The 72,089-nt window shown below is 48.8% G+C and overlaps 1 long non-coding RNA gene across 1 annotated transcript; it reads right to left on the bottom strand.

Moving 5' to 3' along the window:
- Positions 1 to 36,471: 36,471 nt before the first annotated feature.
- LOC119977908 lies at positions 36,472 to 44,010 on the bottom strand. The gene is made up of 3 exons (XR_005463320.1): positions 43,883 to 44,010; positions 40,236 to 40,289; positions 36,472 to 36,947 (listed from the first exon to the last, which is right to left on the bottom strand). It is a non-coding gene; the product is annotated as an uncharacterized LOC119977908 (long non-coding RNA).
- Positions 44,011 to 72,089: the final 28,079 nt, after the last annotated feature.

The following is a 72,089-nucleotide window of genomic DNA, read 5'->3' as shown; positions in this document are numbered from 1 at the left end:
TGAGAAACTCGGCATCACCAGCAGCAACCAAGCCTCCCCCGGTAACACAGTATAAATAATACGAAATTGCTTATTGTCACAAGTAGACTTCAAATGAAGTTACTGTGAAAAGCCCCTAGTCGCCACATTCTGTGCCTGTTCGGCGAGGCTGGTACGGGAACAATACAGGGAAATCTATTGTCAACTTACCGGACTACACCCTTCAACCAGACAAAATCGAAGTCCTCAGCAGAGGGCTCAATTTCTGAACCACCACCAAGATGGACCCCATCAGTCTCGCGGCAGGCACGGAGGAATTCATCAGGTGAATGAGGCTCTGGGAGTTCTTCCACAGACCCCAGTAAGCTGACAGCAAACCCAATGAGACAACCAAAGGACCGGAACAGCAGACCGAGAGATCTGCAGTGCGGCAACCGAAGAGGAAAGAGAATTCGACCCCTCCAGAAGGCTGCTGCCCTAGACTCGACATGTATGCTCAAGCCAAGGTTTGGAAGTTAACATCTGGCGAGGCCGTTGCCTCTGCGGACGACATGGCATGAACCTGCTGCACAAGGTTCAGGAGTTTGCAGGCCCGAGCACCGAGCAGGGAAGCTCTGTTGGTTCCTACAATTTCAAAACGCAGCGTTGCTTTTGAAGAACGATGGGACACCGCAAGCTGGCATGAACAACAGGCAGCAATGGCATTGCCATTGTAGTCGAGGAGCTGGCAGGCCAGTGGAAGAATGCTTGGCTTGACGCGGATGGTGGCAAGGTCAGACTTTGAAATGAGGTTTGCTGAAGCGCCGGTGTCCAGCTTGAAGCGTATGCGAGCCTTGTTGACCGTAAGGGTGGCACACTACTCGTCATCCGGATCAATGCTCATTATAGGGAGTTGTTTCACCATCGTTGATAAAGGGAGCATGTGCTTGGTGATGATGCCCACCTGGAATGGAGTTGTGAGGCCCTCAGTGTCAGGATCTGGAAGAATGTCGGGGTCAGAGTCTGTGATGGGTCGCTGTACTGACCGGATGCTCCTGCACTGTAGCTGGGATCGCTGTGTGTTGGGCAGTGGAGCAGATCTGCAAAGGGCTGCGTAGTGGCCAAGCTTGCCACACTGGTCATCCTGTGTGTCAATCACTGCCTGTCTGCACACCATCATATACCTGGATGTAAATTATGACACAGACTTTGAAAGATGCCCTCGTACGAAAGGGATATGGCGCTCGACTCATCGATCGACAGTTCCAACGTGCCACAGCAAGAAAACGCACCAACCTCCTCAGAAGACAAACACGGGACACAACTGAGAGAGTACCCTTCGTCATCCAGTACTGCCCCGGAGTGGAGAAAATACGGCATCTTCTTTGCCGCCTTCAACACGTCGTCGATGAAGACGAACATCTTGCCAAGGTCATCCCCATACCCCCACTACTTGCCTTCAAACAACCGCGCAACCTCGAACAGACCATTGTTTGCAGCAAACTACCCAGCCTTCAAAACAGTGACCACGACCCCACACAACCCTGCCATGGCAATCTCTGCAAGACGTGCCAGATCATCAACATGGGTACCACCATTACACGTGAGAACACCACCAGCCAGGAACGTGGTACATACTCGTGCAACTCGGCCATGTTGTCTACCTCATACGCTGCAGGAAATGATGTCCCAAAGTGTGGTACATTGGCGAGACCATGCCGACACTGCGACAACAGATGAACAGACATTGTGCGACAATCGACAAGCAGGAATTTTCCGTTCCAGTCGGGAAGCACTTCAGCAGTCAAGGATATTCAGCCTCTGAGCTTTGGGTAAGTGTTCTCTAAGGCGGCCTTCGGGACACGCGACAACGCACAATCGCCGATCAGAAACTTATAGCCAAGTTCTGCACACATGAGTACGACCTGCCTCAACATGTGACATGTGATTCATGTCACATTACATTCACCCCCACTATCTGGCCTGGGCTTGCAAAATCCTACCAATTGTCCTGGCTTGAGACAATTCACACCTCTTTAACTTGTGATTATCCCTCTTTCCAGTTGCTCTGTCTGGACCTGTGAAGACTTAATTACCTGCAAAGACTCACATTCAAAGTATCGTCTTGCATAGATATATGTTTCTGGAACCCACCTCTTCACTCACCTGAGGAAGTAGCTGTGTTCCGAAAGCTAGTGATTCAAAACAAACCTGTTGGACTTTAACCTGGTGTTGTAAGACTTCTTACTGTGCCCACCCCAGTCCAACGCCGGCATCTCCATATCATGGTTTTCACTTGTAAGTGAAGATATTTGTGATGGCAGCAGCAATTGGTAAGCTGCACTGGGGATAAGTGGGAGGATTTCATTTGAGATTGGTTGAGGAAGGAGCAGGGGTTCAGGTGGGGAATGGGGCAAGTGGGGGTTGACTGGTGGGGATGTCAATCAGGAGAATGAGGCTGCAATCATGATGGGGGATGTTGATTGGGTCGGCTGTGGATTCCGGTCGGATGTTGGAGGCCTGAGGGAAGAGAGGGCAGAGGCTCTGTGGTGGGAGGGATTCAGAACATGTGAGGGTCGGAACAAATCTAGAAGCTCCTCAGGCAGACATTTCGATGTCGGGGGAAGGGATTCGTCAAATCCTCACACTGATGAGCTTGTTGGAATTCATGAAGTTGAGGAAGCCAGACCTGCAACAATTAAATTCCAAAAGTAGATTGACAATGAGGCTTGCAGCCTCATGATCGTATTTAAAGTTACAACCCACCTCCTTGGATTGGGTTACTCACTCTTCCACCTTCTAGTTACAGATAAAGCCAGAAATGGACAAGTTGAAGGCATTTTTTTCAAGGGACGTGAGTATCACTGGCATGGCCAACATTTGTTCCCCTTCCCTAATTGCCCGTGAACTGAAAGGCTTGCTAGGCCTTTCAGAGAATAATTTAGAATGAACCACATTTCTGTGGGTCGAGAGTCATGTATTGGCCACACCAGGTAAGGATGGCAGATTTCCTTCCCGAAAGAATATGAATGAACCAGTCGGGTTTTTACAACAATTGGTGGGGTAGTTTCACAGTCACCATTACTGAGACCGGGGTTGGGATTCTGAGGCTAAGTTTTGACGCCGTTCTAAACGCCGTCGCGCTTCTCGACGGCTTCAACATGGCCTCAGGAGCAGCAGTTCTGACCCCTACAGGGGGCTAGCACAGCACTGGAGCGACCCACGCCGCTCCAGCTGCCGATCCCCGGCATCAGATGGACGTTGCGGATCTGCACATGCACAGTGGCTCCCTTCTCCGCGCCGGCCCCGACGCAACATGGCATTGGGCTACAGGGGCCGGCGCAGAACAAAAGAGGCCCCCAGCCCGAGAGGCTGGCCCGCCGATCGGTAGGTCCCCAATCGCGGGCCAGGCCTCAGCGGAGGCCCCCCCACCGGGGTCGGACCCCCCCCCACCAGACCGCCCCCAGATGTATCCATGCCAAGGTCCCGCCGGGTAAGAGCAGGTGTGAACGGTGCCAACGGAACTCTGCTTTTTTGGCGTGGCCGCTCGGCCCACCCCGGGCAGAGAATCACTGGGGGGGGGCCCGCGACCCCTGACCGGCATCGCGGCGGCGCCAATGGTGCCGATTCCCCACTCTCCGGAGAATCAGCGGACTGGCGTCAGGGGGGTGTGGTGCGATTTGTGCTGGTCCTGGCAATTCTCCAGCCCAGCCCCAGGGTGAAAGAATCCTGCCCGGAGTTCCCCAGTGGCAGGTTGAGTGAGCCACGCAAAACGGCATAGATATCAGCGCGAACAGCGGCCAATGGTGAGTAACCTCCACCACCAGGAAACTCGCTGCAGTGGATGGACGAAAAACCCGGCCAAGGAAATCTGGGCCGGAATTCTCCAGCTGTTGAGAGTCTCCGTGCCTGCCTGCAGTGCACCCCTGCCCATGGGTTTCCCGGTGGCGTGGGGTGTCTTCAATGGGAAATCCCATTGACAGCAGCAGGAACAGAGAATCACGCTGCCAGTGAACAGCCCACCACTGAGAAACCCACGGCTGGAGGACCAGAGAATCCAGCGCCTGATTTGGAGGGTCCAGACTGGATTTGAATGAAGCTGCTTTGAATCCCTTCTAGTTTTGACTTGGGACATGGACTTTAACCCCACTAACATTCTGTAAATTACCCAGCTTTTCCTTTGCTGTGAAGTCACTCCTGAAAGAATTAACTACCCTAAAAGCACTATATAGCAAGGATACATTCTTACTATATTGAAGTAATATAGTGTGTGACAATTTATTTCTGAGTAAATCTAAATATTTCTGAAGGCTTCCTTTTCTCAAGTGAAAATGTTCATGGCCTTGTCCGTTCTCGAGGGTTTGAACAAGTGAGGAGTGTAAACTATGCTGCTTCACTCGTGTCAGTTGAGTCATAATTACTCCGGCACATACAAGTTCAAACACGCAGTGTATTTATATGCTTTTCATACTGATTAGTGCTCCGTACTATGGATGAACCATCATGTACAGTGGGCTTCAACACATTACGCAAACTTAAAAATACTTACCAGAGTAATTCTACAAGCCCAATAGGTCAGATTTGTACTGGTATATTCATAAAGCAGTTTTAATATGCATCGTAACATGTACATAACATGGCAGATGGAATATAATGTGGAAAAATGTGAAGTTATCCACTTCAGTAGGAAAAACAGAAACACAAAGTATTTCTTGAATGGGGAGTGATTGGAAGGTGGTGATGCCCAAAGAGACCTGGGTGTTCTTGTTCATACGTCACTGAAAGCTAACATGCAGGGCAACAAGCTATTAGGAAGGAAAATGGTATGTTACCCTTTATTGCAAGGGATTTGAGTATAGGAATTTTGACAGATGCTTAGAACCTTGATGAGACAGTTAGATATAGCACTTTTAATAATCTTTATTGACACAAGTAGGTTGACATTAACACTACAATGAAGTTACTGTTAAAATCCCCTAGTCGCCACATTCCGGCGTCTGTTCGGGTCAACAGAGGGAGAATTCAGAATATCCAATTCATCTAACAGCACGTCTTTCAGGACTGGAGGAGGAAACCGGAGCACCTGAGGAAATCCATGCAGACACAGGGAGAACGCGTAGACTCCACACAGACAGTGACCCAAGCCGGGAATCGAACCTGGGACCCTGGAGCATGAAGCAACAGTGCTACCCACTGTGCTACCATGCCCCACTTAAGGCGAAGGGAATAAAAGGATATGGGGGTACAAGATCAGGCTATTGAGTTGGATGATCAGCCATGATCATATTGAATGGCGGAGCAGGCTCGAAGGGCTGAACGACCACCTCCTACCTTTATTTTCTATGTTTCCATGAGACCACCACTGGAGTATTGCAGTTTTGGTCTTAAACTCAGGAGGTGTACACCTGCTATATAGAGAGTGCAACAAAGGCTCACCAGGCTAATCCCGGGATTGTCCTCTGAGGAAAGAAGTATAGAAGAATGAGAGCTGATTCCACTGAAGTGTACAACATTCTTACAGGGTGGTTGCAAGAAGGATCTTTCCCCTGACTGGATTGGCGGAAGGGTGGCGAGGGGTTTTGGGGGGAGGGTCTGGAACCTGAGGGGCACAGTCTCAGAATAAGGGGCCATTTAGACAGAGGTGAGGAGGTATTTCACAGGGTGGTGAATCTCAGGGATTCTCTGATTCAAAGAGCTCAGTGGAGAAATTGAGTATGTTCAAAGCAGCGCTCAACAGATTTCTCATACTAATGCCATCAAGCGTTACTGGGATAGTGCGGGAAGGTGTGGTTGAGGTGGAAGATTAGCCATGATCTCAATAAATGGTTGAGCAGGCATGAATGAGGGGCAGAATGGTTTGCACCTGCTCCTCTGTTCCTTTGTTCCTATGTATTGGTTTTCAAAATGTTGACGGGTTAATTTTGACAATAATGTCAAATGAACACTGTCAGATTCACCATTCAATGTATACCTCTCCCATGTTTCTTTCCCACAAAAGGCCCGGGGTCACTGCTCATGTGGAGTTTGCACACTCTCCCTGTGTCTGCAAGGTCTCACCCCCACAACCCAAAGATGTGCAGAATAGGTGGATTGGCCGCGCTAAATTGCTCCTTCATTGGAAAAAAAGATGTGTTGAACGGGTGACCAATCCAATGCTGCAATTTTACGCTATCAAAAGTTAAAATAACCCCTACTGTTCCAATATGAATCCACCTTAAGTGATGTCACTAAATGTATAAATTGTGCTCGCTAAACCTGAGTTTTACAATTGATTTATGTTGCTAGTGGTATAGGTTAAACACAACAATTTCAGCATGAGAGCATTACGAGTATGATTCTTGGTTTCTAATGGAGTATATTTTCATCCTTAATACTCCCAGCGCAGAATTCATGTACAAGGACAACAAATCAGCAAGCTGGGTCCATTCCGTGCCAATGTAATTGCTCTGTGCCAGCCGCATGAAGTGCATTCAGTAGTGAATTGGCAGCCTTTTTACACATGCAGAGAAAACGAAGGGCTACTGTTCTGCTTCTGCCCATTTTGCATTGCTATTGAAGAGGAATTTCACTCTGCAACTTCCTCATTTGCACTGCCTCTGCCGGAATGTTGGGATACTCGAAGGAGGAAAATTTACTCCGACACAGTCACTGGGCTTTGAAAGCTCTAACATTGAAAGATCTAACAGCTCTTCTGTGCGATATGCTAATTGTAATCATATAAGCAGCATCACAAATTTACGACAAATAGCACGCAGGAGAAATCTTCACCCACAGATATTAAAAATAGTGGAAATGTTAAATACCTGCATAGAAATCTATTTTCCTGTATGGTGCATTGTCACTTGGCTGGATTTCACTAATTATTTCATCCCAGTAACTTACCTCATTGTGGAATCATTTACATTCTCTTGCACTAATCTATTTAATGAAGGTCTGAGTACATAGAGACCACCTGGCAGATTGATTCTGTATATAGAAAGCTGACCTCAAATTGAGATGCAGATCACTAGATATGGGACACTGTAGCTTTAATGGTAGGAAATTAATGTAAGCGTTGAAGCTGAGGAAGTATTTTGTGCTGCTTCAGTGTGACAATAGCAACAGAAATGCATGACCTTAGTTGGCAATACCTCTGGAAAGCAAACAATTAGAGGTATGAAAGATTTAATAGATGTAATAATCTATAAAACACTCATTTAGCACATTTAATTATCTGTATGGTTTTATAGGATAAGTTTAGCTGTGTTTTCAGTAATGTTGTGATTGTAAAGTAAGGGTTCACAGACTCATAATTGATCAAAATATCCAGATTTCTGCTGTCATGCACTTGAAAGATTAATAGGTTTATGGAGGGACAATATTAAAACAAAGAGCTGTTAGTTTATTGCAGTCCAGTTAATGCAGGCTTGCTCATTAAAGCAGGGGATGACTGTTCATAAGTGATCAGATAGTTCAAGGTTAAGTGTTTTACCATATATGTATTATTGTAGTATCTGCCGTGAATGAAAGAGACAAAAAGTAATGCTCCATGAGCTGAAATGGAAGTAACTAATATATTACTTGAATATTATTCATCAGTAATATGACTACAAAAATATTTTATAGATATCTTGCACCTGATGGTATTTGAACTGTGGAGAGGATAAAGATAGACGACATACATGGGCTGGTGAAATAGGCCAATACGTGGCAGGTGAAATTTAATACAGAGACGTGTGAAAGGATAACATTTTGGAAGAAGCAATGAGGAGAAACAATATAGAATAAAGGATATAATTCTAAAGGAGGTACAGCAACTTTGAGAAGGATTGCCAACCCTCCGAATGGCCAGGAGTGTATTGGAATCTGTAGCAATCTCCTGGTGGCCAAAGAATGGATTCCAGCAGATTTTAAAATGGCATTTTGAACAAATCTGTCCCATAGTTTGAGTTCAGCAGCCACCAAGAAGGGGAAAAACATTACAACTCTCACCATCATGAGGCATTGCCACACAGTGAGATTACATCCAATGCAGCATTGTCCAATCAAATGAAAAACCTTTAACGGAAAGCAGCCGAGGGCTCAGATTGGTTCGGATTTCAGAAAGCTGTGATGGGGTTGATGTAGTTTCAATTTAATTGAGGGATAGAATCTGTAAAGTGCGGAGGCCATTCTGCCCATCGAGACTGCACCAATCCTCTGAAAGCGCACCATACTTCAGCCCACTCCCCCACCCTATCCCCGTAACCTCATCTACCCCCATCTAACTACATCCATGGACACTAAGGGGCAATTTTATCATGGCAAATCCACCTAACTTACGCATCTTTGGGCTGTGGGAGGAAACGGGAGCACCCAGAGGAAACCCATGCAGACACGGGGAGAAAGTGCAAACTCCACACAGACAGTCACCCAAGTCCAGAATTTAACCAGGTCCCTGGCGCTGTGAGGAAGCAGTGCTGACCACAGTGCCACTGTGCTGATCAGGTACAAACAGTGAGCGTTTGTCCAACTGTAATGGCGTCTGCCATTCACTCCATTTAATTAAAAACACGAAGGTGGAGAGAGGAAAGAAAAATATTTTTGCGTCAGTTTTCGCAGTTTTTGACTGTTTGAAGCCATGTTGTTGGAGCTCACATTGAGTCCCTTCAGAATAAATAAAGATTTTTTTTCTCCTCTAAACTTTAATCATTATTCAAACTTGCAGAAATTTGTCCCATTTGCTGAATTAAAGTTGGTTTATTTTAATCTTTTGTGCTCCCTTAGAACCTCCTCATGCATGCTGCCTGCTTTCTGTAATGTCTCTTCCACCAATGTTTCCCAGAATATCTAGGGTTGGCAATCCTAACTTTGGGGAGACGGGGTATATAGCGTAAGGATACTTCCTGTTGATTCCCTTATTTCCCATTTCTTTTAGCTTGTCGCCATAATTTTGATCCATGGATATTTAAGGCGAGCAGAGGATGTGAGGAATTCACAAGTTGCAAAATAGAACATTGTGCTATGAAGATTTAGATTTGATACAGAAGAACTCAGACTTTCTGGCACCTGAGAGATCGGAGGGATTGGGTTCGATTGGTTATCTAGTGGCCAATGAATTGGCCAATGACTGTATTCTGCCCAGCAACAACCTGTGATTGGCTTCAGTCATATGGGAGGTTTTCAAAGGAATCAGGCAACAGGACAAGAGCCAAGAGAAGAAGCTGTGAGTTGCTCTATCTTTCTCTCCTTCTCCAAAAAGGTTCCTGCCTGCAGTTTCTGAATCTGCAGAGAAGTCTTAAGATTCTGATGAACCTATTGTGAAAACCATTACAGACTGAAAGCAAAGACCTCACCCAATTGAAAGCCTTGGTAGAAGATAAACAAACTGGAAGATGTCCATCTGAAACAAAAACTTTTATCCATTTACTCTTCATAATTGTTTTTACTTTCCACCCCTCTTTTCCCCTCTGTGTTTGTCTGTCTGTGTGTAGAGGGTCAGGGTGAGTTAAAAAGGGGGGTAGAAATTAAATATTAGTTAACCAGTTGTATTTGTTGCCTATTTAATTATAGTCAGTGCTTTTAATAAAAAATAATTGTGTTTAAATTTATAAACCTGGTCACTGCGGTTGTTGGGCAGCCAAAGACCAAAGGCATAGAATCATACAATCCCTATAGTGCAGAAGGAAGCCATTCGGCCCATCAAGTTTGTACCAATCCTCTGAAAGAGCACCTTACCTAAGCCCACAGCCCCATCCTTCCCCCATAACCCAGTAACCCCACCTAACCTTTTGGACACTAAGGGACAATTTAGCATGGCCAATCCACCCAACCTGCACATCTTTGGACTGTGGGAGGAAACTGGAGCACCTGGAGGAAACCCACGCAGACACGGGGAGAATGTGCAAACCCCACACAGACAGTGACCCAAGATCTGCATTGAAACCGGGTCCATGGCTCTGTGAGTCTGCAGTGCTAACCACTGTGCCACCATGCTGCCCTTTACTAAGAATTTCAATTATGTTGTGATTCTGAGTCAAGTTGGGCTGGAATTAAGAACAAAGAACAAAGAAAAGTACAGCACAGGAACAGGCCCTTCAGCCCTCCAAGCCCGTACCGACCATGCTGCCCGACTAAACTACAATCTTCTACACTTCCTGGGTCCGTATCCCTCTATTCCCATCCTATTCATCTATTTATCAAGATGCCCCTTAAATGTCACTATCGTCCCTGCTTCCACCACCTCCTCCGGCAGCGAGTTCCAGGCACCCACTACCCTCTGTGTAAAAAACTTGCCTCATACATCTACTCTGAACCTTGCCCCTCGCACCTTAAACCTGTGCCCCCTAGTAATTGACCCCTCTACCCTGGGGAAAAGCCTCTAACGATCCACTCTGTCTATGCCCCTCATAATTTTGTAGACCTCTATCAGGTCGTCCCCTCAACCTCCGTCGTTCCAATGAGAACAAACCGAGTTTATTCAACCGCTCCTCATAGCTAATGCCCTCCATATCAGGCAACATCCTGGTAAATCTCTTCTGCACCCTCTCCAAAGCCTCCACATCCTTCTGGTAGTGTGGCGACCAGAATTGAACACTATACTCCAAGTGTGGCCTAACTAAGGTTCTATACAGCTGCAACATGACTTGACAATTCTTATACTCAATGCCCCGGCCAATGAAGGCAAGCATGCCGTATGCCTTCTTGACTACTTTCTCCACTTGTGTTGCCCCTTTCAGTGACCTGTGGACCTGTACATCTAGATCTCTCTGACTGTCAATACGCTTGAGGGTTCTACCATTCACTGTATATTCCCTACCTGCATTAGACCTTCCAAAATGCAATACCTCACATTTGTCCGTATTAAACTCCATCTGCCATCTCTCTGCCCAAGTCTCCAAACAATCTAAATCTTGCTGAATCCTCTAGAGAAAAGAAAATTATGTGGAGATTTGGTAGAGTTGCTCAAAACTATGAGGGGTCTGGACAGAGTAAAATAGGAGAAGTTATTCCTGTTGGTGGAAGGATTAAGAAGGAGACAACAATATAAGGTGATTAGCAAAGGAAGAAATGGTGATATGATAAAAGATTTTTTTCACACAAAGCATGGTTAGAATCTGGAATGTACTGCCTGAGGGAGGCAGAATCGATCAAGGCTTTCAACGGGATTTGATAAACACCTGCATCGAGAAAAAGAATCAGGGAAAGGGCATGGGAGCGAGACTAACTGAATTGCCCCTTGCAGGGATCCGGACTGAATGACTCCAGGGCTGCCACGGAGCTCAAATTTGCATCCATCATCTTTGGTTGACTTGTACACTTCCAACATTTGCTGTTTTTACTTCAGTTTTCATCAATCAAGTTTTCTATCACATTCAAACATTTCGGTAGCACAAGTGGATAGCACTGTGGCTTCACAGCGCCAGGGTCCCAGGTTCGATTCCCCGCTGGGTCACTGTCTGTGTGGAGTCTGCACATTCTCCCCATGTGTGCGTGGGTTTCCTCCGGGTGCTCCGGTTTCCTCCCACAGTCCAAAGACGTGCAGGTTAGGTGGATTGGCCATGATAAATTGCCCTTAGTGACCAAAAAGGTTAGGAGGGGTTATTGGGTTACCGGGATATGGTGGAAGTGAGGGCTTAAGTGGGTTTGTGCAGACTCGATGGGCCGAATGGCCTCCTTATACACTGTATGTTCTATGTTATTTCCTTGCGTTTACATATGACAAAGAAAAATTCAAAAATGAAATCCTGACTCCTGTTAAGACATGTGATAGGATTTAATTTTCGAACTTTGACGAACCAACATGCCTTGCACACATGTATAATATGTTAAAACCTGACATAGATGGCACAGTGGTTAGCGATTCTGACTCACAGTGCCAGGGACCAGGGTTTGATTCCGACCTCAGGTGACTGCCTGTGTAGAGTTTGCACGTTCTCCCTGTGCCTGTGTCGGTTTCCTCCCACAGTCCAAAGATGTGCAGGTTAGGTAGATTGGCCATGCTAAATTGACCCTTTGTCCAAAGATTAGGTGGGGTTACAGGGATAAGGTGGACTAGTGGGCCGAGGTAGGGAGCTCTTTCAGATGGTCAGTGCAGACCTGATGAGTTGAATGGTCTCCTTCTGCACTGTAGGTATTCTATGATCACCATGCATTTCCTCTGTCGTCTTGTCCATTATAAATGCCTATGTCCACTTTTATACTTGTCATGCTGTAATTACACCTTGATTCCAGAGATGGCCCCATAACTCTTCGGTTTTGTATCAAAATATTTTGCAAAATTAAGGACTGAACATATGACTTTAAATTCGGATCAAAAATATGTCTGCACACACAATCCAAACGAACTCCAACCCTCAAATCCACGTCACCCCAAAACTGCCCTCGGACTTCACTCCCACATGCAACGGTGCAAGAGATCGACAAACATGAGGTGCATGGAAAGAATAACAAGGAGTGTTCAGCTAAATACTAAATTCAGTACACATTATCGTATATAAGAAATAGCGCGCAGAAAGTCACCATTGTGATCAGCTCACTCAGTGACTTCTAAACATGTTGCCTTTCCCACTTTAAGCCAAGCCAATAAGAAGAAGTGTGACGTGGGCAAAACCAAAGAATTAGGCAGCTTCTGCAGAGTGGATCTCCTTCTGCCCATGGCTGCAGCCTAACAAATTGTTCAGCAGGACGATAGGTGGTGAGTTCAGGTAAGCTATTCAGCGATGCAATTTTGTAATGAGCCCATCTCCACAGAAAGTGGAGTTGAGCAAGCCTCTGCTGGCCAAGCACGAAAAATCAGTAAGAAGATGAGCTCTTATTTAATACACACTAAAGCATGCTAATAGAAAATTAACGGCCCCAGGCTCTGAAATTATGCAACATGAATATTAGCATTTGAATGTAATACATCTGAATACAATTGACAATGCCCCGTTATCTTAATAGAGGTGTTAACCCATTTATTTTAGGAGATCATAAGAAATACGAACAGGAGTAGCCGCTTCAGCCCATCAAGTCTGCAATGCCATTCAATAAGATCATGGGTGGTCTGACAGTGTCACCTTCCTGCCTGCCCCCCTCCCCAACTGCCCCCCCCCCCCCCCTCTTGAATATATTCAATGCTACAGCCTCAATTGTTCTCAGGGACAGACCTGTGGCCCCACATCGTAGCAGAGCAGTGGGCACTCAACGTGGTAGGCACGCAGTGACAGGGGTGTGGGGGGGAGAGGGGGGTGAGCAGTGACAGGGGTGTGGGGAGAAGAGGCGGTGAGCAGTGACAGAGGTGTGGGGGGTGAGCAGTGACAGGGGTGTGGGGGGGTGAGCAGTGACAGGGGTGTGGGGGGTGAGCAGTGACAGGGGCGTGGGGGGTGAGCAGTGACAGGGGTGTGGGGGGGGTGAGCAGTGACAGGGGTGTGGGGGGTGAGCAGTGACAGGGGTGTGGGGGGTGAGCGATGACAGGGGTGTGGGGGGGTGAGCAGTGACAGGGGTGTGGGGGGGCAGTGACAGGGGTGTGGGGGGGGCAGTGACAGGGGTGTGGGGGGCAGTGACAGGGGTGTGGGGGGGTGAGCAGTGACGGTGTGGGGGGGCAGTGACAGGGGTGTGAGCAGTGACAGGGGTGTGGGGGGGCAGTGACAGGGGTGTGGGGGGGGCAGTGACAGGGGTGTGGGGGTGAGCAGTGACAAGGGTGTGGGGGGGGCAGTGACAGGGGTGTGGGGGGGCAGTGAGAGGGGTGTGGGGGGGAGTGAGTTGTGACAGAGGTGTGGGGGGCTGGGGGCAGTGACAGGGGTGTGGGGGTCAGTGACAGGGGTGGGGGGGAGTAGTGACAGGGGTGTGGGGGAGTGAGCAGTGACAGGGGTGTGGGGGGGCAGTGAGAGGGGTGTCGGGGGGAGTGAGTTGTGACAGAGGTGTGGGGGGCTGGGGGCAGTGACAGGGGTGTGGGGGTCAGTGACAGGGGTGTGGGGGGTGAGCAGTGACGGTGTGGGGGGGCAGTGACAGGGGTGTGAGCAGTGACAGGGGTGTGGGGGGCAGTGACAGGGGTGTGGGGGGGCAGTGACAGGGGTGTGGGGGTGAGCAGTGACAGGGGTGTGGGGGAGTGAGCAGTGACAGGGGTGTGGGGGTCAGTGACAGGGGTGTGGGGGAGTGAGCAGTGACAGGGGTGTGGGGGGCAGTGACAGGGGTGTGGGGGGGCAGTGACAGGGGTGTGGGGGGGGTGAGCAGTGACAGGGGTGTGGGGGAGTGAGCAGTGACAGGGGTGTGGGGGTCAGTGACAGGGGTGTGGGGGAGTGAGCAGTGACAGGGGTGTGGTAGGGTGAGCAGTGACAGGGGTGTGGGGGGGGCAGTGACAGGGGTGTGGGGGGGCAGTGAGAGGGGTGTGGGGGGGAGTGAGTTGTGACAGAGGTGTGGGGGGCTGGGGGCAGTGACAGGGGTGTGGTAGGGTGAGCAGTGACAGGGGTGTGGGGGGTGAGCAGTAACAGGGATGTTGGGGGGTGAGCAGTGACAAGGGTGTGGGGGTGTGAGTAGCGACAGGGGTGTGGGGTGGGGGCAGTGACAGGGGTGTGGAGGGGAGTGAGCAGTGACGGGGTGTGGGGGGGAGTGAGCAGTGACGGGGTGTGGGGGTGTGAGTAGTGACAGGGGTGTGGGGGGGTGAGCATTGACAGGGGTTTGGGGGGGTGAGTAGTGACAGAGGTGTGGGGGGGGTGAGCAGTGACGGGGTGTGGGGGGAGTGAGCAGTGACAGGGGTTTGGGGGGCAGAAACAGGGGTGTGGGGGAGAGTGAGTTGTGACAGGGGTGTGAGGGAATGAGCAGTGACAGGGGTGCGGGGGGAGTGAGTAGTGACAGGGGTGTGGGGGGGGTGAGCAGTGACAGGGGTGTGGGGGGGGTGAGCAATGACAGGGGTGTGGGGGGTGAGCAGTGACAGGGGTGTGGGGGGGAGTGAGCAGTGACAGGGGTTTGGGGGTAAGCAGTGAAAGGGGTGTGGGGGGGTGAGCTGTGACAGGGGTGTGTGCGGGTGTGAGCAGTGACAGGGGTGTGGGGAGCAGTAACAGGGGTGTGGGGGGGGAGTGAGCAGTGACAGGGGTGTGGGGCGGGTGAGGGGCTGGTTTAGCTCACTGAGCTAAATCGCTGGCTTTTAAAGCAGACCAAGCAGGCCAGCAGCACGGTTCGATTCCCGTACCAGCCTCCCCGAACAGGCACCGGAATGTGGCGACTAGGGGCTTTTCACAGTAACTTCATTGAAGCCTACTCGTGACAATAAGCGATTTTCATTTCATTTCATTTCAGCAGTGACAGGGGTGTGTTGGAACCAGCAATTCTACGGACACGTGCTTGTAGGATTAGAATAGCGGTTTTAATATACTCACAACAGAGCCAGCCTCTTAGCCATGGAACTTTCGGTGACATGGCCGGCTGACCATGTGGCACTGATCTTTATACAGCAGCACCAGGGGGAGGAGCCCTGGGCGGAGCCAAGGGAGAAGCCCAGTACAATTCTCGAGCATTCCCAGAGCTACTCCCCCTGGTGGTCAGGTAATGCAACTGCACTTACAATATAGACACATGTATATACAGATTATAATTCGGTGTGAATCACATTCACCACATTCACCCCCTGTGAAAAAAATCGAGTCCAGCAGGGGTGGTGGCTCACAGAGTTAGTCTGTCCGGTGGATGAATTGTTCTTTTCGATCTGCAGAGCACCGGGGTTGCAGCCTCTTGCGGTGGCTGGGTGGGTGTTGAGAGCTGGGGTACGATGGCAGACTCCGGGGCGGGTCTCGTCCGAACTTTATACACCTCTGGCTCGACCGGAGACTGGGGCGCTGGGGGCGGGCTGGTTCTGGCGTGTGGAACCGGTGGGGTGAGCTTGCGGAATCGGGGGCAAGAGGGGGCGGCAGCATAGGGAGCGGGGTAAGGGGTTCCTCAGTGGGGGTAGGGGGGGCTGGATCCAGCGGGTGCCAGGTCCCGAAGGGATACTGTGTCCTGGCGACCGTCCGGGAACTCCACAAATGCGTACTGGGGGTTGGAATGGAGGAGGCGCACCTTTTCAACAACCTTTTCAAAACCCCGTTAGTGACGCCGAAAGGGACCCGGAGGAAATGGAAGAGGCGGCCATGGGCCTCGAATGCCGTGTAGTGGCGGTCCTCCGGGTGGATTGGGAGCTGGTGGTATGCAGACTTCAGATCCACCGTGGAAAAGAGCCGATACTGGGCGATCTGATTAACCATGTCTGCAATCCTGGGGAAGGGATACGCTTCTAGGAGCGGAAAGCGATTTATGGTCTGGCTATAGTCGACAACCATGCGGAATTTGTCCCCGGTCTTGACGACCACCACCTGAGCTCACCAGGGACTATTACTGGCCTCTACGATCCCCTCACTGAGCAGCCTTCGGACCTCCGATCGGATAAAGACCCTATCCTGTAGGCTGTATCGCCTGCTGCGAGTAGCTACTGGTTTGCAATCTGGAGTGAGATTGGCGAAGAGAGGAGGGGGGGAGATGCGCAGCGTGGCTAGGCTGCAGATAGTGAGTGGGGGCAGGGGCCCGCCGAAGCTGAGGGTGAGGCTCTTGAGGTTGCACTGGAAATCCAGGCCTAATAAGAGTGGCGCACAGAGGTCGGGCATAAAGTTTAAATTTCGAATAACTAGCGCCTCGAATTGTGAGCGTAGCAACGGAGCATCCTTGGATTTGGACTGAGTGGGAGCCCGAAGCGAGGGCAATAGTTTGGCTCACCAGAAAAATAGAAAGCGAACAGCGTCTTACCAGCTCTGGATGTATAAAGCTCTCGGTGCTCCCGGAGTCAAAGAGGCATGGCATGCTGTACCCGTTGATCTGGGGCGGGGTTGATCCAGGGTGACTGCGCTGAGTTGCGGGTAGTCGGCGGCTCGATCAGCTGTGCTGGAGTGACCCCGTGATGACTGCCCTCTGAGTTCGTAGTCGTCGAGGTGAATTTCAGAGTTTGAAGGGGATGGATCCCAAGATGGCTGCCCCCATGAGTCGCACATGCCCGGCCGCATGGAGGAGGATTGCCAAGATGGCCGCCCCATGAGTCGCACATGTCGGGTGGGGGCGGAGTCGGCATGCAGGCTGCAGCATTTCGGGGCCTGCAGGCCTGTGAATTCAGGGAACGAGTGCTTTGAGCCGTGGGAGGGTTAGAGGCTGGGGCGGAACAAGTGCTTTGAACCGTGGGAGAGTTAGAGGCTGGGGCTTTCTTCGGCAGACACACTCTGGCATAGTGTCCTTTCGCCCGCAGCTGCTGCAGGTTGCGTTACGGGCCGGGCAGTGCTGCCGCGGGTGCTGGCTTTGGCCACAGAAATGGCAGGCTGGAGCAGCCGAGTAGCTGGCTGGGGCAGCAGAGTAACTGGCTGGGGCAGCAGAGTCACTGGCTTTGGCAGCGCGGTAGCTGGGGGGCCATGCGGCACAGGCTTGGCGGGACTGTTGGTCGGGGGTCCACGATGAGGTCGCGGGGTCCGCGGGAAACGAGGTGAGGCTGCGGAAGGAAACTTCCATAGTGGTAGCAGCCTCCACAGTAGTGTCTAAGTCCTGGGTCCCCTTTTCTAGCAGTCTTTTGCGCACATAGTTAGACCTAAGGCCCGCCACGAAAACGTCCCGCACAGCAAGCTCCCTATGTTCAGCCGCGGTAACGGCTTGATAATTACAGTCATTGGAAAGATTGTTCAATTCCCTTACAAACTCGGCTAGCGTTTCTGTAGGCCGCTGACGGCGAGTCGTAAACACGTGGCGTGCATAAACCTCGTTAATGGGCCTAAAGTACATTTGCCAGCGCTGCGGTGTGAGAACCGGCCGGATTCAGCTGTGTGGAGATTCTGTGGCTTACCCTCGTGTGCAGTAGGCTGAGTTTTTGTTCCTCCGTTGTTCCGGCGGTGCTGGCTTCTGTCAGGTAGGCTTTAAAACATCTCAGCCAGTGGGAAAAAATTTCCTTAGCCTCTGCATCCTGTGGGTCGAGTTCTAGGCGTCCGGGCTTGAGGGCCGCTTCCATGATTTCTTCGACTGTTTCCTGAGTATATTAAATTGTTGGAACCAACAATTCTACGGACACGTGCTTGTAGGATTAGAATAGTGGTTTTAATATACTCACAACAGAGCCAGCCTGTTAGCCATTGAACTTTCGGTGACATGGCCGGCTGACCATGTGGCACTGATCTTTATACAGCAGCTCCAGGGGGAGGAGTCCTGGGCGGAGCCAAGGGAGAAGCCCAGTACAATTCTCGAGCATTCCCAGAGCTGGTGGTCAGGTAGTGCAACTGCACTTACAATGTAGACACATGTATATACAGATTATAATCCGGTGTGAATCACATTCACCACAGGCTGTGGGGGGGGGGGGGGTGAGCAGTGACAGGGGTGTGGGGGGGGCAGTGACAGGGGTGTGGGGGGGCAGTGACAGGGGTGTGGGCGGGGGTGAGCAGTGACAGGGGTGTGGGGGGGCAGTGACAGGGGTGTGGGGGGGTGAGCAGTGACAGGGGTGTGGGCGGGGGTGAGCAGTGACAGGGGTGTGGGGGGGTGAGCAGTGACTGGGGTGTGGGGTGTGGGGTGAGCAGTGACAGGGTTGTGTGGGGGGGTGAGAAGTGACAGGGGTGTGGGGGAGGGTGAGCAGTGACAGGGGTGTGGGGGCGTGAGCAGTGACAGGGTTGTGTGGGGGGTGAGAAGTGACAGGGGTGTGGGGTGAGCAGTTACAGGGGTGTGGGGGGTGAGCAGTGACAGGGGTGTGGGGGGGTGAGCAGTGACGGGGTGTGGGGGGGAGTGAGTAGTGACAGGGGGGTGAGCAGTGACAGGGGCGTGGGGGGGGGAGTAGTGACAGGTGTGTGGGGGGGGTGAGCAGTGACAGGCAGGGGTGTGGGGGGCAGTGACAGGGGTGTGGGGGGAGTGAGCAGTGACAGGGGTGTGGGGGGGGGTGAGCAGTGACAGGGGTGTGGGGGGGGCAATAACAGGGGTGTGGGTAGGGGGCAGTAACAGGTGTGTGGGGGGAGTGAGCAGTGACAGGGGTGTGGGCGGGGGAGAGCAGTGGCAGGGGTGTGGGGGGGTGGGCAGTGACAGGGGTGTGGGGGGAGTGAGCAGTGACAGGGGTTTGGGGGGGTGTGCAGTGACAGTGGTGTGGGGGTGGGTGAGCAGTGACAGGGGTTTGGGGGTGAGCAGTGACAGGGGTGTGGGGGCAGTGACAGGGGTGGAGGGGGTGAGCAGTGACAGGGGTGTGGGGATGAGCAGTGACAGGGGTGTGGGGTCAGTGACAGGGGTGGAGGGGGTGAGCAGTGACAGGGGTGTGGGGGGTGGGCAGTGACGGGGTGTGGGGGGGTGGGCAGTGACAGGGGTGTGGGGGGAGTGAGCAGTGGCAGGGGTTTGGGGGGGTGTGCAGTGACAGTGGTGTGGGGGTGAGCAGTGACAGGGGTGTGGGGGGGCAGTGACAGGGGTGGGGGGGGTGAGCAGTGACAGGGGTGTTGAGGGGAGTGAGCAGTGACAGGGGTGTGGGGGGAGTGAGTAGTGAGAGGGGTGTGGGGGGTGAGCAGTGACAGGGGTGTGGGGGGGTGAGCAGTGACAGGGGTGTGGGGGGGGTGAGCAGTGACAGGGGTGTGGGGGCGTGAGCAGTGACAGGGTTGTGTGGGGGGTGAGAAGTGACAGGGGTGTGGGGTGAGCAGTTACAGGGGTGTGGGGGGGTGAGCAGTGACAGGGGTGTGGGGGGGTGAGCAGTGACGGGGTGTGGGGGGGAGTGAGTAGTGACAGGGGTGTGAGCAGTGACAGGGGCGTGGGGGGGGGAGTAGTGACAGGTGTGTGGGGGGGGTGAGCAGTGACAGGCAGGGGTGTGGGGGGCAGTGACAGGGGTGTGAGGGGGGTGAGCAGTGACAGGGGTGTGGGGGGGTTGAGCAGTGACAGGGGTGTGGGGGGGGCAGTAACAGGGGTGGGGGGGGGGGGCAGTAACAGGTGTGTGGGGGGAGTGAGCAGTGACAGGGGTGTGGGCGGGGGAGAGCAGTGGCAGGGTGTGGGGGGGTGGGCAGTGACAGGGGTGTGGGGGGAGTGAGCAGTGACAGGGGTTTGGGGGGGGTGGCAGTGACAGTGGTGTGGGGGTGGGTGAGCAGTGACAGGGGTTTGGGGGTGAGCAGTGACAGGGGGTGGGGGCAGTCCAGGGGTGGAGGGGTGAGCAGTGACAGGGGTGTGGGGGGTGGCAGTGACGGGTGTGGGGGGGTGAGCAGTGACAGGGGTGTGGGGGGAGTGAGCAGTGGCAGGGGTTGGGGGGTGTGCAGTGACAGTGGTGTGGGGGGTGGCAGTGACGGGGTTGTGGGGGGGCAGTGACAGGGGTGGGGGGGGGGGGGGGTGAGCAGTGACAGGGGTGTTGAGGGGAAGTGAGCAGTGACGGGGTGGGGGGGAGTGAGTAGTGAGAGGGGTGTGGGGGGTGAGCAGTGACAGGGGTGTGGGGGGGTGAGCAGTGACAGGGGTGTGGGGGGGGTGAGCAGTGACAGGGGTGTGGGGGCAGCAGTGACAGGGGTTGTGGGGGGAGTGAGCAGTGACAGGGGTGTGGGGGGGTGAGCAGTGACAGGGGTCTGGAGGGGGGTGAGCAGTGACAGGTGTGTGGGGGGTGTGAGTTGTGACAGGGGTGTGAGGGAATGAGCAGTGACATGGGTGTGGGGGGAGTGAGTAGTGACAGGGGTGTGGGGGGGCAGTAACAGTGGTGTGGGTGTGTGTGAGCAGTGACAGGGGTGTGGGGGGCAGTGATGGGGTGTGGGGGGGGCAGTGACAGGGGTGTGGGGGGTGAGCTTTGAGACAGGTGTGAGGAGGGGGCAGTAACAGGGGTGTGGGGGGAGTGAGCAGTGACGGGGTGTGGGCGGGGGTGAGCAGTGACAGGGGTGTGGGGTGGGGGCAGTGACAGAGGTGTGGGGGGGGGTGAGCAGAAACAGGGGTGTGGGGGGTGAGCAGTGACAGGGGTGTGGGGGAGGGTGAGCAGTGACAGGGGTGTGGGGGGTGAGCAGTGACAGGGGTGTGGGGGGGGTGAGCAGTGACGGGGTGTGGGGGGGAGTGAGTAGTGACAGGGGGGTGAGCAGTGACAGGGGCGTGGGGTGGGAGTAGTGACAGGAGTGTGGGGGGGTGAGCAGTGACAGGGGTGTGGGGGGGAGTAAGTAGTGACAGGGGTGTGGGGGCGTGAGCAGTGACAGGGGTGTGAGCAGTGACAGGGGTGTGGGGGGGTGAGCAGTGACAGAGGTGTGGGGGGTGAGCAGTGACAGGCGTTTGGGGGAGGGTCAGCATGACAGGGGTGTGGGGGGGTGAGTAGTGACAGGGGTGTGGGGGGGTAAGCTGTGACAAGGGTGTGGGGGGGGGGTGCGTAGTGACAGGGGTGGAGGGGGGTGAGCAGTGACAGGGGTGTGGGGGGGAGTGAGTAGTGACAGGGGTGTGGGGGCGTGAGCAGTGACAATGGTGTGGGGGGGGTGTGTAGTGACAGGGGTGGAGGGGGGTGAGCAGTGACAGGGGTGTGGGGGGGGTGAGTAGTGACAGGAGTGTGGGGGGTGAGCAGTGACAGGGGTGTGGGGGGGGGCAGTAACAGGGGTGGGGGGGGAGTAGTGACAGGAGTGTGGGGGGTGAGCAGTGACAGGGGTGTGGGGGGAGCAGTGACAGGTGTTGGGGGGGTGAGCAGTAACAGGGGTGTGGGGGGAGTGAGCAGTGACAGGGGTGGGGGGGTGAGCAGTGACAGGGGTGTGGGGGGAGTGAATAGTGACAGGGGTGTGAGCAATGACAGGGGTGTGGGGGGGTTGAACAGTGACAGGGGTGTGGGGGGAGTGAGTAGTGACAGAGGTGTGGGCGGGAGTGAGCAGTGAAGGGGGTGTAGGGTGGAGGCAGTGACAGGGCTGTGGGGGTGAGCAGTGACAGGAGTGGGGGGGGTGAGCAGTGACAGTGGTGTGTGCGGGGGTGAACAGTGACAGGGGTGTGGGGAGAGTGAGCAGTGACAGGGGTGTGGGGTGGGGGCAGTGACAGGGGTGTGGGGAGAGTGAGCAGTGACAGGGGTGTGGGGTGGGGGCAGTGACAGGGGTGTGGGGGGGCTGTGAGCAGTGACAGGGGTGTGGGGAGAGTGAGCAGTGACAGGGGTGTGGGGTGGGGGCAGTGACAGGGGTGTGGGGTGGGTGTGAGCAGTGACAGGGGTGTGGGGTGGAGGCAGTGACAGGGCTGCGGGAGGTTAGCAGTAACAGGGGTGTGGGGGTGGTGAGCAGTGACGGGGTGCAAAAACAGTCCCCTTCCCCGGCGATTTTCCGGCCCATGATGGGCTGAGTGGCCGCCCGTTTTCGGCGGGTCCTGCCGGTGTAAATCACAATAGGTCCCTACCAGTGGGCCCTGGCTCCACGCGCGGCCTGCAGAGTCCTGGAGGGTGGCGCAGTGGGATCTGGCCCCGGGGGGTGCCCCCAAGGTGGCCTGGTCCGCGATCGGGGCCCTCCAATCCGCAGGCGGCCCTGTGCCCTTTGGGCACTCTTTCCCTCCGCATCGGCCGCTGTCAACCTCCGCCATGGCCGTTGCGGAGAAGAACCCCCCTGCGCATGCGCTGGGATGACGGCAGGACACGCTGGCGCTCCCACGCATGCGTCAACTCGTGCCGGCTGCCCTTCGGCGCCAGTTGGCGTGGCGCCAAGCCCTTCCTTCCGGAGGATTCCGCACCGGTTCGCGGAGAATCCTGCCCCATGAGTCAACCACGCGGTCGGGAACTCAGCCCATCGGGGGCGGAGAATCAGGGGTGGTGACGTCCTGAGGCCGTCCCAGCACACCGCGGTGATCCCGGTTTTGAGGGGTCGGAGCATGCGAAAACAGTCCCCCCCCCACCCCCGATTCCTTTGTAAAATGGGATTCTCTGCTCGATCGCCGATTACAAAATCGGCGCCGTGAACGGAGAATCCCCCTCATTGTGTCTGCAGGTGTCTCAGAGTAAAGCCAACTTTTGAATTCCAGGCTTAGTTCTATGCTTATCGCTTTCTGCAGATTTATTCAGAGTCGTAGAGAGAGCTGTCCCATAACTTTAAAAAATATAGTTGCCAAAGATTTGAAAGTGTTCCTTATTAGGCTGGGTGTGAAAAATCCTTTCAACAAAATTTACACAGATTTCCAAGAGAAAAGAGAAGACCAACCCTGTGCACAGCAGTATGTCACTATGATAGATTCGTCCTCGTTCAACGCAACATGGGGAACTGTACTGATAGAATATTACTCAAAACGTTGCATATTCATGCGCCAATCTATTTTCAGTTGAAAGTATATTGGACCTGTACATAATGTACCGAGTGCTACTGGACACGATGGCAGAATGCAGCAACTGCCCACAATTTGTCACACACTTGGCGAAGAATTGTCCTGGTCACTATGTGTAAATGGAATCACAGCAATATGCTCTGGTCAATATTTTTAGTTAAATAGTAAACACACTTTTTTTGACACCTGCACAATTTCTCCTGAAATTGTGGAAGGGCAGCTTCAAGAAGACACGGATGTTGCAATGCACAGTAAGACAGAGCAGTCCTATTGCATCATCGAATAATCCTGCCCTCCGCCAGTGTTTCTATCTCTGGTTACTCTCCAGTGATCCATGCTGGAAAGTGTATGAACACTGAATGAGAACAGAAATGAGTTGAGTTGTGTTGTCCTCCAAGGTCAAAAACACTTGCTGACACTTACTGTGTTGGTTTACATATTGTACTGAGTGGGTGTTAGCATCACTGGCCAGAATTAACACATCCCTTCAGGGAGAGGAGAAAGAAAAACACAGGAAAGGAACGTTTTTAAAAGAGATGTTTATACACATGGAGGTGATCATTAAGTTGGCAATTAGATAACTGCACAACCGCGTGTAACCATGTTGTGTAGGACACAGTTCACTGTGACACCTCCCTTTCAACAAACACATTCTCATCTTCATGGAGAGTGAAGCTACTGCATTCAGCCACAGATCACCTTACCTGAAAACAAACTTCACAAACTTAACGTGTCACACGGTTGCATTTCAGAGATTGCCACACAGGGTGATTTTTGTTTTCTTTCCACTCTCAGGAACAGCAAAGTACCTCATCCCTACTCGGACTTTTCTCATTGCAGCACAGTTGAGGAATCTGCTGTATTGTGAGTTGTAGATGAAATTCATATTCTATCCTTTCGTGGAACAGAAGTTCTCAGACAGCCCCAGAAGCAAGGATTTATGAAATATTACTTAGGCAGTAATTAGTGCCTTGAAATCTATGTAAACAATTAAAAAATATATGAACCCAGATGAAGCTAGATTTGAAAATAATCTCATAGAACTAGTATTCCAAAATTATAATGGTCCATTAATTTTTTTTTAGAAAGTCAAGTTTTCTTCAAGACTACCTTGACACTGGGGGGAGCACATAATTAAGTTTTGTGTTAAATGTTATAAAACATTTTAAATCAGAATTAAAGACAACAAAAACAAATCCAATGTTCATGAAGCCTCGAACTGAAAAAAATCACACAAATTAAAATTGATTTCCACTTTGGACATCTGACATCACGCCATTCAAACCACTGAAACATGTTGTTGGCCCAGATTTTCCAGCCTTTGGATCATCAGGATCATTGATGTACCCACTCCCAAAAGATGCTTTTGAACTCTGCGGATGTCTCCGCACACTGATTCCATGGGAATTGCCTCTGAATTTTGAACTCCTCTTTGGCAATTCCCCGGATCCCCACACCCTCCAAAAGGGGCTCTGACTCTGAGTTAGAATCGGGGACTTGAAAATCGCTTATTGTCACGAGTAGGCTTCAATGAAGTTACTGTGAAAAGCCCCTAGTCGCCACATTCCAGCGCCTGTTCGGGGAGGTTGGTGCGGGAATTGAACCGTGCTGCTGGCCTGCCTTGGTCTGCTTTAAAAGCCAGCAATTTAGCCCAGTGTGCTAATCCAGCCCTGATTTATTTGCCTGCATAGTTAGGAAATGTCAGCTAGAAAAATCCAAATCTGACACCGGCGTAACTATACAACTGGCCTCCCGGTTCCCCACTAACCCCCAACTCTCCCTGACCTCACCCTACTATTACCCATCTCCTGACTTCCCGCTTAACCCTCGACTCCTTGCCTGATCTTTGACTCCCTCCAACTCGATCTGAATAATCCCTGACCTCTCAATCCAGTTCAACTACTCCCTGACTTCCCTGCACACCTGCCACCCTACCACCCCACCCACTTGTCAATCTAACCACCTACCCAGTTGCCACTCCACCCAGCTGCCACTCTGCCAGCCTAACCACTTGCCAACTTACTTCTCCCATCCTACCCACTTATGCACCTACATATTCACCCATTCACTCACTCATTCACTCAGAGACTCATTCACTGTCACATTGAAATGCCCCAAAGCTTGTCAGTGGTTAGTGAACACTTACCAGACAGCACGCAGCCATGCCACTGCACAGACCAGCCCCACCTTTCAGTAATGCAGATCTGGACTGACTGTTGAACATTGTGGAGTCCAGGCAGGATGCCCTGTTCCCCTGAGGGGGTCGGAGGATCAGTCACAGGGCAGCCAGTGCCACCTGGGAGATAGTGGCAGCGGCCTTCAGTGTGGGGAATGTCACCAGGGGCAACCCCTGCGCACGCCACCCATCACCGGCAGCGCTCTCCATACCTGACCCCCGCCATAGCCCTACCTCCTACCTACCCGTGATGCATGAGCATGCGGCACACGATGCCCTCTCTTTGTCGCTACAGGAGAAGTTGACCCACAACAGATGGGAAAGGGCCCAGAGGAGTGGCGGGGTACCAGACATCAGCGTCTTCACCCCCTACAAGGTATGGTCCCTTTTGCAGGGGTGGCCGAGGACAGATCAGTCACTGATGTTGAGATTGGCCTGTGCTGCAGAGGTGAGCATCCAACAGCCCCCAACGAGATGATTTGTTACATGTGTGTTGTTCATGCCAGACATAATGATTCTTCCCTCCCACTGACCACATGTCCATTCTCCAGCAGGTTATTCATCCGATTGTGCCAGCCCATCCAGGATGGCCCCTCCATTGCCTCCCAAGAGAACATCTCAGAGGAGAGCCCTGAGGAGACCACCAACAATGCATCACTGCTGTCACCCTCAGCTTCCACCAGCACAGAGTCACGCACCTCAGTGGCTGAAAGTAGTGGACAGGTTCTGGGGTTACAATCTTGTGAGCACCACACGGTTGTTGATGCTCACCAGGTGGAGGCAGGAACGTCCAGCGGGGACAGCAGTTGGAGGTTTGCCGGATCCTAGGAACATCTGGGTCCCAGTCACATGGTGAGCTTCTAGACCAGGTTATCTCAGACCTGTCCCTAATCTCATTTTCCAGCACTTGGCCCATCTCCTTGAATGTTATGATGTGCCCAGTGCTCATCCAGGTACTTTATAAAGGATGTGAGGCAACCCGTCTCTACCACCATCCCAGGCAGTGCATTCCAGACCATCACCATTCTCTGCATCTAAACGTTTTCCCTCAAATCCTCCTTAAACCGGGCAGCATGGTGGCACAGTGGTTAGCATTGCCAACGGCGCCGAGGACCTGGGTTCGAATCCCGGCCCTGCGTCACTGTCCATGTGGAGTTTGCACGTTCTCCCCGTGCCTGCGTGGGTTTCACCCCCACAACCCAAAGATGTGCAGGTTAGGTGGATTGGCCATGCTAAATTGCCCCTTAATTGGAAAAATATAATTGGATCCGCTAACTTTAAAAAACAAAATCCTCCTTAAACCTCCCGACCCTCACTTGAACTTGTGTCCCCTCGTAACTGACCCTTCAACTAAAGGCAACAGCTGGCCCCTATTCACCCTGTCCATGTCCCTCATAATCTTGTACACCTCGATCAGGTCGCCCTTCAGTCTTCTCTGTTGCAGTGAAAACAACCCAAGCCAATTCAACCTCTCTTCATAACTTAAATGTTCCATCCCAGGCAACATCCTAGTGAAACTCCTCTGCACCCACTCCAGTGCTATCACATCCTTCCCATAATGTGGCGACCAGAATTGCACACAGTACTCCATCTGTGGCCTCACCAATGTTCTATCCAACTCCAACATGACCTCCCTGCTTTTGTAATCTATGCCTCGATTGATAAAGGCAATTGTCCCGTAAGCCTATTTCACCTCATTATTAACCTGCCCTTCTGCCTTCAGAGATCTATGGACAAATACTCCAAGGTTCCTTTGTTCCTTGGAATTTCCCAGTGTCAGGCAATTCATTGAATACTTCATTGTCACATTACTTCTTCCAAAATGTATCACCTCACATTTTTCAGGGTTAAATTCCATCTGCCACTTTTCTTCCCATTTGACCATCCTGCCTATATCTTCCTGCAACCCAAGACACTCACCCTCACTGCTAACCACAGAGCCAATCTTTTCATCATCTGCAAACTTGTTCATTCTACCCCCAACATAGTCATCTATGTTGTTTATTTAAACCAGGCGACACAGTAGCACAGTGATTAGCACTGTTGCTTCACAGCTCCAGAGTCCCAGGTTCGATTCTCGGCTTGGGTCACTGTCTGTGCGGAGTCTGCACGTTCTCCCTGTGTCTACGTGTGTTCCCTCCGGGTGCTCGGGTTTCCTCCCACAGTCTAAAGACGTGCAGGTTAGGTGGATTGACCATGCTAAATTGCCCTTAGTGACCAAAAAGGCTAGGTGGGGTTATGGGGATAGGGTGGAGGTGTGGGCCTAAGTGGGGTGCTCTTTCTGAGGGCCGGTGCAGCCTCAATGGGCTGAATGGTCTCCCTCTGCACTGTGAATTATATGGTTATATGATTCTAATAGGGGGCCCAGCACAGATCCCTGTGGTACACTACTGGACACTGGCTTCCAGTCACTAAAGCAGTTGTCCATCATCATCCTACAGCCAAGCCAATTTTGAATCCCTTATCAAGTTACCCTGTATCCTGTGTGCATTTGCCTCTTTATAAGTCTCCCATGTGGGGCCTTGTCAAAGGCTTTACTAAAATCCATGTGAACGACATCAACTGCACTACCCTCATGTACACACCTGGTGACATGGTAAAAAAATTCAATCAAATTGGTTAGGCATGACTTCCCTCTGACAAAGTCATGCTGACTATTCCTGATCAAACTTTGCCTCTCCAAGTGGAGATAAATTCTCTCCTTCCGAATCTTCTCTAATAGTTTCCCTCCCACTGACGTGAGACGCCAGTTCCCTGGCGTCTCTCTACAGCCTTTCTGAAATAGTGGGATCACATTAGCTGTTCTCCAGTCCTCTGGCACCTCCACTAGAGGTGGTCAGAGGAATTAAAAACTTGGGTCAGAGCCCCTGCAATCTCCTCTCTCACCTCCCACAGTATCCCGGGATACAATTCATCCGGACCTGGAAATTTGCCCACTTGTTAGCCTGCCAACATCTCCAGTACCTTGTCACTCCCTATAACAATTTGTTCAGGAACCTCACAGTCTCTCTCTCTCTTTCTGAGTTCCATACCTACATCCTCATTCTCTTGGGTGAAGACAGATGTGAAGTATTCGTTCAACACCCTACCAAAGTCCTCTGGCTCCACCCACAGATTTCCCCTTGGTCCCTCATGGGCTCTACTCTTTCCCTGGTTATCCTCTTCCCATTGATATACTTGTAGAATATCTTGGCCTTTTCCTACTATTACCAGCCAGAGCTTTCTCATATCCCCTCTTTGCTCTCTTAATTACTTTCTTAAACACCATGCTGCACTTTATGTACTCCACTAATGCTTCCGTTGATTTGTTCCCCTTGTACTTGCCAAAAACTTCTCTTTTCCTTCTCATCATATCCTGAATATTTCTGATCATCCAGCTTGTTACTCCTTTTTATTACCCTGGAGGGAACATGTTTGGACTGTATTCTCCCATTTCCTTTTGAATCCCCCCCCCCCATCCCCCCTCTGTAGATTTCTCCACAAGTAACTCTTTCCAGTCTATCTTGGCCAGATCCAGGCTTATTTTATGAAGAAATATGCTCTCCCCCAATCCAAAACCTTTTTTTGAAACTTGTCTATTTCTTTGTCCACAACAAGCTTAAATTGCACCATGTTGTGGTCGCTAACACTAAAATGTTCCCCACCACCACCTCAACTACGTGTCCGGCTTCATTCTCCAGAATTAGGTCCAGCACTTTGCAGTCTCTTGTTAGACCCTCTACATATTGAGCTAAAAGTTTCTCCTGTACACAGTTTAAGAACTCCACTCCATCTATGGGGGGGGGGGTCAAAGTGATCTGCACCATATTACCACAAATAGGGCCTTGTTCTGGAGGTGTTCAGTGGGACAGACAGGCAGAAGTTGGAGCTGCCTAAGCACAAGGGGCGACACCCCACGATGGCAGCTGACCGCCCCGACTTAGCCCATCCCCCCCCCCCCCCGGGTGGGCTCCCCCAAGCACTGGCACAGCAGTCGCGGTGCCCCCAGGCTGATTGACCATTGTGCAAGATGGCTACTCACGTCCTCTGATCCCCACTCGCATGACCGCTCACTGGGAGCCAGTTAGGTCACGGAAGGCTGTTAGATAGAAGGTTCTTCCCGTTAATTGCATGGAAATTGGCCTTAATTGGTGAGTATTAGTTTCTCGGCGTGGCAGGATCCGGATCTCGCTAATGGGAGCAGGCTGGTTAGATTGGAAAGTGATCAGCGCCGGGCGCGGTTCCCAATTTCGGACACTCCTGCGATCTAACCGTCTTGCTCGAATACACGCCTGGCGCGACGCCACTGTTAGACCCCATGTGTTGTGTACTCATGTTTGTTCCTGTGTATGATCATGTATTGACGATATCAACAGCAGTTTGGGCAGGGTAACAGTCAGTCCAATCTAACAGCCAGTTGAGAAGACATCTTTCCAATAAAGCTCTTGTTCGTTTGTATCTTCACACAAGAGGTAAGGTGAGAAATGACCCTGCAATATCTCCACTATTTCACCATACGTTTTCAAGCCTGGTGTTTCTGGTTGCACCTGGCATCGCAGGAATGACCAAGGAACTGATCATCGACTTCAGGAAGCGTAGCACGGCACATACTCCCATCTGCATCAATGGCTCCGAAGTGGAGATAGTCGATAGCTTTAAGTTCACCAGCAGTCTGTTCTGGTCCACTCACATTGATACAACAGTCAAGAAAGCCCAACAACGTCTCAATGTCCGACGGAAGCTAAAGAAATTTGGCATGTCTGCATCGACTCTCACAAACTTCTACAGATGTGCGATAGAGAGTATCCTATCCAGCTGCTTCATAGCCTGGTGTGGCAACTGCTCTGCCCAAGATTGCAAAAAATTGCAGAGTGTGATGAACTCAGCCCAATGCATCACACAAGCTTGCCACCCCCACACTGATTCTGTATACATCTCCCACTACCTCAGAAAGGCAGACAGCATTATCAGAAACCCCTCTCACCCAGACATTGTCTTCTTCCAGACATTTCCATCAGGCGGAAGGTACAGAAGTCTGAAGACCCGCACATCAAGGCATAGGAACAGCCTGTTCCCCACAGCTGTAAGACTCCTTAATGACTCTCCCTTGGACTGATCTGTTCCCTGTAAGAACACTATTCACAATGCCTTATGCTGCTCTTGCTCATGTATTTGCTTTGTTTGGCCCCTTGTGCCGCACTGTAACCAATCACTGTTTGTCGATGTACCATTTGTAAATGTTCTCTGTTGATTATTCCTTTTGTCTACTATGTCCGTACTGTGTACGCTCCCTTGGCCACAGAGAAATACTTTTCACTGTACTTCGGTACATGTGACAATAAATCAAATCAAATCAAGGCGTTTGAACGATTTTGCCTCATCATGCTCAGGAAGGTCAGGACTACGAAGTCCTGCAAGCCTATCCTTCAAAAATACTACTACAAAACTGGCGATGAGGTGTTTGATCCACTCTGCAAAAACTTGAAAAGGGCATTTTGAATTCTCCCTCTGTGTACCCACACAGCAACTTGAGGATTTTCACAGTAACTTCATTGCTGTGTTAATGTAAGTCCACTTGTGATAATAAAGATAATTATTATTATGATTAAATACTGGAGATATTGCAAGGCCATTTCTCACCTTAACCCTTATTCATTACTCAGAGGTTTAAGTTCCACAAACCTAACCAGCAAGGAGGCGAATCAATCACACAATTTGAAGCTACTTTAAAGAAATTAGCTGAATTCTGTGAATTTGGAAATGTCTCAAATTACACCGTTAGAGACAGACATGTGTGTGGCTTAAGCAGCAAAGTTATCCAGAAAAGGCTGTTAACAGAAAGCAACTTAGACCTAAAGAAGGCTTTGGAAGACACAATCTGTATGGAATTAGCAGCTAAGGAAACACAACAATTAAGCCCAAGCATGAAAACCCATGAAAATCTGCTGAGACCCGAACATAGGCACATGTCTGAAACAGCCATTGATGTGCAAGAACTGAGCACACAGCAACTGGAGTGAAGATTTCAAAATGCAAGAATTGTGGTAAAAAGGGGAACACCAAACTTGCTTGTTGGAGGAATAAACAAATGTCAAACAAGAATTATAAAAAGCAAGAATCAAAGACATCAAATGAAAAATCGAAGAGAGGGGAGAGTATCCACGTGACGCAGGAAGGCACAGGAAGGGACCAGAGTCACAATCAGGCAATGAACTGTCGTTGAATGTACTGGTCATTGTGGGTGCAATGAACTATGACTGGATCACTCCCTTACTGGGCGGACAACGGTGAAAATGGAGGTGGACACTGGTGCACCCCAGAAACTGCTGAAATCCTCAAAGACAGTATAAACCTATACCGAGGAAATCGGTCCATTGAGGGCTGTATCAATGTAAATGTGCAGCGAAATGGACAGACCGCAGAATTGTCCCTGCATGCTGTTAAAAGGTAACTATCCAGCCCTAATGGGAAGAACGTGGTCGGAGAGGATGAAGCTAAACTGGACCGAGTTAAATCTCATATCAGATGCCAAGGCAGACCCAACCAAAAGCCTAAAGGTACTGAAAGTAGAAGTTGCTTAAAAACCTCTAAATGCAGCTGTGGTCAAGGCTCAGGCGGTGTTGGGACCGAAAACAACAAAGGCTCAACATATTGTAACAAATGTGCTTCAGGATCGAGAAACGAAGGGTGAAGGGCTTACAGAAGATGCTTATGGGTGCTTTGACAAAAATGAAAGTCATAAGTTTGTTGTTCTCTGCTTTGCTTTACCTGGATGGCTTGGATGCGTAGTGTTGAACAAAGAACAACTAGCTTTGTTGACAAACAAAACTATAAATTTATTGGCACTACTTACTCTGATTTGTTCACATTCTGAAAGTAGAAGGTTACTGTATTAAGCTATGCTATCTCTAACTGCAGAACTCTCAAGTACACAATTGCTCTCTCTCATGCCTCACTATCTTCTGCCTGACTCTTCTGTTCTTCTATCTTCTCTTCTTCGTCATAATCTGACCCACAAGACTTAGCCCCATCCCTTATATACTTATGGGACTAGCTCCCTCCAGTGGCTGTCTGTATACATTTCATTAACTCTTGCATTGCCTTCATTTATGATAATACCACAATAAATGTACTTAAAAAATTGCTGAGGATGTCCGGAATGTGTCTGCAAATTCTGAACTACAGAGGAACAAGAAAATAAGGTGCATCTCAAAATGCCTTACCATAAGGAAGCTCTGGAGTTCATTGGAAAGCACACTTAATTTGGAAAAAGATCTACTGACTCCCTTCATGCATTAATGTATGAATCAAAAAGTTTCTGATCTCAAACAATGGCAACAACAGGAGCAAAAGGAGCACAGGAGAAGCTGTGCCATGAGCTTCATGTAAAGGAGGCCCTGCTATGCAGCCTGGAGGGCAGAGGTTGGCAACTAAAAAACAGATCAACAGCCTGGAGTAAGAATTAAAGAACTAGCCTCTGAAAGCTCTGAAAAAGCAGCCAAATCAGGTTATACAATGTGAGAAGAGGGCTTAACGCTGTACTTTATATTAAGGTTGAGAAGTATTGGCAAGAAACTATATCACCAATGAAAAGAAGATACCTGCCACCGTATTAGCACAGACAAGACCCGTCTCCTGCACTGTTCAAATTCGGGTCGATATTGTGGAGAGAAGACACGCTGATCAACTTTTAGCAGCTAGAGCAAGGGTGTCAGAGACAGAGTCAGCCGAGAGTCGACAACTGTGCCAAGTGAAAACCTGTGCATACCTGAGAACCTGACAATACCAGAAGCAACTGTGGAAGAGAGCACCACAGTTGAGGACATTTCAACACTGCGTCAACCTCCAAATCCTACATCGACTGAGGCTGAGGCAACATCAGACAATGTCCAAGTTAATCAAAAACAGAGGTTACAGTTAACACGAGAAAACAGATGCCTGAGTTTCTCCGACAACCACACAGGAATCGTCGTCCTCCGAAATGTCTAACACATTTACTGTTGTGTTTGTCAATTGCTCATATTGTAAATTTTGATTGTTAATGTTACACTGTGTTTCATTGCAGGAACATCTGACATAAAAGGGGAGGAAAGTGTGTGTATTTATGTTTGTTCCTAGTTGGAACAAGGTAACTTTAAGAGTTTGATCACGTGATGTATTGATGATATCATCGGCTGTTTGGGTGAGCTACCAGTCAGCCTTGCCTAGCAGTCTGCAGAGAAGACACCTTTGCAATAAAGCTCTTGTTTCTTTGTACCTTTATGGTCTGCAAGCCTATCCTTTAAAATGCCACACCATGGAAGAACCATGCAACCACCTTGGGTCTCTGCTATCAAGCCAACAATTTCTGATTACCCTTTGTCTCTCCATCTCGCACAATTTAATCAAATAATGTTATTGTAACAATGAAAATCATGATCCGAGATAATGCACCTTTGGGCTATCTGGAAGTACACAGGAATCCTGTACAGCAGGTTGAATGGAAAAGTTGGTCAAACTGTATTTGCCATGTATAATTGGAATGGCTGGATTAGTGAATATTCAATCAGGAGTGAATTGTAATTTGGCGGTGAATTATTTTTGTCAGGGTTGAAACTGGAATATGCAGGCATACGATTGCCCAGGTATTGAGAAGGGAAAAATCTGGAAGGTATCAATGTCACCGTAATTGTCAATCGAGATACATTTGTCAACAAATGTGAACTATTCAATTGCCTATTCTATTTAACCATCCCACCCACTTCATGTTGATTTTTTTTTACCGCTTTGTGTCACAAATGCTAACCAGTCCCAAAATATCTGATAGTTCCAATCACAAAGCCTCCAGTGTATTGTTAAAAAACTCAGCACCAGATCCAGGCCCAAAACAAGCAGCAATTATGCAATTGACCCCTGAGGGCACAAATTACATTAGCAGATGATTCCATGTGTACCCAGACTTTACAAATATCTAATTCAGAGGTCTTTGCTCTCTAACAACCATGAAGTCCAGGGTATTTATACAGGCTCATTTCTCATAGACATTAAAAACTTCAAACACTATGACGCATGGCAAGAAAAATGCCTTAAGTAAAATGCACAACTACGGACAACAAGCTTCCATTATATTTCAGTTATTATGCAACTTCATGTACATAGAAATATCTGGTTTCCGGCGATGCTTGTTTCCCATTTTGTGCATGAGGTTACCTTGTGTTCCTTTTAGGAGCATATGAAATAAGACTCATGGCTTTGCTTTCATAACACAATATGTCACAAATTGGAATTTAGACCAGGAAAAATGGGTAAAAGACTACTTAACACATGGCTCTGCCACACAAAAACATGTCGTACAGTTTCTGAGATCATTTTGAAGTGTATTCTGCAAGACTGCAATGCGGTGTACTGTGCCTTTAAGAGCAATAGATCGCAAAGATCAAAGAGACGCTGCTCACAGACACTACACTGTATTATGCACAATCAAATACTTATCTTCACTGTGCATGTACTCTCCTTAATAAAATATGCATTCAGTCCTTTTTTCGACAGCACTTGATACCGTACATAAAATACCACAATAAATTGCTATTTCGGTATTTTTCTCAATCACAAAGATACGTTTTCGCATCAGCACCATGAACAAAAACCTCCATCCTTTTCCCAAACATGGCCGGTACTTGCTTGTGTCTGGTATCTGCATAAGTCTTTTGTGAATTGGTAATGGACTGCAGGAACTCTGGCAGCTCTGAACTCAGAGCAGGGAATACATCTGAGGAACAATATGCTGACAGACCCCTCAGTGGAAATCTAATCAGTTCCAGCCCACATCCTTTCGCATGCACTGCACAGAAACTATTTAACTTTCATTAAACAGTGTTTGATATCAGCTAAATAGAATGCATACGGCTCCAATATCGCTCATATGGTCTCGTTTGTCATTGGCCGGCATTGCTAGTTTACATTTTTTCCTTCTCTTCCCTGTATCATTACCATAGCTGTCTTTTAAAAGATGAAGGCCTTTGAAGGTGTATTTAATTCATAGATTCCTTTCCCTTTTGTTGTACAGCCACATTGTTGAAGTAATAATTCATGTATGTCTTGAATGCCATGTATGTCCCATGCAGCCTCCATTAATTACTTGTAATGTAGCTTTATCTCAGAAGCTGGAACAACTATCTCCAGCTTCCGTCTCTCCGAAGCCTCTGACTCACAGCCTACCGTATCTTTTTAAAAAATTATTTTAGCTGTTCATTTGCAGTCACTCAGATTCACCGGTGCTTGCATTACAACCACCAGGACATGCATTTACAGATTTTCTGCATAAACATTCCTGTCTCTCAAACTAAATTGGATCCTTCTGTAGTATATGCATAAAGTGGCTGCCAATTGAGGGTATGAAATGTAATTTTTGCCCTCATCTGAATGTAACTGATTGGTGATGCACACAACACAAAGCTTCTACAGTCGCTGCCCCTTGCATTCTAAAGCTCTGACTAGAATTATGATCCTGAGGAATTCTCCAGGGTAATTGAATGCACTGTACAGTAAAGCTCTTTTCACAGCAGCAACATATGTAAAGGCACCTGAGCTGCAGAAAGTTGTGGCATGAAAGGGCTCGCAGGGTCCAGACCTTTTTGCTCCCTTCCAATCAAGGGTTAATTTCATAATGGATGTGTCACCTGATTGCCTGGCTGGTTAGCTGGCCAAGTCTTGTAGCGCCTGCAGAGAACCTCAAGCTGTGATATGGAGCCAGCAAATACCATTAATCCTCTCAATAAGAAGGATCACATATGTAAAATGTCTGGAGCTATAACTAGTTGGGCAGGTAGAGGGGAAAGGCAGATCTGGGCAAGATGAGCATATGCAGAAAATAGCTTGAGTTTGCAAATTGCATTTGACCATCTTTTTCTCTTTCAATTTCTTTCTTCTCCCTCCTTGTATTTCTCTCGACTTATTATCAACAGGAAAGGATTTCTGTGTGAACACTAAAACGTCAGGCAGATGATTGACTGAATGTTTATTGAATACCTCATTTATTTTTAAATAGCAAGCATTTTCGATTAAAAACCTGGAACTCATAAACAGCTTTTACCTTTAAGTCTGTAGCCTAATAGTAGAGGTTATTATTAAGTGCAGAAAAATAATAATGACAAGCAACACACTTTACTGATAATCTACATATTCTAACAATATAAATTATCCCCAGCAATTTGAAAAGAAAAAATATGTTTTTCCATTACCCGTTAGAAATGTAGTGCTGTTAATTCGTCCAGAGGCAAAATCTCATTAATGCTGTTCACTTAACTAACAGTTTATAGAGAAATTATTTATTACGTGGCATAACATAAAGTCAATTTTGGGTTCATAAGGTGTGTCAATGGAATCCAATGTGAATGTCAAAGGTGCAGATGTTAAAGGTGCAGATTGGTAAGCTCAATTTCTACTTGATGTTAAAGACACACTGCGAAGCACAATTTAAATAAATGTCAACATATCTCCCACAGATTTGATACAGTCATGAAAATCAGTACATATATAGGAGAAAGGGCTTCCTTCCTATAAGGAGTCACAGTATGTTGCAACCTTCAGTGCTGGCAATTCACAACAGCTCACAGATGCAATATTGACAACACGCTGTGGATGTTTCTCTGATGCTTGCAGGCATAGTTAACTATAAAAGTAAAGTAGATAACACTGATGAAAAAGTTGCAAGAGGTCAATCTTTGCAGCATTAACTCTCCAAACAGCCATTGCAAAGGGGTAGGTGGTCCTGAGGGACGCTAAACTTGATGAGTAAAATACTAAAAACAAAATATGATTCCGGTAAAAAGAAAAGCCACATTTCTGGGGACAGCATGGTGGCGAGGTCATTAGCACTGCTGCCTCGCGGCACTGAGGACTCGGGTTCGATCCTGGCCGTGGGTCACAGTCCGTGTAGAATTTGCTTGAGTTTCACCCCCACAACCCAAAGATGTGAAGGGGAGGTGGATTGGTCACGTTAAATTGCCCCTTAATTGGAAAATATTTTTGAAATGCAGCACCTCTGATGACCTCAGACATCCTAAAATGCTTTACAGCCAATGGAATACTTTTGAATTGTACTCACTGTTATAATATAGGAAACCCGGCAGCCAATTTGCACATTGCATGCTCCTGCAAATAGCAACTTTATTTGTTACAACCAGATGGTTTGCTTTTTAGTGATGTTGGGATGAACATTGCCCAGAATACCAGGAATAACAGTTATCCTTTGAAATAATGCCATGGAATTTTTTTTGTCCACCGGGAGGGCAAATAGGGGGTTCAGTTTATCGTCTCATCTGAAAGACAGCACCTCCAACAGTGCAGCACTCCCTTAGTACTGCACAGGGTGTCAGGTTAGATATTTGTGCTCAAATGTGTCTGGAGTGTAACTCAAACCCACAACTTTCTGACTTCGGAGCAAGAATGCGATAAGCTGGATCATCTTCTGATTGTTGCCAATCATTACATCTTTAAAGCCCACAACTTGACCTCACAGTTATCTGATTCCGAATTCACAAACATTCTCCAGCATCCTATACAGTTCTCATTATATAACGGGCACACAATCTGAGAGACTTGCAAAAGGGTTTTTTTTCCAAATGAAAAGTCTTGCTATCCTTCATACCTGAATTGCTTGAACTGTTTTTTAAAAGGGATGAGATGTGTCCCCACTCTGCAAAGTTGCATTCCTCCACCCAGGTGCCTCCACGTACAGTAAACATGTTCCCACCCCTAATATTTGCTGTGGGGCCAATTTGGGAGTCAATTATAATGAACTGGCAAAAGTTATTTTTTAATAGATTGAGAGTACCCAGTTCATTTTTCCAATTAAGGGGCAATTTAGCGTGGCCAATCCACCTACCCACACAAACACGGGGAGAATGTGCAAACTCCACACGGACAATGACCCAGAGCCGGGATCGAACCTGGGACCTCGGCGCTGTGAGGTAACAGTGCTACCACTGCACCACCGTGCTGCCCAGCTGCCAGAAGTTTAACCATCTTTGCCAGCCCCGACATCAACAGTTATACCAGGTCAGTGTGTCTTAAATCGACGACAGGTGCTGAGACTTGAATTCCAGCTAAAGGTCTCAATCACAGAATGATTTGATTTCTTAAAAGTGGTCAGATTTGCAGGTGATACCAAATTAAGTGAGGTAGTGGGAGCAGAAAGACAGCTCAGGAGTAATAGGATAACCTGGGCAAGATATGTGAGTAGGCAGAACAATAGCAGATGGAATTCATTGGAGACAATTGTAACATGCTTTGCAAAGGAAAAATAAATAGAAGACACTGATTACTCAATAACTGGCGTTGAAAGAGCTAAGGATAAAGCTCGACAAACCGAGGAGTCTTAGTAGACTCAGCAGGCATAATCTTCTGCACTTAGTCCCGTTAGAAAAGCGGAAACATTTGGAGGTGGGGGACCTGGTTTACTAATTGGTATGCTTTGCCAAGACTCTTTTCCCAGGCTATGGCATTGGTGGCCCACTTCTGGGTTGCCTGATCATTCAGAGAGGGAGGGTGAATGTCACACCCATTCCTAGTTCAAGAGGGACACAGAGTGGCTTACAAAGGCTAACACGGGAAGGGTGAGGAGACATGGGCAGGCTTCTCCCTGGGTCCCTGCTTTCTACCTGGTGGCCCAGCTCTAGGATCAGAAGAGACACAGAAACTAGGAACAGGAGTAGATCATTCAGCCCTTCGAGCCTACTCAGCCATTCAGTATAATTATGGCTGATCTTCTATCTCAATGTCATATTCCCGCTTTCTTCCCATACCTCTTGATGCCATTAAAATCTAAACATTTATCATCTCTTTCAGTCATTTGGCCTCCAGAGTTTTCTGTGAGAGAGAAATCCACAGGTTCATTACCCTTTGAGTGAAGAAACAGTTCCTCATCTCAGTCCTAGACGGCCTATCCCATGTCCTGAGACTGTATCCACTGATTCTAGACTTCCCTGCACCTCATCTATCCAACCCTGTTAGAATTTTATACGCTTCAATTAGATCTCCTCTCTTCCTTCTAAACTCTAGTGAATAAGGCCCAGTCGAACAAATCTCTCCTCATCGAACAGTCCTGCCAACCCTAGTGTCAGCCTAGTGAACCTCCGCTGCACTCTCTCTTTGGTATGTACATCCTTTCGTAGGTAGGACATCAAAACTGCTGCCCTACTTCAGGTGTGGTCTCAACAAGGCTCTGCATAACTGTAGTAAGACATCCCTACTTACAATGAAGGCCAACATATAATTTGCCTTGGAAATTCTTTGCTGCACCTGCCTTTCCATTTTCATTGACTGGTGTACAAGGACACTCTTGTACAAGGACACCCCTGAGGACGGCAGAGTAGCACAGTGGGCAGCACTGCTGCCTCACAGCGCAAGGGACCCCGGTTCGATCCCAGCCATTGGTGACTATGTGGAGTTTGTACGTTTCCAAGTGTCTGCAACGGTTTCCTCCGGGTGCTCTGGTTTCCTCCCACAGTCTAAAGATGTGTGGTTAAGTGGATTGGCCAGACTAAATTGCCCCTTACAGTCCAGGGTTATGCATGTTAGGTTATGGGGGTACGGGAAAGGGCGGGGTGGACGGGGGAGTGTAAATGGGTAGAGTGCTCATCAAATGGTCGACGCAGACTCGATTGGCCTCCTTCTGCACTGTAGGGATGCTATGATCTGTGACTCAGATGCCATTGTACATCCACACTTCCCAATATAACACCATTTAAATAATGCTGTTCCTTTCTGTTTTTCACACCAAAGTATATGGGCGCGATTATGGGTGGGAGAATAGCGGGAGGCCCGCTATTACTGAAGAATCTCTCCCCAACATATCCAATCCACACAAAGCAATAACCAACAAAGGCAAGAGTTTAACAGTGGCACTGCCAGAACAATGGAATATAGGTACATAGGTCAAAGGAGATAATGATCAAACCTTAATGTGCTCCAGTCAGCCATGCATCTTGAATATTAAGCTCATTTCTGGTCACTAGAAAAGAAGAAAAACATTCAAACGCAGTGCAGGAAGGAGGCAGGAGGCTGATTTCGAATGCTAGAGGTTTGTGCTCAGAGAAACAATGATAGAAATTTGAATTTTTCATTCCAGAAAGGAGATGTATGACACTTGACCGATAGAAGCATTGAATGTTAAGATTACAAAATAAGTTAACCCGGAATATTATTTCAAATTTAACAGAAGGAGTGGAAAGAGAGGATGTGTATTTAAAGCAAAGAACTTTAAAACAGAGAGGAGGAGGAATTTCTTTAGCCAGAGGGTGGTGAATCTGTGGAACTTTTTGCTGCAGAAGGCTGTGGAGGCCAAATCACTGAGTGTCTTTAAGACAGAGATGGATAGATTCTTGGTTAATAAGGGGGTCAGGGGTGATGGGGAGAAGGCAGGGGAATGGGGATGGGAAAATTATCAGGCATGATTGAATGGCGGAGCAGACTTGATGGGCTGAGTGGCCTAATTCCACTTCTATGTCTTATGGTATTGTGGGTACTTCAGCACAGATCTCAGTATAGTCTTCTTCACACGCAAAGTAACCACTTTCTGGCTTAAATTAGAGTAATGGAGTCAAAAACTCTGGTTAAGAAACAGTTGGAAGTTGCAATGCAGGACGGGGTTGGGAAATTGGCATTAGGCTATTGAAGGGCCTGAATATCCTTCTTCCTGCATTATTATTTTCTGATCTCATGAGCCCATGTCTGTGATATAAGATCGCAACATATTCACCTAAAAAGTGAAAGCCTCAACAGCACGATTCCTTCTAAAACACAAGCAATTATGTTACTAAATTTATAAAGGACACAGTGATAGAAACTATGATTGATACTAACACCAAATCATCTCATTCCACCCTTTTCCACTAAGTAAGAGTTACTGTTCCAACGCAGCCATGGTGAATCATCCCTGGGTTCTCATTGTATCTCTGCCAGATATGGCTATAGAAATTCAGCGATGGTTCAATGTCAACTGTGTGTGTATATTCAGCACTGAGATATCTAGGCTCAATAGCCCCTGCAAAGTCATATCATCAATGACAGCATCTGCCTTCATTGTTTAATGATAAAAACTCAAAAGAAAAACAAATGACTGAGATGGACACAAAATAAAAGAATGCAAATATTAATATTTCTTTCTCTTTTATTTTTATGAAGAGGTCCTAATCATGGCAGTGACTTTTAAAGCAGAATTTGATCACATAAAATGTGTCCATTAAATATCAAATAAAAGGTGAGTTGTTAGAATTGATGTCATGTAGACTTCACTATGTTCTTATTGAAAATGAAAAAATGAAATGAAAATCGCTTATTGTCACGAGTAGGCTTCAATGAAGTTACTGTGAAAAGCCCCTAGTCGCCACATTCCGGCGCCTGTCCGGGGAGGCTGGTACGGGAATCAAACCGTGCTGCTGGCCTGCTTGGTCTGCTTTAAAAGCAAACGATTTAGCCCAGTGAGCTAAACCATTGAGTAACTTATATAGATTAACAATGACAATTATGTTAATATGACATTTTCCACATAGATCAGTCAGCATATTTCAATAAGAAGGTGTGGATCCCGCTCAGTGAACAAAGGAATTTAGAGGGGGGAGAATCCATAGGTACATCTGAAGAGGTGGATATTTTAGATGTTTGAAGGTGATGAGAGCAAAGTAAAGTAGCTATAGAAGAGAATTCCAGAAGTCTAGAGCATAATTTGTACAGGACCAGACTCGCAGTGGTGAATCTGGAGTGATTTTACAAGTTGTAATGTCTGTACGACTGGAAAAAATGCATTATGTACACCGGAATGCAACCGTGGAGGGATCTGGAAAAAAAAAGGAAAGAGTTGCAAAGCCAATTCGCTGTGGAACAAGTGGCCAAGCGGACTTAATGAATTGGGGTGCAAGAATGCATGGGACTTTATTGGGGAGGAGACTGCATTCTGAATCAGCTTAAGTTTGTCAAGGAATGAGTCAAGGATGTCAGTGAGAAGTACCTTCGAGGTGGTGAGGGGTAAAAGGTTTCAGTGGCACATGAGAGTGTTTTAATGCAGGGCAATGTGGAATAAAGTGGTGTCAATGAAAAGCCAAACAGTGAGCAGAAAGCTCACCTCAGCCTTAAGAGGAACACTAAGGAAGTTGCAGCAATGGATGTGGCCAAGGCGAGGAACCAGGGTACTTCATATAATTAGTGTAGAAGGATTAATTTATATCTAATAGTTCATTTTCATCTCTGCATATTGTGTGAGGAATTTGCCACCCTCTGTAACATCCTTCTTCCTGATGAGCAGCAATAGTTGAATGTTGTGTCCTTCATAGTAATGAAAGAAAATGGAGAACAGAGATTGTGTATATGCAGTAAGAAGCAGAATTCATACCCATTACTTTGAGCAGCATTACACCTGGGCACAACCTCAGGGCCGAACTGACAAATTAATATCCTGCATTCACTTCAGGTAAGTCAATAGTACAATGAAAATACCCACAGCAATTTCTCAATATCTGACTAGTATTGTGGTGCACATTCTGATCAGAACTGCATCAGTAACTTGTGTGTTTCATTATCATTTTTAAATTAAAGCACAGTACCTAATCTTTGCAATAAAGGCTCAAATATCATGATTAATTGAATCTTTCATGTTAGACAGTGGAATCTGGTTTTTGGTTCACTTGTTTGAGAAAGTTAGATATGGCCTTGAGCAAGGCGCATACCAATGCCAATCTCAATTATCCAATCTTTCCCATCATTAAGGTAAAAGACGCATTCCAGTGTTTAATATGACATAGCCTGTACTTACCTATCAAGCCTCATAACAATATATTTAAACATGATGGCATCTGGTACTTCATAACCTATTGCTATATGTTAGTTTAAGTTAACACATCACAATACTACTCAGCTTTCCTTACTGAAAATATTTTTCTACTTATAGCTTTGTAATATTACAATATTAATATTATGCAAGCAGAGATAGCTGTAATAAACATTAATGGTTTATATAAGCATATGAAAAGCATGTGGTTGAGCTCATCTATTGCATGAACTCCTCCATGTGTCTGCACAGCTTCAGGGAACTATGGTAGATGATCACATCTGGCTGCTCCAAGAACTGACCCAACTTGCGACTCCTGTGGCCCTTCCATATTGCCCAGCGGAGCATCGCTGAGGGCGACAGTCCACAGATGTCTCTGGCTCAGACACCACCTCCTGGAAACTAGTGCTGTGCTCTTCACCCAGTGCCACCACTTATAACCACACAGATGGGCCGATCCACATGCTAGTAACTGCACCGCAAGATGGTACACTAGTCTGATCCTCGGCCATCTCCTCCTACTGCTCCTGTCTGAGGGATTCTTGTATTGGCCGGGGTGGCCGCAAACCACTGGAACATGTGTGGGACACAAAAGAAAATGATGAGCATGAGCCTTGGAGATCTTGAAGGCTCTGCAATGCTGGGGCCTTCCACATCATTAATGCTTGGTGTGCTTCCATACGAGATGCCACACAATGCCATAATGTTCTCCACAACCACCCCCACACCACGCACGGATGAGGCTCTTTAATAGCCACGTGCACCTACAGTTGCAGTCTTACCGTCACCAACATTCTCCAGCTGGGTGGCCCTGGCTATCTCCATGGCTGCCTCCTTGACCAGCCAAATGGTAAGTAGCGGAATTGCATCTTCCCCCAGTCTTGGCTATTCCATGTGTGTTATGAGCCCATTTTTCCTGTGAGGACAAGAAGCAGAAGGCGATGACACTGCAGTCCTGCATGAAGAAGTGCAGCTCCTCTAGGTAGCCACTGCATGTTGCCATGGTCACCCCAATGAACATTATACCTCAAAGATTTTCTGAGGGCTGAGTGAGCACTTTTTCAAAGTTAAGGATCAGTGTGTGCCTCTTGCTTCCTCAGCTATTGAAAATGTAATTGCTCGCGCAGCCAAGGGCCTTGCTAGTTTGGCGGATGTCTCACTCACATCTCCAGACTGCAAAATATAATTGAACCTATGACATAAACATTATGAGGAGAATATGAGTAATATGAAGAGTTGGCTAGTTCCAGGTTACATTTATGTAATGGTTACATCATGTGGGTGCCTCACATGTGTACCAAGCATTCAGGGATGGTTTCCTGCTGGGACTTCCGGTGGCGATCGCGAACGGAGCGGCCGCAGCAAAGAGGCTCCCACAGATCCACAAAATCGCAGCTTTTTTCAGGGGTTATCCCGGTGGGTTTTTTAAAAAAAATTTAAAGTCCCGCGAAAACGGCCCTCCCTGCCCAGGCGCCAAAGCTCCGTTCCACGGAGCTGAAGAGGCAAAAAAAAAGAGGAGACACTGGTCCCGGTGTGCAGCACGTGGAGGAGGAGTGGGGATCGCAACAAGAAACTGCCTGAAAGTCGGAACACGGAGAGGATAAGACAGAAACAAAATTATAATTTTTTTTATTCAACCTTTTTTGTTCCTCTCCTGAAAATTTTTAAAACTTTTTTTTTAAAACTTTCTAAAAAAAAAATTCCTTTTTATATTAAAAAATTGTTTTAAAACGAGAAAAAACCTTTCGGGGGGGGGGGGGGGGGGGGTAAAGAATTAATTTTTCGTACCAAAATCCAGGAATAAAAGAGAAAGGCACATAACAGAAATGTGCCTGCAAATAATAAATCGGGGGGACGGGAAGATGTTAGAAGGAGCAGCAGCGAAGGCGAAGGAAAAAAAGCAGGAGCTGTGGCCGCGCAGGCAGACGCCCCACAGGGCGAGGCGGAGGTTCAAGTGAACCAGGGAACAGAAAAGCTGGCGAGCCGGAACAGGATGCGGCGACCCCCCCCCTGGAAAGAAATGCCGTAAAGGAGGAGATAAAAACGGAGATAAACGCCATGAAGCACTCAAGATGGAGCTCCACACAACGATGAAGGAGATGCTGGCGGAGACAACGGACAAAATGCAGCGAACCATCGATGGCCTGGAAAGGAAGGTGGAGGCGCAGGAGAAAACGATTCAGGAGTTGGAGAGGGCCGCCTCGGAATAGAGCGACAGGATGGTAACTCAGGAAACCGAGGTGAAAAGCCTGGTAACGACCCAGGGGAGCCTAAGAGGGAAAGTGGAGGACCAGGAAAATAGATCCAGACGGCAGAATGTTAAAATAGTGGGTCTGCTAGAGGGGATGGAGGGCAGAGACCCAACAGGCTACGTCACCCAAATTCTGGGCAAGCTAGTGGGAAGGGAGAAATTTCCAAACTCTCCAGAAATCGACAGGGCGCACAGGTCGCTCCGATCCAGGCCCAAAGCCGGGGAGCAGCCCAGAGCGATTATCGTGAAGCTGCACAGGTTCCAAGACAGGGATAAAATCCTAAAGTGGGCCCGGCAGACGAAATCGAGCATGTGGGAAGGGAAGACCATAAGGGTGTACCAGGACATTGGGGCGGACCTGGCCAAAAGAAGGGCTGAATTCCACAGGGTCAAATCGGCACTCTACAAAAGTAATGTGCAATTTGGGATGTTATTCCCGGCCAAATTCTGGGTAACATTTGAGGGGAAAGAGCTGTTTTTTAACACACCAGCGGCAGCGGAGGAGTTTGTTAGAGCGAAGAAACTGGGGGACGCCCATCATGAAAGCGACAGGGATGGAAAAGAAAGGAAGAATCGGAACAAAGAGCAGAGGGCAGACCGCAAACAGAGACAATACGATCACGAACTGTACACACGTGTTTGGTGTGCGGGACTGTGCTAAGTCGTTCCCGGGGTCGTTCCATCTCTCAATGCAATGGGGGGAGGGGAGCGCAGCTAGGTGAATGAGGGTGAGAAAGGCGAACAGGAGGGCGAGACCAGGGCGAGCAAAAGGAAGGTAAAACAGGACCAGAGCAGGGCAAGTACTGGGAGGGAGGCCACCGTGCTAGCGAGGAGGGCCAACACGGGAGGGCAGGGGGAAAGGAGGGCCGCGGCGCGCCTCTCAGGGGAGAGGGAGCGCCTGGCACAAAGAGGGGGCAGGGACAGGGCGGGGGGGGGGGGGGGGGGGGGGAGGAGAACACAGGGACGACGACAGAGGAACAGGGACCATGGGGGGGGGGGAGAGGAGTCGAGGGAGAGCGCAGAACAAAAGAGAATCAAAGAGAAGGGTGAGGTAGATAAGCAGCACGAACACAGGCCTCGGCAGGCATGGAACAGGGCGAGGAACCAAGATGGCGCCACAAACAGCCACTCAGGAGGGCTTCAGGGCGGAGGTAGATCCTGGAGTGCAGGGGCAGCCACGTGGCCTGCACATAGCTGACGGCCATGTTGGGAGCCCCCTGGACAATAGGAAACCCCGGAGCCCTGGGGCCTGACCTCATGGCGAGAGTGGCGACCACGGCCATTTTGGATGGCCCCCTAACGAAGGGAACCCCCTGGAGTGCAGGGGCGCGTCCACCAGGTAAGTATGGGTAATCCCGCAGGACTGGGGGGGTCGAAAAACCCCCACCAGGATTGTTACCTAGAACATAAGGGGACTCAACGGCCCGGTGAAAAGATCCAGAGTCTTCACCCACCCAAGAAGCCTAAAAGCAGACATCATCTACCTACAAGAGATGCACCTGAGGGAGAAGGACCGACTGCTGGTAAGAAAGGGCTGGCAGGACAGACATACCTTCATGCTACGGGACGAAGGCGAGGGGGGGGTAGCAATTTTAATTAGCAAGAGGATGAGGTTTACAGAAACCAGGACAGTTATGGACCCAGGGGGATGGTACGTCAAGGTCAACGGTGTCCTGGAAGAGGCACTGGTCATATTGGTAAATGTGTACGCTCCCAACTGGGACGACACAGAATTCATAAAGAAAACAATGGCAGAAATCCCCGACCTTGACACACACCGACTGATCACGGGGGGGGGGGGGGGGGGGGGGTCGACTTCAGCTGTGTACAAGACCCACTGACCGACTGATCAAACCCCAGAGCAGGGAAAAAGACTGGCATAGCCAGGGAACTAGGAGCATTTATGGAGCAGATGGGGGCGATGGACCCATGGAGGTTCCTGCACCCGGGAGAGAAGGAATTTTCATACTTCTCACAAGTACACAAGGTATACACCCATATTGACTTCTTTGCAGTGGGGAAAATCGGTGCTTCCAGGGATCACAGGAACGGAGTACTCCGCAATCGTTATCTCTGACCATGCTCCACACTATATGGATATGAGGTTGGAAACAGGCCGTGCCCAGCGCCCCATATGGAGGCTGGACACGGACCTCCTGGCGACAAGGCTTTCTGTCAAAAAACATTGCGGGCCATAGGCGACTACGTTAGTAACAACCAAAACGAGGCGGTCTCACTCTCCAAGTTCTGGGAGGCACTGAAGGCCGTGATTAAAGGAGAGACCATACCCCCAAGGCAACCAGCGATAGGGAAGAGAGGGTGGCCAGGCAACAACTGGTGGACTTCATCCTGGAAGTCAACAGAAAATGCTCCGAGGCCCCGACCGTAGTGCTGCTGTCGAAGAGAAAAAAGCTGCAAATGGACTTTAACCTGCTATCCACTAGGAAAGCAGTGTACCAACTCCGCCAGATACGGGGCACCTTCTACAAACACGGAGACAAGGCTGGCCACCTATTGGTTCACCAGCCGAAAAAGCATGCAGCCACAAGGGAAATAGCTCACGTAGAGGATAGCAGAGGCAGACTGGTAACAGAACCAAAGGAGGTCAATCGCATTTGAGACCTTCCACCAGGGACTGTACGCCTCCGAGCCCCCCAACGGGGGCGCGGGGATGAAACAGTTTCTAGATGGACTGGAACTACCAGTTGTGGGGAAGACAGACTGGGGGAGCTGGAAGCACCAATAGACCTGGGATAAATCATGGAGAGCACCAGCTCCATGCAGGCGGGGAAGGCACCGGGACCCGACGGGTTCCCGGTGGACATCTAAACATTTGCACCAGTCCTGGCCCCACACTTAAGGGACATGTTCACGGACTCAATGGCAGGGGGCACCCTGACCCCCATGCTAGCACAGGCCACAATTCCACTGATAACCAAAAAAGATAAAGACCTGACGGAATGTGGATCATACAGACCCATTTGGCTGCTGAAGGTCGATGCGAAAATACTCGCAAAGGTCTTGGCCAAAAGGCTGGAGGGCTGTGTACCAGAGGTGGTCACAGAGGACCAAACGGGCTTTGTCAAGGGTAGGCAGCTCACAGCGAACATCAGGCGTCTGATGAACGTAATAATGACCCCCTCTAGGGAGAGAACACCAGAGGTGATCATCTCCCTGGACGCAGAAAAGTCCTTTGACAGAGTCTAATGGAAATACGTCCTCGAGGTACTGGAACGGTTTGGGCGAGGAGCAGGATTCACCACCTGGGTGAGGCTCCTGTACAATACTCCCAAAGCGAGTGTCCGAACTAACACCACCAGCTCTGAATACTTCCAGCTACAGAGAGGAACAAGACAGGGCTGCCCCCTGTCCCCACTCTTGTTCGCGCTAGCGATCGAACCCCTGGCGATAGCCCTGCGGGACGCGAAAAGCTGGAAAGGAATCCGGAGAGGAGATAGAGAGCACAGAGTTTCACTCAATGCAGATGACCTGCTCCTCTATGTCTCAAAGCCACAGGAGGGACTGAAGGCAATACTGCAAATACTGAAAGAGTTTGGAACCTTCTCGGGCTACAAACTTAACCTGGGCAAAAGCGAGACATTCCCAGTGAACCCAAACGGAGGAAGGACAGAGCTGGAGGGGCTCCCGTTCAAAACAGCCCAGAACAGATTCCGTTACCTGGGGATCCAAATAGCCAGAGACTGGATACAGATCCACAAGTGGAACCTGACCAGCCTGGTGGAGGAAGTAAGAAAAGACCTTCAAAGGTGGGGCTCACTCCCACTCTCTCTGGCGGGGAGAGTGCCGATGATCAAGATGAACGTACTGCCAAGGTTCCTCTTCCTGTTTAGATCCATTCCAACCTTCATCCCCAAGACCTTTTTCCAAAATGTAGACAGTCTAATCATGCCGTTTGTGTGGGGGTGTAAGAACCTGAGAATTCCCAAACAGACACTGCAAAGAAGGAAAATCAAAGGGGGCTTGGCCTTACCAAACCTACAATACGACCATTGGGCAGCAACGGCAGAAAGAGTGAGGGGTTGGGTACAAGAACCCGACAAAGATTGGGTACAAATGGAGGAGGCATCCTATAAAGGAACGACCCTCCGGGCACTGGCCACAGCTCACTCCCATCCTCCTCAGCAAGGTACACAACAAGCCCAGTGGTAGCAGCCACGCTGAGAACGTGGACCCAGCTGAGACAGCACTTCGGGATAACCAAAATGTCCCCTATGGCTCCCATCTGCGGCAATCACAGATTCCCCGCAGCCATGCTGGATACCACCTTCAAAAGATGGAGGAGGAAGGGGGGGCACACTGACGGTCGGGGACTTCTACGTAGGGCACAGACTGGTGACACTAGACAAACTGACGAGGAAGTGGAGGCCAGCAAAAGGACAGGAAATGAGACACCTCCAAATGAAACACTTCCTCTGCAAAGAGACAGTAGGATATCCTGGGGCCCCAGAAGCCACACTACTAGAGGACCTGATAGGCACAAGCAACGAGAAGAGGGGGGGGGGGCTATGTGGGAAAATATACGGACAGCTACTGGACAGAGCCCGGACTCCGATGGACTAAACCAGACAAAAATGGGAGGACGAACTGGGGACAGAGGTAGGATGGGGACTCTGGAGCGAAGCACAGAGCAGGGTAAACTCCACCTCCTGCTGCGCAAAGGCTAAGCCTAATGCAGCTCAAAGTGGTGCACAGAGCGCACCTGACCAGAACCTAAATGAGCAGGTTCTTCCCGGAGGTGGAGGGAAAATGTGAGGGGTGCCAGAGGGGCCCAGCCAACCACACACACATGTTTTGGGCTTGCCCCAAGCTTGCCTGGTTCTGGACAGCCTTCTCCGAGGCAATATCCAAGGTTAGATAGAACAGTACAGCACAGAACAGGCCCTTCGGCCCTCAATGTTGTGCCGAGCAATGATCACCCTACTTAAACCCACGTAACCCGTATACCTGTAACCCAACAATCCCCCCATTAACCTTACACTACGGGCAATTTAGCATGGCCAATCCACCTAACCCGCACATCTTTGGACTGCGGGAGGAAACCGGAGCACCCGGAGGAAACCCACGCACACACGGGGAGGACGTGCAGACTCCACACAGACAGTGACCCAGCCGGGAATCGAACCTGGGACCCTGGAGCTGTGAAGCATTGATGCTAACCACCATACTACCGTGAGGGGTGAGGGTGAAGCCATGCCCAATAGTGGCAATCCTCGGGGTATCGGAGCAGCCAGAGTTACACATGGGGAAGGGGGCCAACGCCCTTGCTTTCGCTTCCCTAATCGCATGGCACAGAATCCTGCTCGGCTGGCGATCAGCAGCACCACCAACAGCTGCAGACTGGCTCGCTGACCTTTCAGCATTTCTCCACCTGGAGAAGATTAAGGGCGCGATTCTCCGCTCCCCACGCCACGTGGAAAAATCGCGGGAGGGCCCCCCAATAAAATTCACGCCCCCCCCCTCCGCGCCCCCTGCGATTCCCCCCCCCCCCCCCCCCCCCCCCCCGGCTCGGAAGAATCACCGCTCACCGTTTCCACGGTGACCGGCGATTCTCCGACCCGGATGGGCCGAGCGGCCTGCCGTTCGCGGCCGTTTCACGACGGCGGCAAACACACCTGGTCGCTGCCGTCGTGAAATGGGAGTGAGAAGCCCGTTTGGGGCTTGAAGGTGGCCTAGAAAGGGAAGAGCACCACGACTGTGCTCGGGAGGGGACAGGCCCGCGATCGGTGCCCACCGATCGTCGGGCCGGCGTCCAAATCGGATGCACTATTTCCCCTCCGCCACCCCACAAGATCAAGGCGCCACGTCTTGCGGGGCAGCTGAGGGGAAAGACGGCCACCGTGCATGCGCGGGTTCGTGCCGTCAGCATCATGCCGTCAGCCGCGCATGTGCGGGTTGGAGCCGGCCAACCTGCGCGTGCGCGGCTGACGTCATTAGGTGCGCCGGCCGCGTCATTCTCGGCGCGACGCCCCCGCGGCCGAGATTTACAGAGCGCCGCTCCTAGCCCCGCCAGGAGGGGAGAATAGGGGGCAAGGAGCGGCCTCCGAGGCCGTCGTGAAACTCGGCCGAGTTCACGGCGGCCCTCCCGATTTTTCCCGGGAGCGGAGAATTCCGCCCTAAGTACGCCACCCGAGGTTCAGAGGAAGGCTTCCTGGATACTTGGGGGCAGTTTGTTGGGTTGTTCCAAAATCTGTTCGAGGCCAGGAATAAGAATTTTTTAAAAACACCAAGATAGATGAGGTACCAAAAGACTGCACAACCCTGGGGGGCAGGGGAGGCGGAAGGAAGGTGGGGAAACCACAAGAGATGAGGGGCCCCCCTTTTTTTCCCCATTCTGTCTGGAAAAGAAAAGAAAAGCACAGCCGAAGCCAAGGTGGGGGGGGGGGGCAGAGAGGGGTATGATAATGGGGAAGGGGGAGGAACCATAGACCGATTCAGAGGGCAACAAAATGCACGTAGGGTCAGTCAAATGAATGACAAACTAAACCTCTGTATAATAAAGGAAATTAGCACGGGCGAGAAAAATGTGATGTGCATATTTACAACTGTTTATAAATATGGGAACTGCCAATAAAAAGATTTTTTAAAAAAGGAATGGTTTCCTGCTGCGTGCCAAGATTTTTGAGAGATAGACTTGATTGAGACCCTCACTCCTAGGGGACGGTGAGAGGTTATGAATGCCCAAGATATTGTTCATTCACTGGCCTCACATCTTCAGGATGGTCACATTGGGCTATTTAGAGAGGCTCTTTTATTCAGGATGATGAATAGAGAGAGGCCTCACAAACTTGCTGTTGTGTTTGATGACGCTATTTTGTTGGAACCTGCAGCAGCTGTACATAACTGTCTTTTATTATTTTATTCGTTCATGGCACATGGGTGTCACAGGCTGTGCCAGCATTTATTGCCCATCCCTAATTGCCCTTGAGGGGGCAGTTAAGAGTCAACCACATTGCTGTGGATCTGGAGTCACATGTAGGCCAGGCCAGTTGAGGATGGCAGATTCCCTTCCCCAAAGGAGACATTCGTGAATCAAAATGGGTTTTTCCAACAATTGATAATAGTTCCACAGTCACTAACACTGGTGTCAGTGTTCAGTTCCTGATGTTATTTAATGAGTTAGATTTAAATTCAACCAGCTGCCAAGGCGAGATTTGAACTCATTTCCCAAAGAGTTCCTTGGGAGCACTAGCCCAGCAACATTACCACCATGCCACCATCTCCCTCTGATTGACTGCAATGTAATATCCATCCATGCCTACAAAGCCTCTTTTTTCCAAAAACCTTGAACATCCTGTGAGTTGTTACTTTTATGTTTTGAGAAACTAGGGACCACAGTACTGCATTGTCTCGGCAGCACTGTTTACATTTCTGAGAGATGTCCCTTCTTATATGCAAATCTTTCTTTCAAAGCATGGGAAGTATCCCAGCTGAGAATGGAGCTCCGAGCGTGAGGACACAGGCACCGAGCTATCTCCTGCCGATGAAAACGCAGATTGACAACCCGCATAACAGAAGCAACGCGGCATCAACCACTCTCCACAGTCAGTAGTTTCAAATCATCAGCATATTATTATAATTATTACACTATTGATTCAAGTTTAATTGAACATGATTTTCAATGAATTAAAACAACAAAGTAAATTTTCAAAATACCGCACATCATCAGTACCTTTTCACAGTGACAGATTCATTGTACCGTGTGCTGTGCCATCAGAAATCATACCAAAATGAAGCCACAAAATTGAACCTTGTTCAGAATGAAAATAAGTCTTTACCTCAGCTATGATTTCTACTGCAGATAACACACAATAATACATTTCTGCTGTGCAGGCTAGTTCATGTAATCTCTCATAGGAAGATAGCATATACTCGAACCAAGGCCGCAGCTTCATCCCTTTACGTACAAACGTCAACAAATTTCGAACTCAGCACTACACAGAGCTCTTCTTCCATCTCCCCTGTCTCTGTGCCCATTTCTTTGACCTGGAGTCTTCTGCTCACTTAATAGATCCCTTCACCCATCTCCAATATTCTCCCTCCACTTGGACCCCTCCATCTGGCCCCTTATCATCTCTTGATCTTTTTCGTTGAGAATTGCCAATCTGACATTGGCCATCTCAGTTTCTATGCTCTTCTCCCTCTCTCTATCCTGTCTCACTCTGAACTTGCTGCACTCTTCTCACTCTTCACAAGGGACATCCAAGTACTATTCAGACCCCCTCCTACATCTCGTTTTCTGATATATTGATGACTGTATTGATGCCATTTCAAATTTCTGCATGAATTGAAAAACTTCAATGACTTTGTTTCCAATTTCCACCCTTCCCTCACCTTCACCTGTTCCAACTCTGACTCTTCCCTTTCCTTCCTTGGCATCTCTGTCTCTATTTCGGGAAACAGGCAATCAACTAATATTTATTACTTGTCCACAGAGTCCCCCGGCTACCTTGACTTCATTTTCTCATACCGGCCTTACTGTCGGGACTCCATTCCATTCCCCCAGTTCCTCTGTCCTTGTCACATCTGTTCTGATCATGCACACAAGTGTTTCCAACATGTCTTCCTTTTGCCTCAACCTAAGATGACAGCCGCCTCCAACCCACCCTCCATATCAGATCCATTACACATGTGATGCACTGTCAATTACGCAAAGACGAGAGTAGGATGTAATCGAGGCTTTATTACACTGAGATGTGTGGCCTCCTACAGCAGCTGACGGAAATGGCTCCTATACGGGCAGCACACATATTTATACTCCGCCTACTGGGCGGAGCCAGCAGGCAGGGATCTATCCCGGTACCTGTAGTACAGGGGCCTTACCGTAAAGCACCTATAACAACATCCTTTATATACAATATATATCTCAGTGGTGACTACCACATTCACCCCCTGTTAAAAAATTAGCCCGGCGGGGGTGGTGGAGAACTATATACAGGAAATTGTGTTTTAAAAGTACAGATAATATTACAAATTCAGGCAGTCCACTGCTTTAATTTGTAGTAGAGACCGCCGTAGTGCTGGTGGCGACTCTGGCGGCGGCTTGGTCTTCGGTAACTCCGGGAACGTGTCAAAATCCTCTTCATCCCCGGGTGTGGGCAAGGCGAGGGTAGAGTGTCCCGGAGCGGGGACTGTGGTGGGTGCGCCGGGGGAAGGGAGGGTGGCGCCGGGTCAGAGGGGGGTGCGTGTGGGGAACCAGCTGGCGCCAGGTCCCTGAGGGTGACTGTGTTTTGGCGGCTGTCAGGGTATGCTACGTAAGCGTACTGCGGGTTGGCGTGAAGTAGCTGTACCCTCTCAACCAATGGGTCCGCCTTGTGAGGTCAAACGTGTCTACGGAGGGGAATGGGTCCTGGAGCTGCCAGCCACGTTGGGAGCGATACCCCGGAAGTGGACTTCCTGGGGAAGGCAAAAAGACGTTTATGGGGGGTTTCATTAGTCGCAGTGCACAGGAGCGACCGAATGGAGTGAAGTGCGTTGGGGAGGACCTCATGCCAGCGGGAGGCCAGGAGATTTCTGGACCGTAGGGCCAGCTGGACGGCCCTCCAGACCGTCCCATTCTCCCTATCTACCTGCCCGATTCCCCTGGGGTTGAAGCTTGTCATCACTCATGAATGGGGATCCCCGGTCGCTGATGGGGTCCACGATGGGGTGGCCGTCTGTGGAGTCCACAATGCACAGGAGGGGTGGGCCGCGCGGTCGGGGGCATAGGACTGAATGTTGCGTGATGCGACTGTAAGTGAGAGCGCTAGCTTTTTGGTCGCTGCGAGGTCAAGTGTGGCCCCTTTTAAGATGCTCTGGCGGATCGAGCCAGATGCTATGCCCGTAACAAATGCGTCTCTCATCAGTAAATTCGAATGTTCCGTGGCCGAAACGGCTTCACAGTCACAGTCTCGAACGAGGGAGAGCAGGTCGCGCCAGAAATCTTCCACTGACTCACTGGGAAGTTGGCGCCGCATGGAGAGGAGGTGTCTGGCGTAGATTTTGTTAGTCCGCTGACCGTAGTTTTCCTTCAGTAGCGCCATGGCCTCTGCGTAGGTCGGCGCGTCCTGGACGAGTGGAAAGACGTTGGAGCTCAGCTGTGTGTAAAGGATCTGGAGCTTCTGTGCTTCTGGAATTGTGTCTGGTGCAGACCTGATGTACGCTTCGAAACAGTCTAGCCAATGTTCAAAGTCCTTTTTGGTGTTTTCTGCTTGACGATGCAGCTGCAGGCGATCCGGCTTGATGTGGAGGTACATCTCTGAAAACTCACTGTAATAAATCGATGCACTATCAATTACGCAAAGACGAGAGTAGGATGTAATCGAGGCTTTATTACACTGAGATGTGTGGCCTCCTACAGCAGCTGACAAAATGGCTGCTGTACGGGGAGCACACATATTTATACTCCACCTACTGGGCGGAGCCAGCAGGCAGGGATCTGTCCCCGTACCTGCAGTATAGGGGCCTTACCGTAAAGCACCTATATCAACATCCTATATATACAATATATACATCAGTGGTGACTACCACAACATGCTTCTGCTGTCACCAGCCTTCCCCTGCAGAACCATGTTAAGGTTCCACACATCCTCACTTCCACCTTATTAGCACCTGTGTTCAATGGATCATAGGAACATAGAAAATATGTGCAGGAGTAGGTCGGGGCGGCATGGTGGCACAATGGTTAGCACTACTGTATCACAATGCCAGGAACTCGGGTTCAATTCTGACCTTTGGTGACTGTGTGGTGTTTGCACTTTCTTCTCGTGTTTGCGTGTGTTTCCTCCAGGTGCTCCAGTTTCCTCCCATAGTCCAAAGATGCTCAGGTCAGGTGGATTGGCCATGCTAAATTTGAACTTAGTGCCCAAAGATGTGCAGCCTGGGTGGGGTTATGGGGATACGGCAGGGGAGTGGGCCTAGGCTTGATCCTCTTACTGACGGTTGGTTCAGATACGATGGGCCAAATGGCCTCTTTCTGCACTGTAGGTATTCTATGGTTCTATTCCATGGTTTTAATATGTACTATTCGTCCCTTCGAACCTGCTCCACCATTCAGGATGATCAACACCATGGGAGGCCTGGCCCATGATCAGGGCCCACCGATCTGCAGGCGGGCCTGTGCCGTGGGGCACTCTTTCTCTCCGCGCCGGCCGCTGTAAAGCTTCGCCGCCATGGCCGGCATGGAGAAGAAACCCCCTGCGCATGCACTGGGATCACGCTGGATACAGACAAGCAGCTAATGGACATAGAACAGGCCATGACCAATAAGCAGACAGGACACTCAGGGGTGGGATCTGACTATAAAAGACACGAGGCATTCACACTCCGCCAATTTCCACTGAGTCAAGCATGTCGTTGCACAAGACAAGAGTCAGAATCTGGCACGAACTGAGGAACACCAGACCTTTCCTCATAGCAAGTGATCATCACTCCCCAGCCCTGTATATTGGCTCACTGATAGTACCGACACAAGCCCATCGCCCTGGATTGATGTTACACAGACCCTTGGAGGAGCCCTGGGAGGGCGGAATAAGGTAGTTGGGGGTGGTGGTGCGGTTGGGAGGAGAGGGTCAACGAATGGAGGAGTGTCGGGGAATGGGGGGAAGGAGGGGAGGGGAATGGGAGAGAGTGAGGGGGTGAGTTGATGGACAAAGCCTTGTCCTATGAGAATCGGGCAATGATGAGGGTCTCCCTTGTTCTCCAAACTGATACCATTACAAAGCTATATCAGCCCATTTTCACAAAAAGAACAAAACGCGCGGAATATGTTGTCATTCCAGAAGTAGAAATGATCTATCCATCAATGTGTTACTCGTTCCATTATCATTGCTAATTTACGTCCAGGAGCCGCAGTTGTGCAGGCCCTACCACATGGCCCAATCTCACCAGAACCAAATCCTGGCATCCACATATCCCACTGGCGCTAAAGGGGCAGTTGAACATCCTTGACTTCCAGCGTGTTTATCCCGCGGTGACATGTTAGTTACATGCAGCACTCACCACACCAGCAACAAAAGTACCAGCAATCTGTGAAAGCATTTCTTCAACAGTATCATTAGGTGGCTCGTATGGATCAATGTCGCGCAGGAGATCCTGCAGCATCATCTTACTTCAAAACAGATTGCCTTCTGGACCAAATGTCCCCCTGAGCCCAGTGTTTCAGGACCCAGAATTGGCGAAAAGAATTGTACTTCTTTCTGGCTACAGAAAAGGAAGGAAACCGCAACAGCAGCCTTCAGGTACTGCAGCCAACAGCAGGAGCAGCTGAAAACTCAACCTGCAGCTGTGAAATGCTCTCACAACTGACAAGGCCAATTCCACATTAGCAATAGCCTTCAGCTGTGAACTTAGAGGCTGTTCACAGTCAAACGGAGTTAAAGTGACCTTCAGCATAGAACCTACCTGTCCCGGAAGTGTTTGGTAGGACAGATAGGCAGATAGGCTCTGTCCTGGAAGTGTTTGGTGGGACAGATAGGCAGATAGGCTCTGTCCCGGAAGTGTTTGGTGGAACAGATAGGCAGATAGGCTCTGTCCTGGAAGTGTTTGGTGGGACAGATAGGCAGATAGGCTCTGTCCTGGAAGTGTTTGGTGGGACAGATAGGCAGATAGGCTCTGTCCTGGAAGTATTTGGTGGGACTGATAGGCAGATAGGCTCCGTCCTGGAAGTGTTTGGTAGGACAGATAGGCAGATAAGCTCTGTCCTGGAAGTATTTGGTGGGACTGATAGTCAGATAGGCTCTGTCCTGGAAGTGTTTGGTGGGACAGATAGGCTCCGTCCTGGAAGTGTTTGGTAGGACAGATAGGCAGATAGGCTCTGTCCTGGAAGTGTTTGGTGGGACAGATAGGCAGATAGGCTCTGTCCTGGAAGTGTTTGGTGGGACAGATAGGCAGATAGGCTCTGTCCTGGAAGTGTTTGGTGGGACAGATAGGCTCTGTCCTGGAAGTGTTTGGTGGGGCAGATAGGCAGATAGGCTCTGTCCTGGAAGTGTTTGGTAGGACAGATAGGCAGATAGGCTCTGTCCTGGAAGTGTTTGGTGGGGCAGATAGGCAGATAGGCTCTGTCCTGGAAGTGTTTGGTAGGACAGATAGGCAGATAGGCTCTGTCCTGGAAGTGTTTGGTGGGGCAGATAGGCAGATAGGCTCTGTCCTGGAAGTGTTTGGTAGGACAGATAGGCAGATAGGCTCTGTCCTGGAAGTGTTTGGTAGGACAGATTGGCAGCTGCCCCTGTTCTGGGATTCCACAATAATTAAAGATGGCTTGATGGCCTCACAGATGAGAAGTCCTTCGACACCCCCCTCCTCAACCCCCGTCTAGGGGCGACCCCTGACCTGGAAGGCTTCAGCCTCCTGACAAAGCCCTACCCCACTGAGTGCTCTCCCATCCCCGAGCATTGGGGCAGCAGTTCCAGTGCCCTTGAACTGCATGCCGGGAAATGGAAATAGCTACTCACCTCCTCAGTGCCCCTCAACAGGCATTGCACCAGCTTCACATTTTTATAAAGGAATGCTAAATGACGGCCACATGATTTCTTGCTGGGGAGCCGGTTAATTCCTGGGAAGCCATTACATTCAACTTCAATCTCGCTGATGAAAAGGAAATTGGGGCTAATTGGGGTCAATGTTATGCACGCCATATCTGGTTGAGATCCGGAACTCGCCATTGGGAGCTGGCCGGTTAGATGACTAACTAATTCTGATTTTGGCCTTTCCCATTACTTAACCAGCGGATGTTTAAACAGCAGTGTGGACTGACCTTCAATAACTTTCTAAAAGGCACTTTTATTGACATCTCTTTGTGGACAGGAGAGAAAGAATTACATTTGTTTAATGGCTGGGAGGTGAGTGAGGATGACAGTAAAAACACGGACAAAGGTTTTGGAAAATTCAGCGCACATATCTAGCCAGAGTCAAATCATCAGATCCACCAATATTGAATGTCAGGGTAGCATGGTGGCGCAGTTGTTCGCATTGCAGCCTCACGGCGCTGAGGTTCCAGGTTTGAACCAACTCTGGGTCACTGTCCGTGTGGAGTTTGCACATTCTCCCCGTGTTTACATTGGTTTCGCCCCCACAACCCAAAGATGTGCAGGGTAGGTGGATTGGCCATGCTAAATTGCCCCTTAAGTGGAAAAAACAATAATTGGGTACTCTAAATTTTAAAAAATATATATTGAATGTCAGAGCCTGAGGCAGGAACTTGGAGAGCTTGTTGACAATTTCTTAACAAGGTTGAAAACTACAGGTAGAAAATTTAAATGCAAGGACACAGATGAAAGTTTGACAGATCAGCTCATCTGGGGCTCTGCATACCCTGAAATACAAAAAGATTTGACTGGAAAGGACAAGCTTACTACATTGGAAGCTGCATGTGGACACTGTGATGATATGCATAAGCAGTTATGCAAATATTAAAAGATACGACCTCCAACCAGTAGGTGGCAGTAAAGAACAACCATGTGACACTGCTACCTCAGGGAGTCAGAAGATAGCCGTCATGGTGGATAGTCGCATTTGTAATAGTTCTTAGATAATTATATAATAGTGATTTAATAGTTAGTGGTTTTCATATTGTTATCCGACCCACGTTATTGTTAATCAATAAACATTCAAATAGTCACAATCCAGGGACTGGATTCTCCAATTTGAAGACTTAATACTGAGGCTGGCGTGGACACGGTGATTTAATAGTTAGTGTTTTTTTCAGGCGTAAAGCGGCGCAAAATCTGCACCGATCCTCTGTCTGGTGGGGGGCTAACAGGCACGCAGCGTAAAGCCCCCGGCTTTACCTGGGGATATAGCAGGACAATTGCCAAGTCCGTGGCCGTGCATGTGCACGGCGACGCCTGTAGCGGCCGTGCCGTGCAACATGACACCGGCCGTGCCCGGACCCGGCCTGCCACATACTGTCTCCCAGTAACCGCCCTGCCACTCCTGGACCACCCCCCCCAGCAGTGCCCCCAGCCCCTGCCAAAGCCCCCGCCCGCGGAACAGCTCTCCCCGACTGTGGCGGCGCTGGACTCAGTCCGCAGCCACCACACCGGGTTTGCAAAAAAAAGTAGCATGAGTGACCCACGCCGTCGGGAACCCGGCCCATCAGGGCGGAGCATCAAGGGAGGGCCTCAGCTGACATCCTGAGGTCCTCGCGACGGCGTGCGGTTCGAGTACGCCATTTATGAGGGGGCAAAGCATCACAAAAGCAGCGCTGTCCCTGATTTTGGTGCAAACGGGGATTCTCCGGCCTATCACTGAACACGATTTTGGCGTCCAGAGAATCCCGCCCTAGATATTCTATAGTGCACCATTTCTGTCCGGCCGAGCACCAGAACATAACAGACACTACCACAAAACATGAAGACAAGCAGAGGCAGATGATTATGTTGCCTACCCAACCAGCTAACCTTCAGTTAAAGCAACAGGACAGGCATCAGGGTAGATATATTGAAACAGCAACAGCAACAGACAGAGCAAAAGGTGTGCAGGATCACATGAACTCAGAGGCAGAAGGAAATGTGCCACATATGGATTAAACTGCAGAGCTAGTGAAAAGCAAAGTTATTGGGAAAAGATGTGCAAAACAAAAAAAGAAGATGAGAAATGGAGCAAAGCGGTGAATGAAAAGGAAAATAAACGAAACCATCCATACTCTGGAAGGTAACGATGAATTTGAGAACACAAAAGGCATAAGAGCCACACAACTGTCTGAAATGAAATGAAAAGAAAATCGCTTATTGTCACGAGTAGGCTTCGATGAAGTTACTGTGAAAAGCCCCTAGTCGCCAAATTCCGGCGCCTGTTCAGGGAGGCAGGTATGGGAATTGAACCGTGCTGCTGGCCTGCCTTGGTCTGCTTTAAAATCCAGCGATTTAGCCCAGTGTGCTAAACCAGCACCAGCAATGGCTGAACACTGGACAGTGTCAAGAGAAAAGAAATTCACTCAGCAATTCAGATCATGAAGAGAGTGGGAAATAACTCCACAACCGCAAATCTTAAGCTTCATACAGGAAAACTGAGCAGTATCACCCCATGCAGACTATGACAGATCATTCTTGGAAGTCAGGAAGACAATGGGCCGGATGCTCCATTTTGTCGGCAGTCCGGGGGTTTCCCGACGGCGTGGGGCTGCCCCACAATGGGAAAGCCCATTGACCAGCCAGCGTAACGGAGCATCCCGCCGGCGGGGTGAAACAGAAATGTGGCGCAGCGGGACGGAGAATCCAGCCCAATGATTTCCCAAGGGAAGATGTTCTGAAACAGAGTAACATCATGCGAGTGGCATAAGGGGCACTGAGCTTTCATAGCTAGGAACAATTCAAATCGAAAGGACACACAAAGGAAAAGATGTCAACCACATGTTCTATGTCACAATGCCAGAGATTGACCTGTTGTACTTGGGTTGAGTAGTCAGAAGAGCTGTAGCTGATCTCAGGAAACCCTAAGATGACGGAGGTGTCACTAAAGGTTCAAGGAAATGCACCCATTGAAAAGCACACACTAATCTGAAGCAAGGAAGATCTGGCACAAATATATCCAGATTGGGGCTGGGGCTGGTTTAGCATAGTGGGCTAAACAGCTGGCTTGGAAATCAGAACAAGGTCAGCAGCCACTGGTTCAATTCCCGTACTGGCCTCCCCGAACAGGTGCCAGAATGTGGCGACTAGGGGCTTTTCACAGTAACTTCATGAAGCCTACTTGTGACAATAAGCGATTATAATTATTATAATAATAGATTGTTTGATGAAACCGTTGGATGCTTTGAAAATGTTGAGTATCGTGTCACTTTTGGCCCACTGAAGAAACCCATGATGTATTCCCCATGTAAAATACCAATGGAACTGAAAGGAACGTTTCAAAGGAAGTTCCAATGGAGATGGAAGAAAGCAAAGTGATCACCAAAGTCAGAAAGTCTATAGATTGGGTAAATTCCACCATGGGCCGAGAAATGCTAAATGGACGACTAAGAAGTTAAACCCGGATCCCAGAAACCCTGCCCTACTCCAACACTGGAAGAGGTCACAGCAGGGACTAAAGTTTTCAGCACGCCTGAGACCAAATATGTCAAGAAAATGTGAAGCTTGATGAGGAATCTTCATTGCCTTCATGGACTCTTCATTCCCACTGGACAGTGAAAATTCTTGCATCTACTTTTTGGCCTTTAGGGGAGCCAGGATGTGTTCCAGTAGATGAGGCATTCAAATGCATTGAGCTACATTAGCAATGATTTTACCAACACTGGTCTATTGTCATTTTTGTGAGTTATGGACACTCAAAACTTTCTCAGTGAAGGTAGCCAAGGTCCATAGTGCAGATACAAGGTTTAAGAGAATAGGAAAAAAGATGTATCACGAAGTCGTGGTTAAATGACAGCAACTTTGTGTTATAATATTGCATAGGTTGAAGTGGAGTGTGGAGGGGGAGGAGAAGAATGATGCTACGGAAGAGTATCATCGTTTTAAAATCTTGGGAATTAATACATGAGTAGGAGGCAGTATGTTGGATCTTGTCTTCAATGTATTGAGGGTGTAGAGTGGAAGGTTATGGTTTTAGATTGAACATTTTTTTATTCAGGACTTCATCACTGGTCAAGGGCATTAAATTGAACAGGAGCTGAACTCAGTGAGTATTTGCCACCTTGGGACACAAAGAAGTTGATTGGTTTTCGACAATAGTACAAAAGGGACGATTACGAATGGGCAGCACATTTCACAACCAGCCCAATTTTCTTTTCCATTTGAGCTGAGTTTGAAAGTTTGTGTAATAAGTCATGAACAGTAAGTAATGGTTTGGTGAAATATGCTCTAGTGCCCGGCAGACAAACCATTGACGTGTGCCTGCTTTTATTAAATAATCTCTTCTGATAAATCCATTAATCTGTGTGCCCTGAATGATCTCTCATATTTAATGCTTAAAACCAGGGAGCTTACAACATGACCATTGAAAGTGTTGGATTTCCTTTTCAAAATTGCACCATATGAATCTCTTTTCTACCATTTAAATGACCTTGTCAGTAATTCTAAAGCTAAATGAAAGATGGGAAGAAAATAAATGTTGCTTTTAGAGGGTCTGAGTTTTTGCTTCGGCTGTCAAAGGTTACGATTTTATTTCTTTAATGTGGACTGTTTTGAATGTATGGAATGTTTTGAATTGCCCCACTATTCAAAATAAAATGACAAGGAAATGTTAATGTAACACTTGTTAAATAATAAACACTTTCTAGAATATTTAAAAAAACATTCCGAATCTGAAGCAGCTCAAAACTTTGGAATTTTCTTCTAGCAGGAAGTAATTATCAGGCAACCATCTTGCAACAAAAACAATAACATGCAGCACAATTGCCAGGCTCAACTTACAAGAGTAAGACCAGTTGTAGTATTTACCAGTAACTTACACTCTCTAACATCTTGAGAGGGTTGGTTTTATGAATGAGCCTTGCCCACTGGAAGCACATATCAGAAAATCGTATGCACATTTCTCACAATGTTCCATCAATCAAGGAGAACAAAGTGTGGGGAGCATGCCAAGGCTTCGTGCTGAGAGGATCACTTTGTAAATCAGCCCTGATAATGCTAGACACTGAGGCAACAGTGCTAGTTTTTATTCCAATTTGCACTGTTTTTTAATCACAGTTCCCCCTCCACCTCCCCCCCGAGTGCATTTTGTCTCCAATGAGAATGAAGCCTCTCCCACTGACAAATGTGGGGACCCAGATTCTGCGCCAAACACTCCCAGCACACATTTCAATGCAGGTCAAACACCCTTTCTCCGCTCAAATTAAAACCAGTTATGCCAGTGGGCACCTTGCCATTAAAAGCTGGCTCAAGCTACACAAAATAATTTCACATAAATCAGTTTTCAAAGTAGATAGGGGAATGGCTAAACTGGGCATGGATGAAGGTGTTGTTCCTCAAGTCAAGAGACCCAGACTAACACCAACCCCCCCCCCCCCCCCCCCCCACCCCCATCTGCTCCAATGGGACAGAGAGCTGACATGGTCGGACAGCATCAGCGGGGACAATGGCTGAGCCACTTCCAGTCCCAGCTCATGAAAGTACCTCAACTCCTGGAGGGCCTCACAGGCACACAACAATTTGACCTTCCAGTCTCGATTAACACATGGTTATGTTCCGGATCGCAAAAATTATGCACATTTCTCTCAGGGAAGCACCGGGGTAAAAATAAGCACAACATGCGCACACAAAACATTTGAGGAAATAAAACTTAGCTGTTTCCAGAGAGTGCTCATAATAGCCAACAATATATCAACAGACGACAGGAATAGAATCTTAGGTAGTTCATTTGTAGCTGAAGGTAATCTAGGTAAACATATACTTAGTCATCACATGTGATGAAGTAGAGAGGACTGTTTAATATAGTAGTTGGCAAGAATTTTAGATGTAGTTTAATTTTGAGAGCTATACACTAGAGCACTATAATTAGAAGTAGGAGTAGGCCCGTCAAGCCTGCCCCACCATTCAATGTGATCATGGCTGACCTATGCCGGCCTCAACTCATTTTCTGTGCCATTTACCCATAGCCCTCTATTCCTCAATCTATCAAATATTTATCCACCTTCTCTTTAATTACTTCTGATTATCCAGCCCCCACCACCCTCCAGGGCAGAGAATTCCAGAGATTCACCACCCTCGGCATGAAGACATTTCTATGCCACCCAGTTTTAAAAGACCGGCCCTAGCAACCAGCAAAATGTACGGCTTCAGCAACTAGAAAATTGACTCCGCAACAGGATTGTTTGGCTGCTCATGCTTCTCTTGGCAATCCTTTTGCAGCAGTTAATTGCTCTCCTCCGCTGGGTTCTATACCACACTGAATGGTAAAGCAGTGCAGTATGCAGCAGATCACAGTTACTCTGCAGCCTTCGGGCATGCTATTCTGCAGGATGTGTCACAATTTCCAAGGTATCCAAAGTGTTGCTTCAATCTCTTGTCATAGATCTGTTTTGAGCCAGGGTTCAAAAATATATCCTTGGTCTCTTAGGAACCAACATTCCATTCTACCTTGTGCACCAAACAATGGATGCAGAGTAAATTTGCCTGAATGTAAAGCATTGTGACAGCCACCTTGGAAAAAGGCATTAACCAACATGATCTGTGTTGGTGGTTATGGGTGAGTTCCATGTTTTGCAGTGGTCACCCTTACAATTCTGAATGCAGAGGAATTTACTTGAATTTGACACACCCCGGGATGATAGCATTGGAGGGAGGGGGCAGTATAATGGTGGGGAAACATGTCAGAATGGAAATATGACACATTCCGCCATCGGCCCGTCTTCTTGTAGGCAGTTAGGCAGCAAGGCTAGGAGAGTGCGTGGTGACAGAAGGCAGGCAATTCTGCCATTTAAAAGATAACTGACAGTAATTTTCTGTTGCTTTTTAAATTTCATCGGGCTTGCACGAGATCCATGGAGCTTCAGTGATTCGCCAACAATAAGGAGGTAGGAGTTCAGTGGCAGTTGAGTGGTGGCTGGAACTGTGAGCCATTGAGGGTGAAAATGTTTTAAGGCAAGCCAGGGTCAGGGGGATGTGGGGTGGAGGGCGGGGGGAGGGGGGGGGGGGGGGGGGGGGGGGTTGCAGTGAGAGGCATTAAACAAGGGAGGGAGAACCTGGAGTCTACCTAGTCGGGTCACACATTGGAGGCAGATTATTGAAAAGGTTATCCTCATGCTTGCAGAGTTAGACCGTTTGGAGGATTTCATACATGAGGAAAACAATTAGCACTGGATCTCATTCAACCTCATTTTGACTACTTCATTGAGAGGGAGGTTAAGAGAGAGCAATCTCAGGTGCTGGCACAGGCAGCAGAACTCTTTTTTTAATCATTCACGGTGCAGGCATTACTGGCCAGCCCAGCATTTATTGCCCAGCCCTAATTGCCCTTGAGAAGGAAGAGATGAGCTGCATTCATGAACTGCTGGAGCTCATATGGTGCAGGTACACTCAAAGTGCTGTTAGGGAGGGAGCTCCAGGACGTTGACCTGTGACAAGTGAAGAAACAGCAATAGATTTCCAAGTCAGGATGGTGAGTGGCTTGGAGGAGAACTTGCGGGTGGCGGTGTTCCCATCTATCTGCTGCCCTTGGCCTTGTAGATGTTAGAGGTTAAATGTTTGGAAGGTGTTGTCAAAGGAGCCATGATGAGTTGCAACACACAAGGGTGTAACAGGTTCATGAGGGTAATGGGAAGAAGAGAGTGGCAACATCCAAAGTCGCAGGAGGCATTACCCTGCTATTAAAGGCTCATCTACATGGAAGTGTTGAAGTATTGGTCCCCACAAAGACTGCAGCTCTTCAGGCATCTAGTATCAGAGCTGGGTATAATGATGGAGGAGCATTTGAGGCCAGTGGGATCTGGTGGCCATTTGTTGTCCTCAGCTTTTACACCTCAGAATCATTCCAGCGATCCTCGGGAAACATCTGTGGGATCTCCCAGTCAGCAGTCCTTCACTGCAACATTCCCCGCTACTCGACGCCAGCAGAGAGTTTGCGATTGGGTGGCAAATTGGGCATCAGGCTAAAAATGGGATTGGCATCCGGTGCATGGCTCAATGCTCCACCGGTCCGCAATGCTCCAGCCCTGTCAAGCAGGAGTCACGTAGGTGGAAGTTGGAGCAAGTATTTACAATCCCTTGGTTGCATGGTGTACTGAAAACAACCTGGTCTACTGAAAACGTCAGAAAGACCAAGGAACTGATCATCGACTTCAGGAAGTGTAGCACGACATACCCCCCCCCCCCCCCCCAGCCCCCGATCCGCATCAATGGCTCTGAAGTGGAAATGGTCGCTAGCTATAAGTTCCTGGGGGTCACCATCACCAACAGTCTGTCCTGGTCCACTCACGTTGATGCAACAGTCAAGAAAGCCCAACAATGTCTCTACTTCCAACGGAAGCTAAAGAAATTCGGCATGTCTGCATCGACTCTCACAAACTTCTACAGATGTGCCATAGAGAGCATCCTATCCAGCTGCATCACAGCCTGGTATGGCAACTGCTCGGTCCAAGATTGCAAGAAACTCAGCCCAACGCATCACACAAGCTTGCCACCCTCACATTGATTCTGTACACACCTCCCGCTGCCTCAGGAAGGCAGACAGTAGTGTCAGAGACCCCTCCCACCCAGGCTTTGCCTTCTTCCAGATCCTTCCATCAGGCAGAAGATACAGGAGTCTGAAGACCCGCACATCCAGACATAGGAACAGCTTCTTCCCCACAGCTACTAGACTCCTCAACAACTCTCCCTCGGACTGATCTGTTTCCTGTAAGAACATTATTCACGACGCCCTATGCTGCTCGTGCTCATGTATTTGCTTTGTTAGGCCCCTTGTTCCGCACTATAACCCGTCACTGTTTGTCAATGTACCATTTGCCAATGTACTCTGTTGATTATTCTTTTCTTGTCTTCTATGTACGTATTGTGTACGTTCCCTCGGCCACAGAAAAATACTTTTCACTGTACTTTGGTACATGTGACAATAAATCAAATCAAATCAAACAAGCGGGACACTGGCACCAAGGTGGTTGAGGCGGGGTGTGGGGGGGGGTGTGGGGGGGGTGTTGTATGTCTGAAACTCAGGGAGTAAGACTGTAAGATATTCGAGCAGCTTAGGCCATTTGGCCCACCGAGTCTGCTCCACCATTCAACCATGGTTTTTAACCCTGGTAAGTGACTGGTAAGTAGTTTTTCTTTTCATTCTTTTCATTGTCTAATTTATTTATTTTTATTTTGAAATTGTTGTTGTATAAGTTTACCTAGGGTTTAAGACATGGCAGGAGATCCCAGACCCGTGTCATGCTCCTCGTGTGCGATGTGGGAGCTCAGGGACACGTCCACTGTCCCTGGCTCCTTCACGTGCAAGAAGTGTTTTCAGTTACAGCTCTTGTTAGACCGCTTGACGGCTCTGGAGCTGCGGATGGACTCACTTTGGAGCATCCGCGATGCTGAGGAGGTTGTGGATAGCACGTTTAGCGAGTTGGTCACACCGCAGGTGAAAATTAATGAGGGAGATAGAAAATGGGTGACCAAAAGAAAGAGCAAGAGTAGGAAGGCAGTGCAGGTGTTCCCTGCGGTCATCTCCCTGCAAAACAGGTATACCGCTTTGGATACTGTTGAGGGAGATGGCTCACCAGGGGAAGGCAGCAGCAGCCAGGTTCATGGCACCGTGGCTGGCTCTGCTGCACAGCAGGGCAGGAAGAAAAATGGCAGGGCTATAGTGATAGGGGACTCGATCATAAGGGGAATAGACAGGCGGTTCTGTGGACGCAATCGAGACTCCAGGATGGTATGTTGCCTCCCTGGTGCAAGGGTCAAGGATGTCTCGGAGCGGCTGCAGGGCATTCTGGGGGGAGAGGGTGAACAGCCAGCTGTCGTGGTGCACAAAGGCACCAACGATATAGGTAAAAAATGGGATGAGGTCCTACAAGCGGAATTCAGGGAGTTAGGAGTTAAACTAAAAAGTAGGACCTCAAAGGTAGTAATCTCAGGATTGCTACCAGTGCCACGAGCTAGTCAGAGTAGGAATGTCAGGATAGATAGGATGAATGCGTGGCTCGAGAGATGGTGCAAGAGGGAGGGATTCAAATTCCTGGGGCATTGGGACCGGTTCTGGGGGAGGTGGGACCAGTACAAACCGGACGGTCTGCACCTGGGCAGGACTGGAACCGATGTCCTGAGGGGGTGTTTTCTAGAGCTGTTGGGGAGGGTTTAAACTAATTTGGCAGGGGGATGGGAACCGATGCAGGAAGTTGGAAGGTAGTAAAACAGGGACAGAAGCAAAAGGAAGTAAGGGGAAAAGTGCAAGGCAGAGAAGACATAGTCAAAAATCTAAAAGGGCGACAGTACAAGGTACAGTGACTGAGAGGAGCTCAGTGAATAGGCCCAGTAATAACAAAAGGAATAAAACTGGAGATGTTAAGATTCAAAACAGAGGTAAAAAAACCAACATAAGTGTACTTTACCTGAATGCTCGTAGTATTCGGAATAAAGTAAATGAGTTGATGGCACAAATCATCGTAAATGACTATGATTTAGTGGCCATTTCTGAAACATGGTTAAAGGATGGTCACGACTGGGAGTTAAATATCCGAGGGTATCAAACTATTCGGAAGGACAGAGTGGATGGTAAGGGAGGTGGTGTTGCTCTGTTATTTAAGGATGACATCCGGGCAATAGTAAGGGATGACATCGGTGCTATGGAGGATAAGGTTCAATCCATTTGGGTGGAAATCAGGAATAGTAAGGCGAAAAAGTCACTGATAGGAGTAGTCTATCGGCCACCAAATAGTAACGTTATGGTGGGGCAGGCAATAAACAAAGAAATAACTGATGCATGTAGAAATGGTACAGCAGTTATCATGGGGGATTTTAATCTACATGTCAATTGGTTTAACCAGGTCGGTCAAGGCAACCTTGAGGAGGAGTTTATAGAATGTATCCGCGATAGTTTCCTAGAACAGTATGTAATGGAACCTACGAGGGAACAAGCGGTCCTAGATCTTGTCCTGTGTAATGAGACAGGATTGATTCATGATCTCATAGTTAGGGATCCTCTCGGAAGGAGCGATCACAATATGGTGGAATTTAAAATACAGATGGAGGATGAGAAAGTAAAATCAAATACTAGTGTTTTGTGTTTAAACAAAGGAGAGTACAAGGGGATGAGAGAAGAACTAGCTAAGGTAGACTGGGAGCTAAGACTTTATGGTGGAACAGTTGAGGAACAGTGGAGAATCTTCCAAGCGATTTTTCACAGTGCTCAGCAAAATTTATACCAACAAAAAGGAAGGACGGTAGAAAGAGGGAAAATCGACCGTGGATATCTAAGGAAATAAGGGAGAGTATCAAATTGAAGGAAAAAGCATATAAAGTGGCAAAGATTGCTGGGAGATTAGAGGACTGGGAAATCTTTAGGGGGCAACAGAAAGCTACTAAAAAGCTATAAAGAAGAGTAAGGTAGAGTATGAGAGTAAACTTGCTCAGAATCTAAAAACAGACAGTAAAAGTTTTTACAAATATATAAAACAAAAAAGAGTGGCTAAGGTATATATTGGTCCTTTAGAGGATGAGAAGGGAGTTTTAATAATGGGAAATGAAGGAATGGCTGAGGAACTGAACAGGTTTTTTGGGTCGGTCTTCACAGTGGAAGACACAAATAACATGCCAGCGACTGTTAGAAATGAGGCTATGACAGGTGAGGACCTTGAGAGGATTGTTATCACTAAGGAGGTAGTGATAGGCAAGCTAATGGGGCTAAAGGTAGACAAGTCTCCTGGCCCTGATGGAATGCATCCCAGAGTGCTATAAGAGATGGCTAGGGAAATTGCAGATGCACTAGTGATAATTTACCGAAATTGACTAGACTCTGGGGTGGTCCCGGTGGATTGGAAATTAGCAAACGTGACGCCACTGTTTAAAAAAGGAGGTAGGCAGAAAGCAGGAAATTATAGGCCAGTGAGCTTAACTTCGGTAGTAGGGAAGATGCTGGAATCTATCATCAAGGAAGAAATTGCGAGGCATCTGGATAGAAATTGTCCCATTGGGCAGATGCAGCATGGGTTCGTAAAGGGCAGGTCATGCCTAACTAATTTAGTGGAATTTTTTGAGGACATTACCAGTGCAGTAGATAACGGGGAGCCGATGGATGTGGTATATCTGGATTTCCAGAAAGCCTTTGACAAGGTGCCACACAAATGGTTGCTGCATAAGATAAAGATGCATGGCATTAAGGGTAAAGTAGTAGCATGGATAGAAGATTGGTTAATTAATAGAAAGCAAAGAGTTGGGATTAATGGGTGTTTCTCTGGTTGGCAATCAGTAGCTAGTGGTGTCCCTCAGGGATCCGTGTTGGGCCCACAATTGTTCACAATTTACATAGATGATTTGGAGTTGGGAACCAAGGGCAATGTGTCCAAGTTTGCAGATGACACTAAGATGAGTGGTAAAGCGAAAAGTGCAGAGGATACTGGAAGTCTGCAGAGGGATTTGGATAGGCTAAGTGAATGGGCTAGGGTCTGGCAGATGGAATACAATGTTGACAAATGTAAGATTATCCATTTTGGTAGGAATAACAGCAAACGGGATTATTATTTAAACGATAAAATATTAAAGCATGCCGCTGTTCAGAGAGACTTGGGTGTGCTAGTGCATGAGTCACAGAAGGTTGGTTTACAAGTGCAACAGGTGATTAAGAAGGCAAATGGAATTTTGTCCTTCATTGCTAGAGGGATGGAGTTTAAGACTAGGGAGGTTATGTTGCAATTGTATAAGGTGTTAGTGCGGCCACACCTGGAGTATTGTGTTCAGTTTTGGTCTCCTTACTTGAGAAAGGACGTACTGGCGCTGGAGGGTGTGCAGAGGGGATTCACTAGGTTAATCCCAGAGCTGAAGGGGTTGGATTATGAGGAGAGGTTGAGTAGACTGGGACTGTACTCATTGGAATTTAGAAGGATATGGGGGGATCTTATAGAAACATTTAAAATTATGAAGGGAATAGATAGGATAGATGCGGGCAGGTTGTTTCCACTGGCGGGTGACAGCAGAACTAGGGGACATAGCCTCAAAATAAGGGGAAGTAGATTTAGGACTGAGTTTAGGAGGAACGTCTTCACCCAAAGGGTTGTGAATCTATGGAATTCCTTGCCCAGTGAAGCAGTTGAGGCTCCTTCATTACATGTTTTTAAGGTAAAGATAGAAAATTTTTTGAAGAATAAAGGGATTAAGGGTTATGGTGTTCGG

This window comes from Scyliorhinus canicula, chromosome 1 (assembly GCF_902713615.1).
Source record: "Scyliorhinus canicula chromosome 1, sScyCan1.1, whole genome shotgun sequence".
Lineage (NCBI taxonomy): Eukaryota > Metazoa > Chordata > Chondrichthyes > Carcharhiniformes > Scyliorhinidae > Scyliorhinus > Scyliorhinus canicula.
Note: the sequence above shows the minus strand (reverse complement) of the source record. Positions and strands in the feature narration are given on the sequence as shown.